Here is a 72089-nt window from a genome sequence, read left to right on the forward strand (position 1 = left end):
TTTGATAAGTTGATGAAACTATATATTGTTGTATACATTTCAGCTCTTCACTTGACAGTCGATCATACACACAATGAGAGTAGTATATTTGAGTCGAACAATCTGAAAACAGTTTTTGGTTGATGTTTTTATAAATTTTTGAACTTGGTGAATTTCACTGAGTGTTTATTCCGATCACTGCTGCCATTTTAACATGGTGGTGGGGTTTGCTTATCGTGATAAACCAGTCCAGATATACTGGCTAGAACAATCGTTCCTCAAGGTCCTACAATGCCAGAAAGGTCGGTTGAAGAACGCTATGACTAAAAGCAGCAAACCCAAGTCCCGAAGGCGAAGTCGTACTGCTGGTTATACAGGGATGTTACAGCAGTAAGATGTTTCTTTCAGACCACCAGCATAACAGCGATGCTACCTTCACACAAGAAGGAGTGTGGTTAGAAAATGTCGACCTTAAAAATGCACACCTCGCATTATTGCACGGATTTCAGTCTCCGGCAGTAAGGTTTCAACAAGTACGGTGCTAACACGAAAATTACTCACAAAACGTCGTGTGTGATCGACCTCAAGCAGTTGTCACTTGTGAAGCTTGGTCACACTCCTAGGTCTCTAAGACCACCCTCAACTCGATTTCTCTTTTGGATACCTCCAGAAGAACGGTTCTACGGTGTGGGCAATCCGGAAATGATAACCACCTTCATCCCCCTAACAACGCTCAAGATCACTGTATTCGTGATCAATCCAATCACATGAAAATTTCATCATATTTCTTGACTTTCGACTTCTGAGTACTTTTAATTTCACGATGTGGAATAAAAATATTTTCCATTTCCATGGACTAGTATCAGCTACTTTATTCCAACTAAATTATTATGTTCATCTGCCCTATAGTGAATTTATCGAGATAAACTTGATGATATCGAAACAACTAAATCAATATTGCTGTTCAGTGTTTATTTAAACTTGAAGAAGATGCAAATTATTTAATTTTTGAGGTTATCCATTGCCTTATTCGCATTTTAATGTTTTGTTTAGAAGTGATTAAATTGTTAAGTTGAATAGTTCGCAAATCTATGACAATGATCATATTTGGTGTGCTGTGTTCGATATCGGAATTGCGCGATAACTGCTTACAAGATTTAATTCTGGACCGTAGCTTGTTCATGTGACAGTTTGTAAAGTCATCATAAATAACTAACGAAGTAGGTTTTTCTCTCGGAAAATGATATGCTGATATTATGAGAAATTCATCGTATGATAAAATGTTTGAAAATGCAACAGGTATTTGTAGTTTGACACAAGTTTAACCAGTAGCACCTATAATTATATCGTGCCCAACCAGTGAAATCAAAAATCAAAAGCGAGGAGATTAGAAGATATATTTGATAGGTTATTAATATACCGAGAAGTGACTGATCTCAACTGGTTGGCAGTTGTACGAGAAGTTGAGTACAACCTACTCACTCTTGATCTGATATGGATACGTGATCAAGTACTTTAAGCCAGATGAGCCTATTACAACTATAAGGTCAGCTATAAACATAGAAAACTTATAGAGCTATTGATTTTATGGATTTATTTTATGCTACTAGTTTTATACATCACTTGTACTTCAGTAAAATTAAAATCTGGCCCTCTCTAGTTTTATTCTAAGGCTTTGAATATAATAAAAACATTTCAACATTATAAATGTCACTTTAAATAGCATCATTTTATAACTTCTTATGGTGGCATGGAAACAAACCAATCACTAATCAGATTATCCTAATACATTTTAATGATCGATTGATTTCCTTATAGGACGATAACTGTAATATAATCCATATCCAATTAGTAGATGAGTCTTACGGTTTAAGTACTCAAACGTGGCTTATTCAGTCAAGATAGAACAAACTTTTGACCACATTCAAATAAACCACTAAGTTAGACTTCTGCGAAATGCTTATTATCAGAAAGGTGTTTTGTGGAGATATTACTTTTGTTGTATTTGAATTCGTGAGTCAATTTTACCTAGGCCACTATGAAAATCCCAGAATCATTGGATGGCCGTTTCGTCTTATTGTGAGATTCTCCGGTAGTGTGCATCCAGATTCGAACCCGAGACCTACCAGTCTCGCTTGGAACGTGTAAACTTTAAACAAACATCCAGTGGTTCTAGGTTTCCATCTAGATCTAGCTTCAAATGACTCATGAATTTAACTACAAAATGCTCATTTGTGATGAGTTTCAACAACATAGTAAATGCAAACACTTCACTACTAGATATTTATCCACTAGACACCCTTGGAAGATGAGACAGTAGATTATCGATTTCCGAATGAATAGTACCATAATACAATTGGATTGCAACTAATATATGTAAAATGATTATTCTCAGATCATTTCTTTACTTCGGTCATTATATATATAATTATTGTGTACTAAAGCTCAGTTTCATAACTTAAATTACACAACGATCTTGATCAAATGACCATTGAAAACTAGTCAGGTCTGCTCAGCTGTTTCTTCTTAGTAAAGGACGCTTCGGCACACACAACTCCACTAAAGAGGATTTGATGCAGTGACTTCGGCCACAAGCGTCAACGCCTAACCTCCAGACCATTGATCCGGTATCCACCGGTGTATATTTTGAAATTCGGCCAACTTAAATTTTGGGTTCCTGAGTCACTAGTCAATACCTCTGTTCTGTAAGATTATTAAAGGTAAACACTTCATGGAGGGAGTATAAGCACAGTCATTCTGGAGTTTCACTCATGTATGCTTGCATCAAAGCGATACAAAATCCATGGTGATCACCAACTTTTTCGATAGTAATAGATAACTTTATCGTATTTTGAAATAAGACAGTGATAGCTGAAAATATATCCTGATTTTCTAATCAGTACTCGAGTTAATGGTGTGATGGTATACCCCGAACATTTTCATAGTATAGTGCATACTAAATTATTATCTAATAGTTGAATTCATGAGTCGATTAAATCTAGATAACCATGGAGAACCCTTAAGTATTGGGCAACCGTCTCGTCCTAGCATTGGCCTCCTCAGCAGTGCGAATCCACGATCCCGCCTTGCAAGATTTAAACTCATGACGTTCGGTGTGGCGCGCGAGCGCTTAACCTACAAACCACTGAGCTGGCATACAACGGTGTTAATGTCTAACGTTGGTCAATTCACGAAATTGCGCCACCGTTCATTGTTGTCTTCAGTGAGTTCCCATCTCAAAACAGATCCGGCTAAATTAATTGTTTTGTTCGAAAATTTATTATCATTAGAAAGTAATTTATTGATTATCGCCTAACACAACACAATTATAAGCGATTGTATAACTTCAGAATAAAACTGATGAATAGAAATCTATTGCACAATGAAGTAGCTGTCAGGACTCAGCAGCTTAGTGGATAACGCGATGATGATTAGAGCGAACGATACTGGGATCGAATCTCAGGGTGAAAACCAATCCTGAGATGCAGGTACATCAAGCTGATATGTCCCAATTAGTAAGAAACGCGCTTTAAACAGGATTTCACAGCTAGCCATTGTCCATCTTTGCTAATAATTTGAACTGTTGCAAAATCTGTCAATACAATGCACAACGTTATTTTAACGAAAAGACACTAGATTAAAATGAACATTGATACTGTTTTTCAGTTTTTAAATGAATGAAAACGTTAACAGAATATTTAATAAAACAGTTTGAGAACAATATTTTGTTTGGTTGAAGTTTCGTTCATTCTTCTGGTTTTTCTAGAAATAAAACAACAAACATATCGACAACGCATATTACACTTGAATTCATGTGTAAACACGTAACCTCTTATGTTATTCAGAACCATCTTAAACAATCAAATTCAAACAACACAATCAACAATTATTTGTCTACAACAACGAATAATTTAGGCAAAGTAATTTAGTAGTTCATTCAAGGGAGAACAATTTGAGCTTCATTGAGAAGCAGCTAATGATATAGATGTTTGTAAACACCTCTAAACAACTATAAATATATCACGGACACCTACAATGAAAGTTAATCAGAAATTCAGTTTAGATCACATGAACTTTGTGGAATCTACTGAGTTGATAGATACCAGAAACCTTATCCTGAGAGGTCCAGAGAGCGATAAGAAATGATCGAGACACCGTATGATGACAAAATTTTGATGTTGATGGGGAAGACTTGAGAGGTTGGACTGGTTTTAGACTTCAATGTGGATGTATTAACTGAATGCATACTCTTCAGGTTTTTTAATATAAGCAAACTTAATGGTATACAACAAGAGTCCTATTTCTTGACTCTGAGAAATCATTCGTTGTGAAAATGCTGACCATAGCAGCAAACAAATCTTGCGAATACTCTTTTTTTATAGTGAATGTTTGCTTGGGTCGGAGATTGTTGTCAGGTGTAACCAGAATTGTCATGTGATATTCATTAGAGATGGACACCAATCAACGTTCTTAATTAATTTATCTATAAATATTCCCTTATGATTGACGATCTCATCACCTCACTTATCATGAGTTGATATTCGCACAAGTGACGCACTAGTTGACCTACTAAATGTTGACAAAGCCGAGTGAAGACGCTGCACAGGAGACTGGGTAACGGAAGTTATAAGTTGTGATTGATTAGGTTGTTTGGAACATGTACTACCTGTGCCGATTCATCACTTGCTTCGACTGGCTGCTCCTAGTCCAATAGACAGCTTACTCGGATGTTAGCGTTAGTCCATGAAGTCATAGACTGTTGTTCCGATCTCATCAGTAGGTGCAGAACATATGATTTGAACCAATGCGTTAATAACAATCACTATTTGGAGTTGTCAAGGAGTTGACACGACCCAGAATCTTCCACTCTTTATCTTCCTCTAGATATTGAACTTCAGTAATCCTCCATGCAAACGCTTTTACTCTACCATTTCAAACCATATCAACAACGTGTAATTTTCATGACTATCATCGTTAATATACTATGTCAATGTTCCTTGTTACTTTCATCTCTATATGCTAATATGGTTTGACGATTTGCAACAATACATACCGACACCAGGGTCTAAGCTAGTGATAGTTGAATGATTGACGATTGCAACAGAACATTCATTGTCGTACATCTTCAGGAAGAATTGTCAAGGAGTCTTGATATTTTCGCTCTACAATCATTTGTAATTGTAAGATATGATTTGATAGTTTATTAAGTGAAATGTTTTCATCTGATTTAAGTTGGTGCATTCCCTAAGATATTTATTCCATCAATCAAGTAATTTAATGCATTTTTTATCAATCCATTTGCTACCTTGAGTAGTTTATATGCGTGATAATTACTCATAGGTAATATTGCATACTATAACAAAGCCAATACAGCATCCAATAATATAAGCGAAGTTGAATAATGGCTAGCAGTGGAATCCAGTTTGACGCATGTTTCGTCCTATTTGGCAAATGTCAGCCGGATGTACCTGTATCTCAGAGTTGATGTTCACTCTGGGACTCGAACCCAGTACCATACTATATGATCCAGATACATCCCACTGATGTGTATTAAATAGGATGAAACGCGCGAGTGAAAATCAAAAAACATCTGAGGTGATTACTCACATTTTTAGGCCTTTAAATTGAGTTTACTGAAGAAAAAATCAGAATTATTCAAAATGGTTTGTAAATAGGACAATATTATCATACAATTACAAGTTTATTTCTACATTACGTAACAAAACCCCTAAAGAGAGTACTTACTTTCTTCCTGCATTATACTTTCGTAGATTTTTATTCTTTCTTCTAATGAAAGTACTTAATAAGTTAGTCGATTATTATCAAACAATAAAAGTCACTTACATTCAAGAACATCTATTCTTTGAACTTCCATATTTGTCAATATTTTAAGATGATTATCTGTAAACCATGATAAAAATGAACTTCATTTTCTCAAAATTAACAGTGTACAGTATTTGTTGAAGAGATCCAGGAAAAGCGAAACACTGCTCTGAAAACAGAGAGAAACATCTTATCCAATCAGCATTCAACTAAAGGTTTGCCAGAAACATTTAGAATGTGGAAAGCCACATGCAGAGTTTTTGATAAGATGAATACCGATACAGCTACTATGTTTAAGTAACTTTTCATAGTTTTCTGGAAAATCAAGGCCGTCTGAAATACCATAGAAGAACTAGATTTTCTGTACATAAACTAGCCTTTGAAGTAAAGCATTTTGGATACCAGATAGGATGAAACGCGCGTCAAACTGGATTCCACTTGTAGCCAATATCGATCTTTGCTTATAATCTGATAAAACTATTTTACTCAAACATCTTAGAATCACATACTGATTTCATTATCTCGTTGAAAATTAAATTGCTACATACGGAAAATTAGGCCAAAGGAGGAGGGGAAGACCGAAGAAAATAATACATTGATAAACTGCGACATACATTAGAAGAATGAACAACAATTGAAAAGAATTATAAGGGAAGGCCTGGGACAGAGTGGATTTGAGCGTATTGGTCGGCGGCCTATTCTCCAATGTGAGTAACCGGCATAAGTAAGTAAGTAATATTCAGATAATTGACCACTACATAAACCATCGACTTCAAATGATGAACACACTTCATTGGTATTATCTGTATAAAAGCTTACCTAGAGCACTGAAGTATTTCATGGCGGCATGTTGGTTATTGTCTTTTTCAGCTATAACTTCCGGATTCGCTATAAATTATAATCACAGTAAAACATAGCTAATTAAGGTGCTGGTTATAGTTCCCAGTGAAACTATGATTTATAGACAACTTTTTCAAAGTGTTCATCTATCTACTAGGGTTTAATGAGGGTTACAAAGCAGTTTGAATTATAAGAATTATGATTCACAGTTTACGATTATGGCTAGGAATTAAATTTTGGGTTTTCATCAGGAACCGTCATCAGCTATAATGAGATGATGATTTGTAGCTTAGGTGGATGGTTATGATGGAGTTTTGTTCTATGAGCTGGATGGCATGGTTGTAGAGCATTCATCATTCTGTTGAGAGACATCCTCAGCACAAACTGTAGGTAGATTTCTATAATCGAAATCAGCTATAATGCCAAAACGTTCCACTAAATTCCCACGCCTGTTATCTTATACCTGATTGATTCTTCCATAAATCAAAGTATCGCCAATGATAAAATTATTTTCTTCACAATTAACTTATTAATACTTACCAAAAATGAGGTTATTAGATGTTTTAAACAGTTCTTTCTTAGACTCATTTATTCGCCCTAATGAGATATTTTCAGAAGTGCAAAAGGTGTACAAAAATGAATTTGTTAGAGTTATAGAGATTTTATAGTATCGATTGATACCATTAAGTGGATTAATGTTAGACTATCGTTAGTTGTACGGATCCATGATCCCATACGCGGAATTATGAAACTAAATTAAAACGGCTGTTCAATGCTTCCAGAAATATAATGGTGGATCATCTAGGGAAATTACTATTCACTTTTATAGTCATCGATTTTCTGTTTAAGATCTTCTGCAAAATGTTCCAAATGTTTTCGGTCGTTCGAATCTAATAGACAAAGAATAACTGGTAACACTATGTGTAATACGTTTGACATTATTATTCAAACACAAAATAGTTTATTTAACGTATGTAATTGTATGAAGTTATTTGCTTAATTATCAACATACTTAATGTGTTTTTGGCTTCAGCTTCAGTTGCCTTCAAATTCTCTAAAGTGATGGTAATAGACGGTGGGTTCTAACTATACTCGTATGTAATATGTTGAATAGTTATCATCAATTCAGATTAAACTAATCTTACTACATATATAAACGATTAGATCAATTAAATATATTTTGGAAACCCACACGATATGTATCAATACCAAGGTGCGACTTGATAGTTTATTATTACATTAGATGTGTTATTTTCTTCTACCATATACAAGATAATTATTTCAAGTAACATATTGTGGGTTGAAACCTCGTGAGGCGGGGTCGTGAATAGGCACTGCTGAGGAGTCCCGTACTAGGACGAAGTAGCCTTTAAGTGCTTTCAGGTTTTCTATTGTGGTCTAGCTTCAATCCACTCATGAATTCAATTATTACACTACCGTATCAATCAAAAGTGAATAAATTTGAAGACATAATAACTAACGCGTGTCGATTTCGAGTTGTTCTGCCATTTCATCAATGTTTTCCTGCATTTCTTTGACTAAAATAAAATTGATGAAAGATTATTATTTCACATTGATGATTCAATGAATGAAGAGAAAAACGTGATTATGAGATGGTGGAGAAGATTTGTAGCTCAGGTAGATGATTTTGGTGGAGCTTCGTTCTCTGAGCTGGATGTTATGTTCATGGAGCTTTCATCGTTCTGCTGAACGACATCATCAGCACAAACGTCAGGTGAAAGAAAGCTACACAACCAAACCATCTAGCTTAGAGTACAAAACTCCATCAAAAACGTGACTATGCTCAGATTGTGTGTGATACGTTGACAATAAACAATAAATTGCCATCAGAGTTTACTTAAGTGCAAAACAAATCTTACTAAAACATCGGATTTCATGTGTCTAGATAGAGGATTTGTTTTGGTTCAAATACTCGTATCTGGACGAAATTAGAAAGAAGCGCTGGAAGTGGATTGGGCATACATTGAGGAAAGCACCCAACTACGTCACAAGGTCAACCCTCACATAGAATCCTCAAGGTCAAAGGACAAGCGGAAGACCAAAGAGCACATTACATCGAGAAACCGAGACAGACATGAGAAGAATGAACAACAATTGATTAGAAGTGGAGAGGAAGGCCGAGGACAAAGCGGGTTGAAGAATGCTGGTCGACGGCCTGTGCTCCATTTTGAGTAACAGGCGTAGGTGAGTAAATACTCGCATCTGAAAATATTACTCATTTCAAATGATGAGATTGATTTATAAAGTGTGAACCTCCGCCAGCTGCTAAAATGCAATCTAACCAAACAAGATTCTAACAGATTTATCATCGATATATAATGGAGAACACATTTAGACTGGAGATAGAACAATACACTTAATATGAATAAAATGGATAAGTTACAAGAAAGTGAAAATGCTTGCAAAGCCGAGCCGTGATATTCGATGAGTTAAATTTCGAATCAATGTTACTGCGTCCACCATTATTGAGGTACTTTTAGTGTTATATGTTGAAAGTCTGTTTTCACAGTTATTTCATGTTCAGCTTTGATGATTGTGGTTAGGATTCACTACCACTAAGAATACTAGCAAATATTTCTGCATACAAATCATACAGCATATATCTTACATCATACAATAAAGTGATTTCCTATCCTGGTGGGATAGTTCAGTGGTAACGTCTCTGACCGTGGAGCTGAGAGACACGGGATCGAATTCGTCACGGAACATCAGTTCCCTCAATATTATAGTTACTAGATGACATACTATTAAAAAACGAGAATCAAGAGAATGATAATTTGATTGAATGTGCATTAAAATAGGGAATTATTCGGTTATTAAATTGTGCAATACGTTCTCATGAATATGTATCGGAAATCAATTAATATATCACATAAATCTCACGTTGTGGGTTCAATTTAGATACATCCATTTCAACCGCGTCTGTTTTTGTATTAAAGAAAACGACGTTTTATCAGTAAATATAAATGAAAGATCGATATTGAAGTCAGTTATGCTAAATTTTCATTCTCTTATATGACATACATTTACAAAAATTATGGGCTGTCATTAGGCGGTTAGAATGACCTAGAATTCTGGAAGAACAATTATCTACTTACTTACTCCTGTTACTTCTCGTGGAGGAGAATAGGCCGCACACCAGAATTTCGACATTCAGCTCTGTCTTAGGCATTCCTTTCTAGTTTCTTTCCAGTTGTTATTGATCCACTCCATATCTGCTTCCTTTTGATTTCAAGTAAATTTTGCCTCGTGATACAGCTTGGTGATTTCCTCAATGTATGTCACAACCAACACCTACATCGTATTTTATGGTTTGTTCTCTCCAACAGTAGGGTATTGCTGATGGTATCTGGGAAACGAACATTCAGTATCCTACGGTGACAATTGTTTAGAAACACTTATACTTTTTTGATGATCGTTGTGATATTTCTCCACGTTTCAGCTCCGTACATTAGAACTGTCTTCACGTTCGTATTGAAGATTCTCACTTTGATATTAGATCACAGTTGTTTTGAGTTCCATATGTTCTTCAACTGTGAGAATGCTATTAATGCTTTATCAATTCTTGCCTTGCTTCATTTTGACCCATAGACTATTATGATACGATTTTTCACCCTTGAGTTATGCTCACCCTATTAATTATAATCTCCCACATTCACAACCACTTTTGGTTAGATTTTGGTACAATTGTGCATTTTCTATTTTATGGCACTATATGGCCTGTTTGGTTTGAATATAAACACAGTATATTTGAACTAGAGGGCTCATATTGTGGAGGTGGAGATTTGTGTTCGGGACTTAAGAGGAAGGGCTAGGCAAGAAGCAGGACCGGTTCAGACTCTAGACTTCTCCTACGTGTTTACGTATCATTAGTCTAGTCGATAAATCAATGTTCTCTAATTGACGGTATCGTTACGTAATACATTCATAGGGCAGAGGGCCTTAAGATACAACAGTATTTTTTTCATAATATATTGGGTTAGTTGGATTGATCATTGTATTCGGTTTAATTATTTGCTTGAACGATGCTAAAGTAAACGTCTTTAATAATCAAACCACTTGGAGAAAAATGTTTAAATGACGATAATGGACGGTTTGATTTAATAAAAATAGTAATGTATATTTATATTCACCGAGTTTGATGTGTTAAACTTGTTTACTGTGGTTGGCGTCTTGTTTACTAAAATTCGTTGGAAGTGGATAGAACATACATTACGGATATCATTAAACTGCATCTCGAGTCAAGCCCTATCTTGGAATCTTGAAGGGATACAGAAATGAGGAAGGTCAAAGAACACATTACGTCGGCAAAAATAGAAGTAGATATAAAGAGGATGAAAGGATTGTCCAGGACAGAGTTGAATGGGGAGTGCTGATGGACTGCCTATGCTCCTCCACGTGGGGTAATGGGCGTAAGACTTTGTCGTTTAAAAAAGTAAACCACTGACTAGGAAATATTATTTGATGTTAATTCGCTACATTAGTTTAACTATAATGATAACCTATTACCTATTCACGTTTTCTATATGGGAATAGTGATCTATAGATGAAATTCACGACACAAGGTGGGTTATGTTTAAGAGTTCTTTAACTACCCGAAAATAGATCATAATTTTAATGTTCACTCAGTCGATAATCTTATTATCGGTTGCTTTCAACATTTCATTGACTAGTCAATGAGTTTAAAAATATATATGATGGGATAATACCAACTTTACAGATACTTTTACTAGTTTAATGCCTAATTTCTTAGCTAGAATATTATCACTCAACCCTCATCATAATTCTAACCCTAATTTATTTAAGAAAATCAGTCACACTGCATAATCACTGTAAATTTAGGAATTAATTTATTCATGGAAAGATATATATATATATATATATATATATATATATATATATATATATATATATATATATATATATATATATATATATATATATATAACTGGCTGTGAAACTCACCGTAGACTTTTTTAAATGACTGTCCTGTTTCAAGCACTTCCTGATATATGTTCATAACACGTACTTAAGTTGGAAAAAAAGATCAAGATAATACAACTTTAAAGACCATAACACAGAATACTGTTTTATTTAAAGAGCTTGTTTAAATTTTACCACTAGTGTTACTAATATAAGTGTCTCTATCGCGACATATTTCTCCCCATAAACATCTTTTTAGTTGACAATAGTTCTGTAATAATTGCCTAATTCTATCAGGTTTTCAATAAATTTACATACTTCCTTACACCTGTTACTCCACGTGGAGGAGAATATGCCGCACATCAGTATTTGCCATTTAACTCTGTCCTGGGCAATCCTTTCCAGTTTCTTTCCAGTTGTTATTCAACTTTTTCATATCTGCTTCTTTTTCCCGACGTATTGTGTCATTTGACCTTCCTCTTTTCCGTTTCCCCTCAAGACTACAAGATAGGATTTGCCGTATGATGCAGTTCTATGATTTCTGTAATGTATTTCCTGTCCATTTTCATCGTCTTTTCCTAATTTCCTCAGTTGAAAGCTTTTTTGTTATCTCCCACATTAGGCTGTTGCTTATGGTATTCGGCCAATGGATGTTGAGTATCTTGCAAAGACATATATTTCTAAATACTTTTATGTTGATGTTTAGAGTAGTCCTACAACTTTCTTTCTTGACATTCGTATTGAATATTCTGTCTTTGATATTGATTTATGATTGTTTTGATTTCTTTACGTTCTTTGACTGTAGGAATGCTGTCAATGTTTTGCCAGTCCTCGCATTCCCGTCTGAATCAGATCTTCTTTGTTCATTGATGATACTACCCAAGTACGTGAAGGATTCCACTTCTTCCAAAGTTCCGCCATCAAGTGTGATTGGGTTGGTGTTCTCTGTGTTGAATTTGAGAATGATGTAAAAACAGTCTATGGAATATTCACATTATTAGGATAATGATCCAGTAGCTCTTATAGCCACTCACATTACAGTACCATTTACCATAGAGAATGAGATCACTTAATGAACAATCGTATATCTCAGCTTACAGAATTCACAATACAAACTAGATTATAAGTGAACAGTCTTTTATTTTAAAGGTTTGCTTATTTGAAACTCTATTAAACATACATTTAGACTCTTTATATTGTTTTTCAGTTTGTTGCAGAGTTGATTTTCTTTCATCAAGTGATTTCCCTTTAGTAGAATAAAAATGAAATCCAGTTATTAATGCAAATAATCTAATGTTTTCATCATAATGATTTACATTTCAATACATAAGTGATTTGTGTTTTATTTTGCACACATCCACGTTCTCACACCGTGGGATTTGAAACCAAGACCTATCAGTCTCGCGCGAGAACACTGAAACTCTAGATTATTGAGCTGATATCGAACGGTGTTAATGTCTAACTATAATTTATCCAAGAAATTCAGTCACAACTTATGGTTTGCAAATATTGATTGATAAAACTTTAATCTCAATATGGATATCAAGTACTCACCGTTATTTTCTGTCAAAGACGAGCTTTTGGATGAAGTTTTCATGTTCAAATATATGTCTGCATAAAACAAAAACAGTAACAGTCAATGTGAATTTGAAAGTAGTATGTATAGACTTTAATACCTCATGAATTTAAAATTTTAACAGTTGAACCCATTCAAAATGTTATTTGCACTATGGTATTTCGTTGAGGCAAATCCACAAAACTCTTCGTAGAACGCCAAAAAGAAAGGCTCTGAAAACAGTGAGAATCTTCGTATCTAATGAACATCTACTATACGTTTATGCAGAATTCTAGAAAAACATCAATAAATTAACAAGTCATATACGCATTTGAGATTGAATGATTATCTATGCTGCTACTGTGTTCATCAGCCCTCCAGAAATTTTCAGAAACACAAGGACATCTGAAACTCTATAAAAACCTTGAATCTTTCGTACATGAACGGATCGTTGAAGTATAAAGCTTCCTGTCTTTCGTGTATTTCAGTTTCCCTTTGTCGATTATGATTCTTAATGCATCAAAAATGACAGATTTTTGTTTGACTCCTGTTCTATTGTGAACTTGATGTCGTGGAAGCATCGACGACTTTCAATGATCAGTGCATGAAATTGTATTGAAGAATATGAAATCATATATCATGTTTGAAAAGTCCACTGAATGAAGATTATGAAGTAAGGCTAATACAAACTATTTTCTTGTAGATCAGCACTAATATTCAGTGGAATATATATAATTATCTTACATATGTAGTAATTATACTCATTCATAGATTTAATGGATTGATATAGTTTCTTTATTGGTCAAGTGTATTTCATTACTGATTATGTGATGTTAAAAAGTTTTTATCTAAAACCTACTGGTTGCTAGATCAAAGTCTAATCTTGCATCCCACTTCTTCTTTATTGCAGATTCTATTAAACTATAGGCTACAATAGGTGAGTGAGTAAAGAAAAAAATTAGTCGAATATTTAACGGAAATCACTACGAATTATAAATAAGCCAACTCAAATTCATTCCATTTGGAACTGGTCAGTCAGTCAGCTACAACTTAGGATTAGGCACATATGTGCATCGATCCAAGTTGTCACACCTTACTCATTAGTACAACAAGATGAACAATGAATTCATCGAGGTAGTTACTTCACTGATAGTAATATATGAAAGATTGTGTACAAAGATATAGTACAGAAACAAAGATAAAGTTGGTAGAAAGAAAGATATAGAGCGATTTTATTCACATAGATTATGGTAGGAAAATGAATGTATATACGTCACGCGGACCCCAACCAACTAGTCTGCATCTACCAACATGGTTCATGGTAGAAGTTAGTGAATTCAAGCACTGATGCCACATTTTGATTTGTGCGCCCCGAACATTCTTCCAATCACTTTCAACACTAGTCGGTCAGTATTGCGCGTCGTGGTATTCGCTGTCCAGGCATACGCAACACGTGACTCAACTATCTCAGTCGACGAGGATTCACAACATCATCAACCGATTTACCATCATTCCCTAATACCTCCATCTAACCTGACTATTACTTACCTGATGATCCCAGCAAATGCGAGCAATATTTTCAAGGCATCTGTGGACAAATACTAGTAGCTTACCAGTACCTTCCACGCTTAACAACCATGTTTCGCTGCCGTAAATTAAACCAAAACGGACTGCCGCGTGGTATACTCGTTATTTTATTGATGAACGGATATCCCGCCTACGCCATGGGTGACGTAAGTTGGCAAAGTCAAACGAGCTTCCTGGATCCGTGAAGAGATTTCGTCAGACACCATCTCACCAGGACTGGCCAGACTTCCTAGATAAGTGAAGTTGTCGACGCTCCCTATCCTTAGTTAGACAATGTCTCTACTTATGCTTAAAATCTATTTGAGTTCATCGTTGGTTTAGTGCAGCGGGTCAACATATTAGACGATGTCTTTCCTTATGCTTAAAACTAGTGCTTGCTGAAAATGACAACGTTTTCATGCCGTAAACTAGAACAGAACAAACTGACGTGCAGTATACTGATATGTAATATAGGCTAAATTATATAAATATGGCTAGTCGTTTATTTTCAATAAAACCTCATTATAAAAGTCACTAAACAGCTTATATAGATATCAATTTACTGTTGCGATGTGCTTAGATCTTAGAACAGTGACAAGTTACTGTGACAGGTTTCATATAGAACTTATGCACATCATGTATAGTAACCGTCAAATGATAACATAACAAGGTGTTTTTTAAACCTACAATAGTCATCAAGTCCTGAATTCGTCTTTATATCAGATAGTCGTTCATAATTTTCTGATAAAAGAATGGTAAAACAGACTATTATGTTAATGAAATGTTCATCTTTTTTTACTCTTTTAATGAAGTATAATAGACATCGGAATAATCCATAAATGCGACAAAATGCGATGTGTAGTGTGATCCGGTGAGACCCATGAAGTTTTGCTTATGGGTTTATGTAGGAACATTGTGCTACCTATAGCCAGTTTGCTGAGCGTACGTTGTTCCATTACGTCTTTTGATGTTTAGGTTCACCATCGGGTCATCTCTTGAGCACTTTACTATGATCGATTGCAGCCTATCATAGAACTGATCTTTTTCATCGTCATTGCTATCATTGATGGGTGGATAACATTGGATAACATTCATTGGATTACCCTCACTCATCGTTTTTGAAGATGTTTTTATGATCATTGGTCAATGAGATTCCCTTCCTTTACTTAATTTTTGTGCTTCTCTAAACAACACGAGAAGAAATGCCTGTCTACAAGGGGCATTTCCTTCTTTGTGAATACACTTCAGAAACATCCCCCCCGAATCTAGTATTTCCTGTCCAGTATGAGTCAAACTAATTGCACTTGTTGTTTCCATAGCTGTTTGACTGATCCTCTCAGTATGACACATTGTCCGGATGTTCAGTAGTTCAATAATAATTGTTGATCTGATTATTATTAGAAGAATCGGCTGTGTGACTTCCGAAGAATCTCGCGTTTCATCATGAGGAATCATACTTCTTCCTTCATTTGGAGGGCGGATTTTAAATGGCCTAATCTTTTTAACCTGGTTAATGTTTTTTGAGCAAGGTAACTTTCAACGAGACTGAGTTGCTGACCTCATGTCCAACCCTCCTTTTTTACACGCCCTTTGGACCAGTAGCAACCCTAGAATAGCTACAAACGGAGTTAATCCATGTGTAATTATAAAATAGTATTGAATGTGGAGTCGTGTGAAAGCAACACCAATCTCCGATATTCCACAGCATATTTTGCTATGATAAAGCCTCATAAACTAGGCACACATCTACCACAGTGAATACAACAACGTTAAAATTTGCTTCACTCAACTTATTTCGAAATTATCTATTGGGTAACATCGTTGGTAAACTCCAACTGAGTGATTATGAGTGACACAAAAGCGGCCTGCTTGAACATCTGGACTACCTGTTCTTTCGATCTACATATTTCATCAGGTTATCTGTTTTGTTGTTTGTTTTAGCTCATCATTATGTCTATTGTGCACAAAATCTATTCAGGCGCGTTTATAAAATGTTTACAACCTTTCGCTATACGGGATACAAAAAGGTACAATCCGCGACATCATGGTGGCCGGCAATATACATTGAAAAGAGTGAATATTATTCAAATGTGGATTACCGAACTACTAACATTTAACTGGTCATCATTCAAAATTTATCGTCACAATCGATCAAGATAAAAGAAAAGGAAACTTGTTGAAATAATTTATGCTTAAGAACTCTATGTTGTACCAAAAATCTAATGTTGAATAAAGCTTCTAATAATAATAATAATAATTTTTCAAAATGAAATCCAATTTGCCACATTTATTTATCAGTTATAAATGTGAAATGCATACAAAATGAATTGACTTACCTGAGTACGTCTGCAGTAAATTAGCATCATTGGGATTGATATCTGTATTTAGTAAAAATTACTCGAGTATTAATCCTGGAAACTAAAATGGTGTTGTTCTTTAGAAACATATTACTCCATCATTCTGTTGCACTAATAATGCATTTACAAACTGTTTGTTCAAACGCTAACATTACATTATGCATGATATTTGCTAATGGGATGTGGTTGTATTTTGTTACTCACTTCCCACTATTAAACCAACATGGAGCCAATGAACTGTGGCGAAACCAGAACGTTCCTAAATTAATTACGTAAAACGGTAACCTCAATTGAAGCATAGGCCACTGACCAGTGATGTCTAGTCAACACCGTCTTGGTACCTTCTTTACAGTTAATGCTTATTACTATTCATCGTCTTTACATATATTTCCATGCTGGCTTGTTCACAGACACAGTCGACTATTGGTTAAACTATCCCGTCAAAAAAATTAGAACATACGTCTTAAAAACTTTATGAATAACACTAAGTTACTGATATTGATTGTCATAATTTGCAAGTTTCACTGTCTTCGTTTAAAAATGTATAGTGAAAATTTCGACTTTGACTAGAATTGACAGTTATTTTGAGCTTCAGATATCCATCAGTCGTAGATGTGTTGCCCCTCCATTGTTAATTCTCACTTTCACATCTACATCAGATCCTCCTTTCTGCGTATGTAAGTAAAGGCTAGTATCTCTTCCTGAGCAGTGTACTCAATCCAAAATTATATGGCATTTTCTGCCTTTGACTTCAAAATCTGAAGGCAGTTTCCCTTTGAAATTCCATCTATCCAGTCCTCATGTGACATTGTAGCTCCAGTTCCCTATAGAGAACCACCAGTTGTTGATCCACAAAGAAACTAGCACCTCCATTTCATCAACCTGCTGAACTATCTATTCATGCGAATGTCATAGTTCTTGTTCATTGCAATGATTTGAAGCATATCTCAGGTAGCTGTGTGTATGTCTTTGTGTGGTAATATGGATACATCTGTAGCCAATACTTGGAAAACACATACATCTGCAAATTGCACACCAGTTTTGTACAATTGTCGCAAAACTTATTGCCTCATGACATATCATCATGCCTGATGTTATCCATTTTGAACAATTCAAACTGTAGTTTGTCTTCTCTTATCCACACTTTGTTCAATCAGTTTCACTCATTGCAGACAATGACTGATTGTCTTGTAGTGACTCACTTTTATCACGAGAACACGACTATTTTAATAAAAACAATTTTTATTATAACCAACTGCACCAGTGTTTGTTTTAATGTGCTTTTGTTTGACTGTGCTAAAAACATCCATTATTCTTACACTTTGATTGTGACTTCGCGCGAATTCGTTTACGTTCTGTAACCAAGCTTGTATCCTGGCATGATCTCGGTATCCTTTTGATACCACGAGTTAGCCAGCAAATATATATCGACTTGGTCCATTAATTGCCTTCTGATATTTGGCTTCTCGTGGATTTTATGGAGTCATTTGGAACGAGTTTCTTGGTAGCGGTGTTCGTTGTCAATTTCGACTCGGCACCACGCTATAGCTGGTGAAGTGAATTCTGGAACACGCCGCAACCTCTGATCTTATCTTCCAAAAAAGCCAATTTGATGAGTCTATTACTTATCTATCCACGTCTGTCGTATATTTTCATATTATCTTTTAATATATAATATACTCGACATAACGGATAACGATAAGAATAGTATTAATATAATGGACTCCCACGTACGTGTACCGAATCCTTGGCACTTTTTATTCGCGTGATGGTAAATTTCACGCTTAAGTCGAAAAAATATTTCACTTATTACCGATTTTCCTCGCTAACCCGGCTGCTTGGTACGGAATACATACGCATACGCATAACCGTCTACCACCGAGCACCAAATGGTTATGTTGAACGGTTTTATTGCCAACTTAAAAGTGCTCTACGAGCACATGAAAACGGCAACTGGCACAAAATCTTTTAGGGATCAGAACGAGCTTGAAGACAGACATCCAATGTTCCGCGGCCGAACTTGCATACGGCACGACATGGCGTTTGCCTGGGGAATTCTTCACACCACAGAGCAGAATTGATTTCAGTAAATCAGACTACGTCCAACGACTGCCTGAATTTATTCGAACGGTGTCAACTCGAATACAACATCGACAGGTCGCTCTCGAGAGAGAGTTATCTACCTGTTCACATGTTTTTATACGAGTAGATTCGGTGCGCAAAGCTTTGCAACAACCTTACGAAGGAGCTTTTCACGTGATCGCTCGTCACGAAAAGACCTTCAAGGTTGATCGACATGGCCGCTTCGAAATCGTCAGCATTGATCGTCTCAAACCAGCACACGTCAACGACAGTGCCATATCTGATAGCTTGAGATTCAATGCTAGACCTATCAAACCTAGCTGGATCCCTAAACTTTCTTCAGATCCCACGCTAGATACATCTGAGACCTCATTCTCACGTCCCGGTCAACAGCACGCGTCATCTGCACCATCTACGGACGAGATGACAGTCTCACGTACATATCAGCGGACCACGCCGCCCTTGACTTTGGATGAGATTGCAGGCTCACGCGACATGAACGAGACTATCGTCTCACGTTCCGGTCGCCGTATAAGCTTACCCGTACGCTTTCGCGACTAACCGCACAGTCAGAAACGCATACGGTGTAGGACTATTTCTATACAACATGCCTACCACACTCTTTTTTAAATTTTTTGTATCTTGAGCCCACGCTTCAGACCATACTCGTTTGATATCGTCGACTTCAGTCAACTTTGGCGAAAGCCGTCCTAATCACCCACACTCATTTCAACATACTCAGTCGATATTTTGATTTCGAATGCTTGGCATACGCTTGGTATAGAACTTGGTCGATATGGTCACTTCTGGTTTCTTGGCTAAACGTGGTTTCGTCCTACGTCTGCAGAGTTTCTGGTCCGCATCCCTACGAACGCAATCTTTAGATTCTGGATACAAACTACTCTGGTGTGGCATGCCAACTCAAGCAACAAATACAGCACACCACTCCTGGTACTGTTCTCCGAAAATTACCTTCGTTGGCAACTCGAAGATCAACGATCGCTTTCTTGTTCCGCCAATTCTTACGTCCTACAATCGCTCGTCAGTCGGTCATTCCTACGATTTAAACCGCTACTTATCTGAAGTCTAAACCCTTTCTAGCGTTGGGCTCCTGTAGTGACTCGCATTACTCACGAGAACATTACTTATTCAATAAAAACAATTATTATTATAACTAACTGCACCAGTGTTTGTTTTAATGTGCTTTTGTTTGACTGTGCTAAAAATATCCATTATTCTTACACTTTGATTGTAACTTCGCGCGAATTCGTTTACGTTCTGTAACCAAGCTTGTATCCTGGCATGATCTCGGTATCCTTTTGATACCACGAGTTAGTCAGCAAATATGTCTCAATTTAGTCCAATAATTGCCTTCTGATATTTGGCTAACGATGGATTTTACGGATTTATTTGGCACGTGTTTCTCTGAAACGGTGTTCGTTGTCAATCTCGACTCGACGCCACGCTACACTATGTTCTCATCTACAGTGTTAACCAAATATCATTTACAGTTTCATAACTTCACCGGAAATTCCATTCACTTTTTTTAACTGCTTCTGTGGTTGTTCGACTGAATATCGCCATCGTGACATCATAAGAGTTCCGTGTTTCATCACGAACTATCGTAGCCATTTAATATGGAGTCACTTCCACACTCAGGACACAATTTCAATGGTTTCATTGATTGTCTCTGATAAGATTTATTTAACCGACGTTGCTAGACAATTATTATTAGGTATCTTTTACAACATATTTGCAATAAATAAATAAATATACACATCAACCTACTTTTGAATAGATCGTAAATCCATTTAGCTGCATACAATTTTTCTAGCCTCATTACTTCTATTAAATGCAAAACAGTACAAGAATATCAGTGAAATGTTAAGACAAAAGCTTTTCTGTAAACATCTAATTCGTCTGATCAGTGGATAGTTTTACCTACAGGTTACCATGTGTGGGTAACGTTCATGGTATCTGTCACCAACAGATATAAATCAAAGATAGTTATCTGGCATATGAATTTGCAGTTGTGTCTATTCGTTATCATGTTGAATGAAAGTGTGAAAGCTGAAAAGAAACCTTTTTTATCGCTCAAATATATGATGGTGACTAGATATTAAACACAGAATTAAGTGATATAGAGCAAAAGTATATTATTTATATTATCAAACAGCATAATGTTATCAGTATGGGGTTGCAGATATTATCATGTTTTTGAATGAAATCATTGATCGATGGATTCTAAACCACCACTGTAAACCTGGAAGCACTGGAAGTTCTTTTCATCTCATTCTTTATTGCGCATCCATGAATCGGCTTGCAGGTCTTGAACCTTAGGCCACATGTCTTGCGCGCGGAAGCCTAACCTCCAGAACACTGAGTAGGCATTCAACGGTGTTAATGTGCAACTTCAATCAAATGGATGAAACCGCTGTTCAATGCTTCCAGGTTTTCAATGGTGGTCTAAAATCAATCGGTTCATGATCTCGATCAATAACAGAAATTCAGTTGTTTCTGAAATGATTATTAAAAATGATGAAAAAAACTATAATGAATCACCAGTTACATACTAAGCTGCAAAATATTTATTAAGTAATAGGATATTTAACTCACCGTCTCGAAATGGTTTGTCATCATATCGAAACACGTATGCAAGTAGTTCCTCTACGTGAACTTATTAACAAAAAATATATCAGAAGGGGCTTTTTATGGATATAATAGTAATTTTATTAATTGAGTTCATGAGGCAATTGAAACTAGACTGCGTTTTGTTGTGGAGACTTACAATAGGAAGAAATGGCGGTCCAATGTCTTCAGGTTTTCCATGATATTATAGCTTTAATTGACTCATGATCTCAACTAATATAAAGAAAATACGTTGATTTTATGTTATTAGCTTATGTATGATTACTGATATGTGAACTTAAATAATTCTCTCTCAATACGACTTATCTACCCATTTTGAATTACTTACTTTTTTCTGTTCCAAGATCTTTGATACTATCAATGTACTCTTTTAGTTTGAAATATACATCTATGGTGTATGAAATAGACATTTTTCAATTAAAAGGTTTATCTTCACACGCGTATGTACATTTAATTACTATAACAAACAACTGCGAGAATTTAATAAATGTCTTTTGCTTTTGTCACTTAGGTGAAAATAGGAAGTGATTATTTGATACTCTAGAAAGACTAGTAGGTAAAGTGATAGGTAGCCAAAGTATGAAGTATGTAGGTATATTCTCTGCTTGACTACGATGATGCAATTGACAGCATGGATAGGACAACATTATGGAGGCTTCTTCGGGATATACGGCGTACCTGAGGAAATAGTCAACACCATACAGGATGCTTATGATGAACTGAACTGCAAAATTGTGCATGGAGAACTGCTTACAAACTCGTTTGCAGTTAAGATCGGTGTCTGACAAGATTGCTTACTCTTTCTCTTTTTCTTGGTGATCGACTGAATTATGATGATATTGGCATCTGAGTGGAAAGCATGGGATACAGTGGACAGCTGGGATACAGCTGTATGATATAGTCTTCACGGATTATTTTGTTCTTCTATCGTACGCGTAACAACAAATGCAGGAGAGAACGACCAGTGTAGCAGCAGCAGCAGCACCAGTAGGTCTCAACATACACACATATCGCTGGTCGGTGGTCCATGTTCCATTGCGGGTAACTAACGTATGTGAGCGAGTAAGTAAGCAATATCCACTGTTCATCGAGTCCTAATCATCAATGAATAATGCATTTACTCCTCAGCCTATTCTTGTCCTTAATGTTTTCTATGTCAAAACGTCCATGCATAGTTGTGAGTTAGCTCTCTGGTGTACAGCAAGAATTTGTATGAGCAATAAAACCGTGCATAATTCGTTTTAGGTAAACTACTTTTCGATTGTTAAGATAAATAATCGAGTGTAATTCGGTTTTCTTTGATAAAATTGTGTGCAAAATTTAAGGAGTATGAACTGACACTGTGGATCGGTTTGTTTATGTCAGCTTAATAGTTTGAAAGTTGTTAGATAGTAGACGGTTTTTTTCTAAAAATCATCTAATTGTATCCTTCTTTTTGTATTGTCATTCAACTAACAAATACATTTCAACTTTCCAATGTATTAAACCTGCTATTCGAGTATGTTCAAATATCATTGAATAACTAATATTTCATTCGTTATGCGTATGCAGTTACAAAAAATCCGAGATTACCCATTATCTCACCTTTGAGTTCTACACTTTCAATATCTGCCGTCATCACATTTTGTACACCTTTAAAGTAAGACGTAAATTGATATTTATTTTACAACGTAACATTATTGATATAAATAGAACGAAGAACAAGTAAAGTTAGTGTTGAGCAAAAGACGTTCTGATATCTGTGGTTTTCCGGTTAAGTTGTAGACAATCTTTAGATAGTTGACCAATGAAGTTGCCACTCACTCGTCGTGGACGTTATTTGGATAAATAGTTACAATAAGTAGTAAGGTTGCTTTATTATGATTTATGTTTGTAGATAGTCTGACGAGGGTCAGATGAGTTATATATTCTCCTATCTTTATTATTACTGATTGTTAATTCCTGCTGAATTGTGTCGAATTGTTGTCGGATTTTCTTGTAGAAATATAGTTACATTCTAGCCAGGCTAATCATGTGTTCTTGATCTGAGCTGTATTGAAGTCCTATTGATTAATAGACACTGTGAAGCAATTTAGTGTAGAGATTAGTCTGAGGCAAATTAACGTCCCATTTGTGTATACAAAGAAGATTGAGCATTACAACAGATTAATTTTAGGTGAGTTATAAAGAATGATTGGGTAGGTATCCATTCAACTTTCATCTGAAAGTGATGGCCTCTATCAGTTCAACATTGCGATTACTAACACATGTATAATAAATCGTTGTAGTGAGTATGGTCCTAAACTTGAATCAAACTTAATATTCACGAATACTACTGGTTTATAGAATTGTACGTTCGTTTAGTGCATCCAGGTTTTCAATGATGGTTTAACATGAATCGGTTCATGATCTCAATCAAAAACTTAATGACCTCCACAATCCTATAGTGATAAATTCATTCATTTTGATTTCACTACACATGTTCATATGGACCCAAAAGTAGTTGGGTAATATTCATAGGAACTTAGAGTGTTCTATCAGAATATGTGTTTCATAAACCATTTTGAACTAATTAGCAATGTCGGAAATGTCAATATTGTGAAATGAAATAAATGTATTCAACAAAAGGCAAAGTTGAAATTCACATCATGTTAATATAAATAGTTTTTAATCAAATCATTGCCTAATATAAGCATAGATGAATAGTGGCTAGCAATGGAATCTAGTTTGACGCGCGTTTTGTCCTATTTTGATACTTGTCAAATAGAGTTGATGTTTTTTGTGGAATTTTTACCCAATACTGTTCATTTCAAACGTCATCACGTTATCGCCTTAGTTATAGGTTATATATTATATAAGCATGTGATCATTAGTGATTATAGTGTGAATAAATTATTATAGATTTCAATGTTTAAGAAAATGAGTCAGTTGAAGAACTGAAAACACTGGACGACCGTTTCGTCAAATTGTGTGAGCCCAGCAATGCTCAATCACGACCTCCCTCCCTTGCGATATACGAACTCATTACCTACTGGTTTCGCATTTAACCACAATACCACTTAGCTGGCATCCAACGATGTTAATGATCAGTACTTCCAAGTTTTTCATGGTAGTCTAGCTTCAAATGACTCATGATCTCAAACATTGAAATTGCTATGGGATCCAAAAAACACATCTGATATTATAAATTTATTCAAGGGAGGAAATATTGTCCATATTATACAATAGGATTCATAGTAAAAGCAAATGCCGTTTACTTACCAAGATAATATATAACAATCACTGCAGCTTGCATGAAACAGGCTTTCATTTGTCCCACAAAATAATCTTTTCACAATGAATGCTTTTTCAGTTATGCATGCATATTTATATATGAGGCAAACCTGTATAACCAATGATGAGAAACGGAATCTGTTTGAACTCTGGAATGGATACTATTCTTATGTTTCTGAAGTGGTTTAACATTAAACATTATTTGTAAGAAGAAAAAAAACTAGTTACCAAGCCGTAACATATTCAGGTGTATGTTCAAAATAAACCAAGTGAATGGAGGGTGGGTAGGTTTTGTTAAGGACACTAAGTATATTACTTGTTAAACAAAGTAACGTGTAATTTGTTTAATATACATAGTACATATTTAACATCAAGAATGTGTACTTTTAAGGAGAAAAAAGGACATCACATCCCTAGAAACCTTGTGATACAGATGAGAAAACAATTTCTGATTATATTTCATTATTGTTGTTTCTCACTTGCAAAATTAGTTGTTGTTATTATTATTATTATTACTATTATTATTCACAAACATCTTATGGGTACATAAGTGTTGTGAAGAAACCATTTCGGGTTTCTTCAGAAAATGCAATAATACACAATTTTCAGGTCATCAGCAAAAAGGAAAGGCTTGCCATACTGAAAGAGGGAACATACATCATTGATAAAAAGGAGAAAGTGTAATGGACCAACCACACTTCCTTGTATAACCCCACTGGTTACATTTACAGGTTTAGAGTAGCAAGATCCAAAGCGAACGATTTGGCTACGTTCTTCTAAAAAAGATTTGAGCCAAGATAAAAGGGGATTCTGAATGCCAAATGAAGAGAGTTTTAAAAGAAGAAGTTTGTGTGAGACACTGTCGAAAGCCTTACTAAAATCGAAATAAAGAATTATCACTGACTGACCAACATCTCTTCTCTGGGTAATTTGATCAAAAAACTCCAGGTGCGATGTGAAACATGAGCGTTTAGTCATGAACCCATGTTGGGAAGGGCTGATCAGACTAGCTGAAAGTAAAAATGATAGTAGCTGTTTGTGGATGATTTTTTCCATGGTTCTTGAGAGCACGGATGTCAAATTAATTGGCCTATAGTTAATAATATTACTACGTGGTCCTGTTTTGAATCTAGGGGTGATAAGGGATGTTTTCCATACAGATGGATAGGTCCCATATTCCATAGATAGATTGAAGAGTTTCAAACAAAATAGTGGAAATTCTCTACTTCCATATTTCACAAATGATGTAGGTATCCCGTCAGGTCCACCATCATAAGACTTTTTCAGGGCAGTTATAGCCTGCTTGATGGCGGAGGGTGTGAAATCAATTTTCGACAGATGTCTGGATGTTAGCATTGGAAATGTAATGCTGGAGCTTTCAGTTCCAGTTTTGTAGCACTGCGAGAAGTGCTTGCTGAATTGTTCGCATATAGTATTCGGGTCGTTAACAATGCTTCCGTTAACTATGAAGAATTTGGTCGTGCCAAGGGAATTTGACTTTACACGGGATTTAAAAAGTCGAAGTATTGATAATTCTGGGCTTTTACTACGTAGAGCTTTATTTTCTATATTCATGAAATACTTACGTTTAGATGAGGCATTTCTGTTGATTAATTTAAGTATACTCTGAAGTGCATACACATCATTCTGCTCATAGTAGCGGTATTTTAATTTCCTCAGCTTTCTTTTAAAAGTATTTTGGCCCCTATTAGCATTATAAGCCACACGATCAATAACTGGAGCAGTGCAGTCAAGACAATATATCAGGTTGTGATATAGATTGGAAAGCGCGATGTCAACATTATTTGTGGTAAAATAAGTTTCCCATGGTAAACATTGAATGAGAGTTTCAGTCCGTTTCCATGTTTGTTGATCAAAATATCTGCTCTGGTACGTCATTGAAGCTTTAGAATTCAATTGTATGGCGTTTAAAGAGTGAATAATACTCAATACAACTCTATGGTCACTCATAAAAAACCCATGACTGGTATGCACTGAGATAGAGTCTATGTTGATTGTGAACATTAAATCAAGTGTATTATTCCCCCTGGTTGGTTTTCGGACCTGTTGAACCCATCCACAAATTTCTAATGTTTCAACTAGCTTGTTATATCGACCTGGTACCGGAGTCAAGCCCCATGTAATTTTTGGCAGATTAAAATCACCTCCGACGATTTTAAAGGTATGCGGTTGATGCGAAGCAATGGAAAATATGTTTGTTAGTAATCTGTCAAACTTAGTATCCGCATGAGGTGGTCTATATATGCATCCCACCAGTAAATAATTTTGGGATCCACAGTTTACAGTAACCCAAGTGGAGTCTTCTATAGCATCAAGGGATTTATCCTCAAATTTGCACGCTTGAATGTCTGAACGGACATAGATAATTGTACCGCCTCCTATTCCATAACATCTATCGGTTCTAAAGAAAACGTAGTTATCTACATTCAAGGAATGATCGGATATAGATGAATTACACCACGTTTCCGTAATAAGTACAATGGTTGGATTTACAAGGAATAAAAGAGTTTTAAGATGAATAATTTTATTAGACAGAGAGCGGGCATTGAACGAAAGAATAAGAAACTCAGAGTCATCATAGTGAAGCAGGTTAGAGTATAAATCGCAATTGGTAGTTCCATTAATACTCATAGGATTAGCTAAGGTAAGAGTCGTGACCCTTTCACTTATCTACTTCTTTCGGTTTCTCTTTCATTTTCCCTTGGTTCAAACGTCTCAAATTTCTTCTGACAAACCTTCCACTTCTGATCGTTGTAACGTGATACAAATATCTGTCAATATGAATAACAAGTACCACACTCGTTTCTCATTTAATAAGCTGTTCTCACAGTCGTTTTGATCACCGTATCACTGTATTCGTTGTTGTTGTTCGCATCATGGTGTGATTGAAACGATAACTTTAGTTAAACAGAATTTATGCACTTACGCTTCTCTCTTTACTAGATCGTGTAAACTGCTGTCAATTGAATTATTTGAGTCTTGTCAGATGTGGAGATCTTAATAACTCACTCAACCAACGGTCAATCAATCAGTATAAGCAAGAACAAATAAAACTTCAAACCGATATGCCAGAAAACTAACTTCAATTTATGTCGTTTGGTGATAGTTGGCATTGATGTAAAGAATACATATTCATTGAGACTGCAAATTTTATCGTCAGTAAAGCTATTCAGTGATCAGACGAATTAGATGTTTACAGAAAAGCTTTTGTCTTCACATTTCACTGATATTCTTGTACTGTTTTTGCATTTAATAGAAGTAATGAGGCTAGAAAAATTGTATGCAGCTAAATGGATTTACGATCTGTTCAAAAGTAGGTTCATGTGTATATTTATTTATTTATTGCAAATATGTTGTAAAAGATACCTAATAATAATTGTCTAGCAACGTCGGTTAAATAAATCTTATCAGAGACAATCAATGAAACCATTGAAATTGTGTCCTGAGTGTGGAAGTGACTCCATATTAAATGGCTACGATAGTTCGTGATGAAACACGGAACTCTTATGATGTCACGATGGCGATATTCAGTCGAACAACCACAGAAGCAGTTAAAAAAGTGAATGGAACTTCCGGTGAAGTTATGAAACTGTAAATGATATTTGGTTAACACTGTAGATGAGAACATACAATCAGGCAGTGTCTGCAATGGAGGAAGCTGATTGAACAAAGTGTGGATAAGAGAAGACAAACTACAGTTTGAATTGTTCAAAATGCATAACATCAGGCATGATGATGTGTCATGAGGCAATAAGTTTTGCGACAATTGTACAAAACTGGTGTGCAATTTGCAGATGTATGTGTTTTCCAAGTATTGGCTACAGATGTATCCATATTACCACACAAAGACATACACACAGCTACCTGAGATATGCTTCAAATCATTGCAATGAACAAGAACTATGACATTCGCATGAATAGATAGTTCAGCAGGTTGATGGAATGGTGGTGCTAGTTTCTTTGTGGATCAACAACTGGTGGTTCTCTATAGGAAACTGGAGCTACAATGTCACATGAGGACTGGATAGATGGAATTTCAAATGGAAACTGCCTTCAGATTTCGGAGTCGAAGGCAGAAAATGCCATATAAATTTGGAATGAAAACAGTGACCAGGAAGTGACACTAGCTTGTACGTACATACGCAGAAAGGAGGATCTGATGTAGATGTGAAAGCAGGAATGCTTTTATTTTGCCACAGTTTATTGGCTCTATGTTGGTTTAATAGTGGGAAGTGAGTAACAAAACACAACCACATCCCATTAACAGTTACCATGCATAATGTAGTGTTAGCGTTTGGATAAATAGTTTGTAAATGCATTATTAGTGCAACAGAATGATGAAGTAATATGTTTCTAAAGAACAACACCACATTAGATTCTAAGATTAACACTCGAGTAATTTTTACTAAATACAGGCATCAATCCCAATGATACCAATTTACTGCAGACCTACTCAGGTTAGTCAATTCATTTTGTATGCATTTCACATTTATAACTGATAAATAACTGTGGTAAATTGGATTTCATTTTGAAAAATTCTGTCACTCATATGTACTCAGTTGGAGTTTAGCAACGATGTTACCTAATAGATAATTTTGAGATAAGTAGAATGAAGCAAATTTTACGTTGTTGTATTCACTGTGGTGGATGTGTGCCCAGTTTATAAGACCTTATCATATCAAAATATACTGTGGAATATCGGCGATTATTGTTGCTTTCACACTACTCCACATTCAATACTATTTTATGATTACACATGGATTAACTCCGTTTGTACCTATTCTAAGGTCAGTACTGGTCCAAAGTGCTTGAAGTTCGTTTGACTTATACTGGAAAAGAAATACTAGATTCGAGAAGATATTTCTGAAGTGCATTCACAAAGAAGGAAATGCCCCTTGTAGACAGGCATTTCTTCTCATGTTGTTTAGAGAAGCACAAAAATCAAGTTGTAGGGCCAGTGAAAGGTCACTGAGTCCTAGCTAAAGCGTGCTGCAGTTGAATCACTGAATGTCGAACAGATCATCGCTACGTGGCAACGTCATGTACAACCAACGCGCATTATTTAATCATATGCCATGAACTGGCCCGTGCAGCAGTGGTCGTACTTTCGCTTGTATCTACCTTAACTAATATATTTTTGTAATAACGTCCTCTGTGTTGTACAGTCTTAAAAGCATCTATGGTACCTTGATTCGTCAATGGGGTAGTTCACGTAAGGTGCTGACCACCAGGTGTAACTTCGACATTAGTTGGTTTATCACAACATTCACATCTAACTCGAGTAGGCCTCCAATAATTTTCGACATAGACCATCTACGTTGGTGATCTACACATGATGCGACTTGGTATCATCAGACCATCTTATAGTCCTTGGGCCTCGCCGTTACACATGGTACCGAAGAAAGACCAAGGTTGGCGTCCGTGTGGCGACTACCGCCTTCAGAATAATCAAACAATGCCTGATAGGTACCTTATCCCATGTATACATGACTTCTCGTTAAACTTACACGGCAAACGCATCTTTTCGAAACTTGACCTAGTACGAGCATACCACCAAATTCCGATGGCACCATAAGGCGTTGAGAAAACAGCCATAATCACACCTTTTGATTGATTTGAGTTTCTACGGATGCCATTTGGACTGAGAAATGCTGCTTAAACATTTCAACGCTTCATGGACAACGTTACAAGAGGTCTGCATTTCGTGTTTGTTTACTTGGACGATGTTTTAATTGCAAGTGCATCAGTAGAAGAACTCGTCCAACATGTACAGATCCTATTCGATCGCTTTAAAAAACATGGAGTTGTCATTAATCCGTCGAAACGCGTATTCGCAATTACAGCCTTAGAGTTTCTAGGACATTACATAGACTCGCAAGGTATTAAACCACTTTCAGAAAAAGTCGAAGCCATAGTAAATTTTCCAGAGCCTAAGTCGATAAAGGCATTACGCCAGTTCCTGGGGATGTGCAACTTCTACAGACGTTTTCTCCATAACTGCGCGACTAACCTAAAACCTTTGACAGATTTACTGAAGACGGATAAAACCGCAGCTCAGGCTAAAAAAGAGAATACCTTCACATTAACTCCCGAGGCCAGAGAGGCTTTCGCTAAAGCGAAACTGATGATATCCAATGCTACCATGCTACAGCACCCAAACACTGACCCCACAACGCATCTTATCCTCTGCACTGACGCCTCCCATAAAGCAGTAGGAGCAGTATTTCAGCAGTGCGTGAACGACAAGATTACTCCCATAGCATTCTTTTCCAAACGATTATCGCCAACTCAAGAGCGTTATAGCACCTTCGGACGTGAACTTCTGGCTATGTATTTAGCTGTAAAACACTTCAACTTCCTGCTACAAGGCCATGATTTCTCCATTATGACTGATCATAAACCCCTTTGCTATTTCTTTAATACGTCTTATGACAAGCATTCCCCACGTGAAGCCAGACAACTGGATTATATTTCTCAATTCACCACAGATATACAGTTTATCAAAGGCTCCTCCAACACCGTTGCAGACACTCTATCTAGAAAGGATATCAACATGATGGTACACACTCACAACATCAGCCTCGAAGCTTTAGCTAAACTACAAGTGTACGATGCAGATTTGATGGCCTGCACAGAGAATTCTAACTTGAACCTTAAACCAGTATCCATTCCTTTCTCTAATACATCTATCATTTGCGACGCCCTTTTGTCCCTCGAGCCTGTCGTCGACAAGTATTTCGTCAACTGCATGACCTTTCTCACCCAGGAATCAGAGCCACAACCAAATTGAATACTGAGCGTTTTGTGTGGCCAAAGATCAATTCAGATATAAAACGATGGACGCAAAGCCGCCTACAATGTCAACGCAGCAAAATTCAGAAGCACACGATCAGTCTCTTTGGCAAGTATCCCCTGCCAGAAAAACATATCCATTTAGACATAGTTAGTCCACTGCCACCATCTAATATATATACACACATCCTCACTGCAGTGGACAGATTCACCAGATGGGCGATAGCATGTCCTATTACTGATACTTCCACAGAAACAGTAGCCGGCGTATTCCTTGACCGTTGGATAGCAAATTACGGAGTACCTTCCATCGTCACTACCGACCGTGGTCGCCAGTTTCAGTCTATCTTATTTCAGGAATTCACAAAACTTCTAGGTGTAAACCACATTAAAACGACAGCCTATCACCCTGCAGCTAATGGTTTGTTCGGAAGATTTCACCGCCAACTGAAAAGCTCGCTGACGGCACAAGATGATTCGACAGAATGGAGTGACGCATTACCACTTGTACTCCTGGGCATCCGTTCAACTACAAAAGAAGATATAGGTTATACAGCCGCTGACTTCGTTTATGGTACAACCTTTATATTATCAGGTCAACTAGTGAACCCAAACACTTTGACACTCACGGACCCAACTGCAACAGACCATGCAACGAATCAAAGCCATATCTCCTCGTGAACATAACAATCGAATACAACTCGACAGAAAGCTAGAAACATGCACGTTTGTTGTTATTAGAACCAGTATTACCTCCGGACACTCTGGAGGGAGGTATGTGGAGATAGGCATGACGAGCTTATTTTGTAAATAGCTTTTAATATTATTTGTATTTATTTTGTCAATCTTTCACTGTCTGTACATTTTAGCATTAAATGATTGTACCTGTTGTTTTAGTAAATGACCTTGAACACACTTTCCGTGGTGATACTGACATAGTGACACACTTGTGGTTGTTCGAAAATACACTACTAAACACACACGCTCCTTGTTCCATTCTCACGTGTTATCAAGCCAATTGCATTCTGAGTCGAATATTATCCACATTTTAGACTGTTGTGCAATTTTTATTACATCCTACGTCAAGGAAGCTTACTGGAGTCACATTTACCTCATCTGAGTTTTTACTTATTTATAATTGTGGATTTTGGTACCAAAACTCAACGGAATACGCGACAAATAGCTGATTTAAGTAACGTCCCTGAACATTTATTTTTTGTTACTAATTTATAAATTGTTATTGTTACATTAACTTTTGGACGTAATAACTTTATTGCTAATTTTTGGTTATTATACTTTTTGGTCCACCACAAAGTAAAGGAAGGGAATCTCATTGATCAATGATAATGAAAAACATCTTCAGAAACAACGAATGAGGGTAATTTAATTAATGTTATCCAATGTTATGCAACCACTGTAAGATCCATTTTGAATCCTTTGTGTGTTTGGGAAAATTCCCCCATGTATATACTTGCACTTTGTTCCTATTGATCCTCTTAGTTGTACGTTGTTAACTTTTTGACTACATTTGAATTGTTAATATTTTTATATTATTATAGTTTTTGTTTTTACTACACTTTCACTAATTCCCCGTGTTTATTCACGAACTGCGCTTATGTTGTTTTACTTTATACTAAGTCTGGGAGGCAGCCATATTGGTTTGTTCCTGCTTTTGATTGCTTGACCTGTGTTGACTGGAATCGTGCATTTTGGTTGTGAATTGAGGCAGTATTCCACAATTGAAAACACACTGTGTTATAGAGCGACCAATTATTATCTTTTGAACGAATCTGTACGTGATCTATCCAGACAGGATAGAATAACATTTATTTATGGTGATTGGTAATTTTCTTGCATCCTTTATCGACTTTCTTATTTATTGTAATTTAGATTTGATCAATTGAACAATTATTGACTGGATAGCTGAGTGGTTATATTTGTTTAGGTAATAATGTACACTTAAATTCATGATAAATTATAGAACCGCTATCTTACCCAATTACCTTGTTTTGGTTTCAAACGAGCGAGGGCGCGTATCTAACTCATCCAGACAGCTGTTCATCAGTCCAACCGTAGTTTGTATCTTACAGTTCTAAACAAACATATTGTTCGAATTCGTTTGGCTTTCGTTTTGTTGATTCCAATCATTGTCTCTGTGAATATTTTATCGTTCGATTGCGATGCCAAACAATCGTCGAAGGAAATTAAGTCCAAGGCTCGAGCATGTTAAAAGTGATGAACAGAAGAATGGATCCCCTCAATCAAGGCAAGTGCCTTCTGATGCTTCTATGTGTCATGGTTCATATTCTAATAGGGACGATTGTAGTGACCCTAGTTGTGATATAATAGCAAATGGCATAGAAAACCTTAGTTTAGACGTGAAGCAAGCGAAAAGTGTGAGGCCTACGGCGCCTTTCCTAGGTCCAGAGTTACCAAAGGTTGAGTTTTGTTATTTCGACGGTCAACCAAGAGGTTATTGGACGTTTTTAAGGGAGTTTGAGACTTACGTCGAATCAGGGGTCAAGGATGATGGTCAACGCTTGCTTTATTTAACACATTATTGTAAGGGTAAAGCGAAAACAGCCATTGAGGGTTGTGCTATGTTGGAAGCCTCTTCTGGTTACAAGAAGGCCAAAGAAATTCTAAAACGGTTGTTCAGGCAGGCGCATGTAATTTCTCGGGAAACTTTAGAAGACTTATTCAAAACTACAAATGTTGATTACAGTGATCCTGTGCAAATGACAAATCTAGCTATTAGGACGGAAAATTGTTCTATGGTTTTGAATCAGATGAAGTATACGGCCGACTTAAATTCTCTAATTACTTTGGAGAGAACAGTAAGACTCTAACCTCAAGTTATGCAAGCCCAGTGGGCGGACTGAGTAGATGAATTGACGGAAGATAATAGAGAACCGACTTTTGACGAGGTTATCAAATTTATAGCATCCCGCGTGAGAGTAGCTTATAGTAGGTTTGGACGGTTAGCGAATCGTCCGAGAAAAGGACACAATTTGAAGAATAATTGTCACTTACAATTGGAGCAGGAGAATAATTCGAGAGAAAGAGCTAAATGCAGTGTTTGTTCCCAGGACCATGATATTTATAAATGTCCAAAATTTTTAGCGCTTACCGTTCAAGAGAGATGGTCTCACTCAAAAGTTAATGGCATTTGTTTCGTCTGCCTTAGGCAAGGGCATAAAGTCAATGAAAGTAAGCTGGCAAAACGTTGTAACGTTAATGGTTGTGAGAAGAAACATCATTCTTTGCTGCACAGCGAAAATGATAAACCTGGAACCCCGAATTGTTGTGGATTTACTAAATGCCTAAGTAGTCAAGTGTGCTTAAGAATGATTTCCGTACGGTTGGTGTTGGGAAATACCTAAATGGTGGGTTATGCTTTGTTGGATAACGGGTCTGATGTAACGTTGATAAAATCGAGCTGCCCGAGGTATCTCGCACTGAAGGAAGACCGAGCGTCAGTGGTAGTAGAGACTGGGTGGCAATAGGACAATGACGGTCACAAAGACTCCTTTTGAGGTATATTCTCTAGATCGGTCTTAGCATGTTACGATCGAAGGAGCTCTGATTGTGGCAGGCATACCAGGCCATAAGTCAACAAGGTCGGCAGTGAACAACCTAGTTAAATGGCCACACTTAAGGGACGTACCAATAGGTAACCTAGACTCTGAAGAAGTTCTGCTGTTGATTGGTTGCGACGTACCAGAAGCACACTGGGTGTTAGACCAGCGGTTGGGTGGAAGAAAACGCCCGTAGGCTGTGAAGACGTTGCTGTGGTGGACGGTCTTCGGACGTGCGTCATATCCGGAATATAGGAAAAGAGTTGTCAATCATACCAGTAAGATGCAGACTTTGGAGAACGAAATACGTAAACTCTATGATGTAGAGTTTTCTGATGTTTATTCAAATGATAAATCAGTATCAATAGAAGATAAGGCGGCTATAAGGATTGTGGAAGGTGGCACACGCTTCGAAAATGGTCATTTCGTAGTCCCTATACTGTGGAAAGTGAACCCAAATATGAAAGGGGGAATTATGAAGTGGAAAACAGTAGACTACAGAGTTTAAAGCGTAGATTGTTGAAAGATGACATTCTGTATATCAAGTATACAAAAGGTATTGAAAGTAATTTTATTAAGGGCTATGCGGAGAAGATCCCTGAAATACAATTGCAACCTAGTTATCGCCTCCGGTGGTACTTACCTCACCATGCCGTTTTAAACCTGAAAAAGCCAGAAAAACAGAGTGGTATTTGACTGTTTTCAGGTGTTTCCCTAAACGATATGATTTATCAAGGACCCGGCACCACTGCTGAGTTAGTGTGTATATTATTGCGTTTTCGCAAGGAAGCAGTTGCGATCTCTACAGATGTTGAAGAAATGTTCATGCAAGTAAAGATCCCTGAGTCTGATCGAGGAGCCTTAAGATTTCGGTGGTGGCAGGAGGGAGACATGTCAAGGGAACCATCTGAATTTCAAATGACATCTCATCCATTTGGCGCCACATCATCGCCGTTTTGTGCAAACTTCACCTTGAATAAGACGGCCCAAATATTCTCTGATGGGTATGATGGTTATGTTGCAGATGCTGTCAAGAATAATTTCTATGTTGATGATTGCTTAATATCCTTTCCTACTTGTGATCAAGCAACGAGTTTCGTTAAGCAGATAAGTAAATTATTATGTAAAGGAGGTTTTAAACCAAAGAAGTGGTTCACGAACTCGGAGGAAGTAACGACCATCTTGCCTGAGGTATGCAAAGAAGAGTCTTTGATATAAATGTCAACGAGTTATGACACCACTCATCGAACTCTAGGAGTAGAATGGAATTTTAAACAAGATGTATTCAAGTTTTACTTCGATGCACCTGAAAGACCTCTGACTAGGAGAGGGATTCTATCTATAGTTTCTTCTCTGTTCGATCCTTTGGGTTGAATTGCTCCAGTCTGTCTTACTGCCAAGGTTCTCTTGCAAAAGCTATGTAAGTATCAATTAGGCTGGGATCAGCCTCTCAACGAGCCATATATGTCTGCGTGGCTAAATTGGGTGAATTTTATGCGTCAAATAGGTAATGTTACGTTAGCTAGGGGTATCAAGAAGAGAACTGACGAACTCGACGCGGAAGTAGAATTGCACCTGTTCAGTGACGCTTCAGAGATCGGTTATGGAGCAGTCGCGTAAGCACGAGTCAGTTATTTAAAGGAACGATCCTACTGTAATTTTTTATGCAGCACGTCTAGGGTAGCACCTATCAAACAGGTCACTATACCGAGGCTAGAGATGGCAGCGGCAGTGTTAAGTGTGAGACTTAGTGAAGTCTTACAGAGAAGTCTGCCTAATTTTTTCTGTAAGGTAAACATCCATGCAGATTCCATGGTAGTGTTGTACTACATCAAGAATATCGAGAACCTTTATAACACCTATATAGCCAACCGCCTCGCTATTGTGCATCAGTATACGAAAATTGAGCAATGGAGTTATGTAAAGTCATCACAGAATCCAGCTGATTAGACCTCGAGAGGTATACAAAAAATGTCAGATCTTGAGTTTTGGTTCAAATGTCCTACCTTACTGCATGGCGAATTTTGTACAGCAATTACTGACTGTTCGGAACCTACTCCTCACGATATTGAGTTTAGAAAATGTGCTGTGGTTAACTTGAGTAGTGTAAAGTACAACATGTCACCTATTCTCTCTTATTATTCTGAGTGGTTGAAATTAGTCAGGGCCGTAGCATGGCTTAGAAGGTTCATAGAATTCCTGATGGTACTTCGTTCACCGAGTCATGAAGGTTCCGTTCATCTAGGATGTTTAAAGGTCAAAGAGCTTGACATCGCCAAGCGTAAAACTTTATTGATGGTTCAGAAAGAAGTGTATGGAGAAATACTTAGTGGAATTAAAAACAATGGTAAAGTAGTTAGTCACAATGATCTGAAGGGCTTATCTCCGATAATGCTGGATGGGTTACTCTGTGTTGGAGGTCGGCTAAACTACTCAGATGTCCCAGATGCCTTTAAACATCCAATTATGTTGCCCAGCCGCCACTTAGTGACAGAAATGATAATTAGACATTATCATAAGGAACAAGGGCACACAGGAACGTCCCAAGTACTGGCCACGATTCGAAAAAAGTATTGGATAATAAAAGGAACCAGCACGGTTATGAGAGTGATAGGAAAGTGTGGGACTTGCCGGCAACAGTTGATGGCGCCGCTTCCAACTTGTAGAGTTCAACAAAAATGGTATAGCTTCTCAGCCGTGGGAGTAGACTACTTTAGACCATTTGTTGTCAAGAGAGGAAGATCATTAGAAAAAAGATATGGATGTATATTTACTTGCTTGCAAACCCGAGCAGTGCATATTGAATTGACACATAGTTTGAATACTGATTCGTTTATAATGGCCTTGCTACGTTTTATTGGAAGAAGAGGGAAACCTGCAGAAATTTACAGTGACAATGGGTCAAATTTCGTGGGTGCAGTCTCTGAACTAAGAAAATTCGTGCAGCAGTTGAATCAACAGAAAATAGACAAAGAACTGTCAGCTAGGCAGATTCAGTGGCAGTTTAACCCGCTCTCATCCAGGCACAGGGGTGAAGTCTGGGAAAGGATGATAAGGTCCATACGCCGACTGTTATTATTGATAACTAGAGAGTAGACTTTAACCGATGAGACCTTAAGCACTTATTTGATTGAGATTGAAAGGATATTGAACGATCGACCCTTAACTCCGATCATTCAAGATGCTAATGATAAACTAGCCTTGTCACCAAATAGTTTGTTAGTATTGAGAGAATGTGACGGAATAGTCGAAGAAGTTAGCATCAGAGATAAATATGACAGACGTTGGAAACAGGTTAATCATCTTGCTAATGTGTAATGGAAAAGGTGGTTAAGAGAGTAATTACCGTCCCTACAAAAACGTCAAAAGTGGTTAGTTGAACACCGCAATTTTTAGAAAGGGGATGTAGTGATCGTGGCTTCGGACTTATCGACCCGTGGAAAGTGGCCCTTAGGAGTAGTTGAAGATTGTAAAATAGATGACGACGGAAAAGTTAGAACAGTGGTTGTTCGTACGAACGGCGGATTAGTCAGAAGAGATATACGTAGATTGTGACTCCTTGAAGGGTCAAATTAGTTCCTCGCATATCAATATAAGTAGGTCGAGTAGGCGTTCTACTGTAAGTCCTACTCGTTCCACTAGTGTCACATGCTACATAATGAACCATGACCATAGACATCAAGGTAGCTTGTGGGATATGGAGGGATTTTGGGGGCCGGTGTAAGATCCATTTTGAATCCTTTGTGTGTTTGGGAAAATTCCCCAATGTATATACTTGCACTTTGTTCCTATTGATCCTCTTAGTTGTACGTTGTTAACTTTTTGACTACATTTGAATTGTTAATATTTTTATATTATTATAGTTTTTGTTTTTACTACACTTTCACTAATTCCCCGTGTTTATTCACGAACTGCGCTTATGTTGTTTTACTTTATACTAAGTCTGGGAGGCAGCCATATTGGTTTGTTCCTGCTTTTGATTGCTTGACCTGTGTTGACTGGAATCGTGCATTTTGGTTGTGAATTGAGGCAGTATTCCACAATTGAAAACACACTGTGTTATAGAGCGACCAATTATTATCTTTTGAACGAATCTGTACGTGATCTATCCAGACAGGATAGAATAACATTTATTTATGGTGATTGGTAATTTTCTTGCATCCTTTATCGACTTTCTTATTTATTGTAATTTAGATTTGATCAATTGAACAATTATTGACTGGATAGCTGAGTGGTTATATTTGTTTAGGTAATAATGTACACTTAAATTCATGATAAATTATAGAACCGCTATCTTACCCAATTACCTTGTTTTGGTTTCAAACGAGCGAGGGCGCGTATCTAACTCATCCAGACAGCTGTTCATCAGTCCAACCGTAGTTTGGATCTTACTTTCACCAATGGTGGCAGTGACGATGAAAAGGATCCGTTCTATGACAGGCTGCAATCGCTTCTAATTAAGTGCCCAAGAAATGACCCGAAGGCTGACCTCAAAATCAAAAGACGTAATGAAAACGTTTATGATAAAATCGTTGGAAAACATGATCTGAGAAAAAGAAGTAAAACAGGTAGAGTTTCAATAATCCAAGTTTACTCCACAAATTTACTATAGGTGGCTCAATATTCCTATACAAACCCATACACAAAACTTCATGGGACTCATCGGGTCATACTACACATCGTATTTTGTCGCATTTATGGATTATTCCGATATTCGTTATACTTCATTGAAAGAGTAAAAAGAGATGAACATTTCATTAACATAATAGTCTGTGTTACCATTATTTTATCAGAAATTTATGAACGACTATCTGATATAAAGACGAATTCAGGACTTGATGAATATTGCATGTTTGAAATACGTCTATTTATGTTATCATTTGACGGTTACTATACATGATGTGCATATGTTCTATATCAAACCTGTCACTGTAGATTTAATAATGAGGTTGTATTGAACATAAACAGCTAGTCATATTTATTTATTTTCTGCCTAAATTATATATCAATATACAGCACGTCAGTTTGTTTCGTTCTAGTTTACGGCATGAAAACGTTGTCATTTTCAGCAAGCACTAATTTTAAGCATACGGAGAAACATCTTCCAACATGGTGACCCGCTGCACTAAACCAACGATGGACTGAAATACATAACTTTGGCATCGTTCATTATTGGAGACGCTCGATGGAAGACTCGCTCGTTTTGGAATACCTGTTTGGATACAGCTGTGACTTCAGACCTGGTCGTAGCTGTATCCAACACATATTCACCATTCGTCAGGTTCTAGAACATACATGCTTTTCGGCGTCCGACAATGATAGTTTTTCTTGACTTAGGAGCAGTGTCTAGCATTGAAAAATGTTATTGTTTCAGGACTACATTGCATCAACCACTGAATTAACGATATTAATGATAATAAGAGTAATACATTCGACCAATTTTATCTTTTTTCAATCATCTGTTGTAGCCTATGGTTTAATAGAATCTGCAATAAAGAAGATGTGGAATGCGAGATTAAACTTTGATCTAGCAACCAGTAGGTTTTAGATAAAAAAAAACGTTTTAACATCACATAATCAGTAATGAAATACACTTGACCAATAAAAAAACTATATCAATCCATTAAATCTATGAATGAGAATAATTACTACATATGTAAGATAATTATATATATTCCACTGAATATTAGTGCTGATCTACAAGAAAATAGTTTGTATTAGCCTTACTTCATAATCTTCATTCAGTGGACTTTTCAAACATGATATATGATTTCATATTCTTTAATAGAATTTCATGCACTGATCATTGAAAGTCGTCGATGCTTCCACGACATCAAGTTCACAATAGAACAGAAGTCAAACAAAAATCTGTCATTTTTGATGCATTAAGAATCATAATCGACAAAGGGAAACTGAAATACACGAAAGACAGGAAGCTTTATACTTCAACGATCCGTTCATGTACGAAAGATTCAAGGTTTTTATAGAGTTTCAGATGTCCTTGTGTTTCTGAAAATTTCTGGAGGGCTGATGAACACAGTAGCAGCATAGATAATCATTCAATCACAAGTGCGTATGTGATCAGTCAATTTATCGATGTTTTTCTAAAATACTGCATAAGCCGCCGACTAGCATACTTCAACCCACACTGTCCTAGGCCTTCCTTACCACTTCTATCCAATGTTTTTCGTTCTTCTCATGTCTGTCTCAGTTTCTCGATGCAATGTGCTCTTTGGTCCTCCACTTGTCCTTTGACCTTGTTGATCACGAGCGAGGGTTGACCTTGAGCAACCAATATTTCTCGCCATCTCATAGTCACGTTTTTCTCTTCATTCATTGAGCTCCCAATGTGAAATAATATTCTTTCATTAATTTTATTTCAGTCAAAGAAATGAAGAAAAACATTAGTGAAATGACAGAACAACTCGAAGACTACATACGTTAGTTATTATGTCCTCAAATGTATTCACGTTTAAATAATATGATAGTTTATTAATTGGATTCATGTGTGAATTGAAGCTAGACCATAATAGAAAACTCGAAAGCACTTGAAGGCTGCTTCGTCCTAGTACGGGACTCCTCAGCAGTGCCTATCCACGACCCCGCCACGCGATGTTTCAGCCCACAATATATTACTTGAAATAATTATCTTGTATATGGTACAAGAACATAACGCATATAATGTAATAATAAGCTATCAAGTCTCACCTTGGTATTGATACATATCGTGTGGGTTTCCAAAATATATTTAATTTATCTAATCGTTTATATATATAGAAAGATTAGTTCAATCTGAATTGATGATAACTATTCAACATATTACATACGAGAATAATTAGTATCCATTGTACATCATCATCATTTTAGGGGATATAAGGGCAATTGTAGCTGAAGCCAAAAACACATCAGGTACGTTGATAATTAAGCAAATAACTTCATACAATTACATACTTTAATAAACTATTTTGTGTTTGAATAATAATGTCAAACTTATCACACATAGTGTTACCAGTTATTCTTTGTTTATTAGATCCAACCCAACGACATAATTTGGAACGTAAAGTTGAAGATCTTAGACAGATAGTCAATGACTATAAAGGTGAATAGTAATTTTACTAGATGATCCACTATTTCATTACTGGAAAGACTGAATATCCGTTTTATCTTAGTACTGGATTCCTGTGTGTAAGATCATGTATCCGCACAACTAACGACTCACCTACTAGGACGAAACGACCGTTCAGTGTTTTCAGGTTTTAAACGGTAGTCTCACAGTATTGATATCAATTGATACTAAACAAACAACATAACCTTAACAAATTCATTTTTGTACACTTTTCGCACTTCCGAAAATATCACATTAGACCGAATATATAAGTCTGAGAACAATTTAGATGAAGCTATTAATGACGTACTTTTTGGTAAGTATTAATAACTGAATTGTGAAGTAAATAATTTTATCATTGGCGAGACAATAATTTATGGACGAACCAATCACGTATAAGATAACAGGTGTCGGATTTTAGCGCAAAGTTTAATCATCCATTTGGCTAAATGAAGTTTTGGCATTATAGCTGATTTCGATGATAGAAATCTACCTACAGTTTGTGCTGATGATGTCTTTCAACAGAATGATGAATGCTCTACAACCATGCCATCCAGCTCATAGAACAAAACTCCATCATAACCATCCACCTAAGCTACAAATCATCATCTCATTATAGCTGATGATGGTTCCTGATGAAAACCCAAAATCTAATTCCTAGCCATAATCGTAAACTGTGAATCATAATTCTTATAATTCAAACTGCTTTGTAACCCTCATTTAGCCCTAGTAGATAGATGAACACTCTGAAAAAGTTGTCTATAAATCACAGTGTTACTGAGTAATATAACTAGCACCTTAATTAGCCATGTTTTTCTTTGATTATATTTTATAGCAAATCCAGAAGTGATAGCTGAACAAGACAAAAAGCGTAGTGCCATTATTAGAAACTTGGATGTCTCATGGACGTTCTGTGTAAATAACACCAATGAAGTCGAAAGTTTATGTAGTGGTCAATTATCTGAATGTTACTTACTTACTTACGCCTGTTACTCACATTGGAGAATAGGCGTGTGACTTTCCACATTCTAAATGTTTCTGGCAAACCTTCATTTGAATGCTGGTTGGATAAGATGCTTCTCTCTGTTTTCAGGGCAGGTTTTCGCTTTTCCTGGATCTCTTCAACAAATACTGTACACTATTAATTTTGAGAAAATGAGGTTCATTTTCATAATGACTTGCAGATGATCATCAGCGAAATGTATCTGGATCTCATGATATGGTACTGGGTTCGAGTCTCAGAGTGATAATCAACTCTGAGATACAGGTACATCCGGCTGACATTTCCCAAATAGGACGAAACATGCGTCAAACTGGATTCCACTGCTATCCATTATTCAACTTCGCTTATATCATCGGATTTTGAGAGGATGGTGATAAGATTGGAACAACAGTCTGACTTCATGGACTAACGCTAACATCTGACTAGGCTGTCTGTTGGACTAGGAGCAGCCAGTTGAAGCAATTGGTGAATGGACACAAGTAGCACATAAATAAGGACTTAAGTCTAAATTTGAACGGATAGTTTCACAATATTTGGGCGCCGAGTTAATTTGAGACTTTAAAAAGAAGAATATATTTATAAAATCTCAGCGAATGAATTTTTAAGTAAATCCACCGTTTCGCCTGGCAATCTGGTCCAAGCTTTTTCAAGGAAAATATAATCAAAGAACAAAATTATCGAATATAAATAGGTACAAGGTTCTTCGGTTTACTGTATACTGAATAAGTCATCCAATCAACATGTCTCTTACACATTAATACATATACCTATTAATAAAAATCCTTCACGTTGATTGGATGACTTATTCAGTATACAGTAAACCAAAGAACCTTGTACCTATTTATATTCGATAATTTTGTTGTTTGATTATATTTTCCTTGAAAAACCTTGGACCAAACTGTCAGGTGAAACGTTGGATTTACTTAAAATTCATTCGCTGAAATTTTGTAAATATATTCTTTTTTTTAATGTCACAAGTAGCATATGTTTCAAACAAGCTAATCGATCACAAATTATAGATCCCGTTACTTAGTCTTCTGTGCAGCTTTTTCACACGGCTTTGTCATCATTTACTAGGTCAACTAGTGCATCACTTGTGCGAATATCAACTCATAATAAGCGAAGTGATGGAATCGTCACTCATAAGGAAATATTTATAGAAAAATTATATAAGAACGTTGAATGGTGTCCATCTCTGATGAATATCACATGACCATTCTGGTTACCCCTGACTGCAATCCCCGACCCGAGCAAACATATATGTACATATATATCGCGGTACGTTCGAAGCATGCGTTACGATGACATGATATCTATTTTATATTGTTTGAATATCGTTGAGTCCCAGTTTATAACTCATAAGTAGCTTTAAAATCTATACTTAAAGCAGTATAAGTCGACTGTCAAAAAACGGGCCCGGAAAAGCCTTAATACTTCAGATAACAATACTGTTATAACCTATTCCCCTTGCTCTGCTACTCTTTTTGATGCTGATAATGTTGGGGGTGGTCTTACACCACGCCTGCTGTTAGATGACTCTGTCTCTAATTTAATAATGAGTTCCACCTCAAGATCAAAAAGTATCGATAGTAGTAAGAGTGAATTAGACTATTTTTAAGCAACTACACGACATGCGTTCCAAAGTTGAGTCACTTGCTAGCTCTTTATCAAAGCATGATGAGCTGAGACAAGAAATAAAGACACTAACACACCTTAAGCTGCTTCTATCAAGAGATATCGTTCCTGCGGAACTTGATGATATCATAAAAGCAGAATGTGTTATCGACTTTATCGCTAATGAAGTTTCCAAGCGAATAGTCTCTCGTAATAACGTGATTGTCTATAATATACCTGCCAGGATCACCATTAAAACTGTAAGGAATTCGATATTAAAAGCATATAACTTTCAAGACAGTCCATGCCAACGCATTCGACTTAATAAAAAGCACCAGAAATACTCGTGCCCGGTCATGTTCAGATTAGACTCGCATATATTAGCTGAACAGTTAAAAGAACCCGAGCGGCTAATCTGCGCGCTTACGAAATTTAGGAACGCTCTTATAGTCCCAGATAAGACCACCAATCAAAGGCTTACGCAGAAACTTACCTTGGACGAAAATAAAGGTGTTGGGGTCACAACAAACCACGATGCATCAGCTGCTGGATCCACTGATGCAGCTACCCTATCTCATGCTCTCCAGTACTCTGATATACCAACGAAAAGTGCTAATTTGCCTGTTATGTCTGTAGTGACATATGATAGCCAATGTACATCTAATGACGACACTAACCCGATATTTTTCAGTTTACCATTAGAAGCTCATAAGCAAATACTTACTTCTAATGAGAAAGCTCTTAAAAACACTGTCAATATTAAAACTTCTATGCCATATAAGAAGAATGTAAGTACAGAACCTTCTGGTTCTAGACCCAATATCAAAAATATTACGATGACCCCACCAAATAAAAATAAGACTGTACTTCCCGACACCATGATTTACCTTACGCATCGTAGGGGAGGTTATAAGGGTAGACTTGACTCAAATGTCTCACAAGATGGCCACTGCAATCATTGCGTAAGCAGGCATAATATTGGACAGACCACAATGAACCAACGCACCCTACGGTTATCCTCAAACGTTTTAAATAATAAACCTGTAAGACGTAACTTTCCTCAACACTTTCCCATTGGGCAAGATGGATTACTAGGTTACTCACCATCAACCCAACCCCAACTGGCAGGTGCCTGTCTTAACTGTCCGCCTAGTCAAGTTCAAAAAATTAATCCACTTTATCAAAATAATGATTTTATTGGCCTTCAGAAATTCCTGGTCCCACTAGCAATACAGTTTGTTCAAGCGATAGCCCATACGATCAGTCAAACATAATAAACCACAGTCTATGCAAATCCAAACTACATAACATCAATAGGGAAGCTCTCGGTTTTTTTAAACTCCACACTCCCTTTTTAAACTTATTACTTATCAATGCACGTTCACTTCTGAACAAAATTTCAGCCTTGAGAACATTAGCTTTTCTAGCCAAGCCTTCTTTTATACTTATCACTGAAACATGGTGCTCTCAAGCAGTATCTGATTCAGAATTAAACATCCAGAACTATCGACTCTATCTCTGCGACAGAGAAACTAAGCGAGGTGGTGGTTGCATTATATATGCTTTGGATACCCTAACAACTAATAAAGTTGAAGATAGTGTTCTGAATGGTTTACCAGGATCAGTCTGGATATCAGTCAATACTCTGAATCATAGTCTACTCCTTGGATGTATATACAGGGCTCCTGATAGTTCGAATAATGGGAATGATATTATTATCAATGCATTCATACATGCATCCTCTCTCAACTTTGCTAAGGTTATCACTGGGGATTTCAATTATCATGGAATCAACTGGAGTACCGGTAGTTGTCAGTCATGTAATGATGAGTTCTCGGCAACCATTAACATGCACTGCTGGTCACAGTGGGTTCGTACCCCAACTAGAGGCAATAGTATACTCAGTAGTATTTTCGCGAATAATGTAGAAATCATAAATGGTTCTGCTTCAAGAGTTATGTGCGTGGCTAGCAACTCAGTAAAATCTATCTCCTTCATATGCATGAAAATTAATAAGGCTATAAATACCCTTAAGCTTTCGAGAGGTCATGGAGTAGACGGTATTTCATCCTTTCTCTACAAATATGGTGGTCCAGATATTCCACTTCTTCTTCTAAAGCTGTTTACTCTCTCTATGGAAACCGGTTCTTACCCTTACTGTTGGAAAACCGCGTACATCATACCACGTTACAAATCTGGAGATAAAACTGACATGAATAATTACCGGTCAATAAATATTACTCCAGTTATTTCTAGGATTATGGAAAAAGTTATAAGTGATGAATTTTCCAACTATTTACTTGCTGGAAAATTTATCAATGATACTCAACATGGATTTCTTAAAAATCGTTCTTGCATGACATGTCATTCCGACTTCTTTAATTTAGTCTATTCTCTACGTAGCCAAGGATATCTAGTCTTAGTGCTATATCTGGACATTTCTAAAGCCTTTGACATGGTTAGCCACCAACTTCTTATGGGTAAACTCGCGTCCTATGGGGTTCAAAATCCTTTGCTTGCTTGGTTTGATTCCTTTCTCAGAAATCGACATCAAATAGTTAAAATTAACTCTTCATTGTCTAACGCTGTCCCTGTTAGAAGTGGTGTAATACAAAGTAGTGTCTTAGGTCCTTTGCTCTTTTTAGTGTTTATCAATGATATTTGTGAAAGTTTTTGTGTCGGTGAGCCCCTTCTATATGCAGATGATCTTAAAGTAGTATATTCATTTTCTCCACATGAGCTGAAAAGTATGCAAAATTGCATCAGCATGGAGCTTAACAAGGTAGCACAGTGGTGCTTAAACTAGCAACTGGAGCTTTATACGGCTAAATGTGAATGGATATACTTCGGCGATACATCACTTAACCTAGAGCTTGCCATAAATGAAGAAGTGTTATCTAGGTTACATACAGTAGTAGACTTAGGACTTAGATACTCCCAAGACTTATCGTTTACAGAACAGATATTAAAACAGACCTCTAAGTCTCAACGTCTGATAGGTTACATCACTTGAAACCTTTACAACAATTAATCACGTATTCTAATGTGCAGAGCTTGTGCTCGACCTCTTCTAGAATACTGCACGTTTATTCTTAGCAGTACACGAATAAAGGATAAATTAAAGCTGGAATCAGTACAGAGACGATTTACACTTCGTACTATTGGTGCTGATTGCACCTTAACTTATAATTCTAGACGTAATAAACTTAGGCCAGAACCTTTATGGAAGAGAAAACCGAAATTTAATCTTGTCCTTTGTCTTCAAACTACTTCGTAAACTATCGTTTACATCCAATCACGCGATTCAATATGCAGAAACTTCTCATTATGACATCCGTAATTCCTTGGCACTAGTGAAACAAACTCATTCTAAATCATCTCTTTATATGAATTACTTCACCTGTAAATTTTCTAGACTCTGGAATAACCTACCACAATCTATCCGCACGATAAAATCACTCCCATTATTTGTTCGCTGCATCGATGCATACTGCTCCTCTGAAAATGCATTGAATGGTCTAGCACTTACAAGTGTATCTCATTCCACAAGTGATATTTTAGGAACTTTAAATGTTTAGCCATCTTTATTAGTGAATCCCCTAAGTAAAACCACCCATTTGCTGTCAATATGTTAACACCGTCCCTAGCAAGTTTAACTAATTTGGATAACATAAACAGTATATCACTGTGTCACATGACACACGCATTGAGGTAGACCTGATTCACATATTTTGTTAATTACTGCTTTGCTGTTCCGTGCTCTGTGTTTTCGTTTTAATTTCTCTAGTTGTAGATAATTATCATTAATTCGATCTGGCACACGAATTGACTTTAATTACTCCGTTAATAAATCAACAGGCTGTCCATTTATGAAATATTAAAAATTCCCGGCTGATGCATTGGATCACTGTAATACATGTACTAACTAAACAATTACTGAACTTGTATACTTAAAACGTTCTTCTATCACGTGTTTGTTCTGTACATCTAATGTTCCTCTTTATATCAAATTGATCATGACTGTAAACTGGCGTGAATTCTGTAATTATTATTTTCAGAATATAAATTATTATTATTAACATTCACTATAAACAAGATTATTCGCAAGATTTGTTTGCTGCTATGGTCAGCATTTTGACCAAAAAATTACCACGAGTGATTTCTCGCAATCAAGAAATAGGACTTCTGTTGTATGCCATTACGTTTGCTTATACTTAAAAACCTGAAGAGTGTGCATTTAGTTGATACATTCACATTCAAGTCTAAAACCAGTCCAACCTCTTAAGTCTTCCCCATCAAGATCAAAATTTTGTCATCATACGGACACAGAGGCTTGTATTTTCGTTACTATACTGGTTGAACCGATTCTTATGACAGGATATTAAACCCGTCATGTAAAGTGTTACGGTCAGCTATCAAAGCAAGTCAGATAAGATGACGTCCGACTATCAAACTTCAACCAGTGGCTATATTAGCTTCTAAAACTGTATCACTGCTGTGAAAGATATCCAAGTTTAGTAGAGACGAGCTTGCTGCCCTCTTTAAATTTTTACGGGTCAGATTTTTCAGATCCACTGAGAGTTGAGTAGATTTTTGTGTAATCAGAGGTCAGACCAATCGTTACCACAGATAGTTTGTCCGTCAGTCCGTGTGCTAGTAATTGTTTATTCATCTTCCAAGATTACCTGGAGTCTCTGTCACTCTTTATTGCTCTCTGGACCTCTCACGATAAGGTTTCTGATACCTATCAACTCAGTAGATCACACAAAAATTATTTGATCTTAACTGAATTTCTTAATAACTTTCATTGTAGGTGTCACTGATATATTTATAGTTGTTTAGAGGTGTTTGCAAACATCTATATCATTAGCTACTTCTCAATGAAGCTTAAATTGTTCTCCCTTGAATGAACTAAATTACTTAACCTATAATACTCGTTGTTGTAGACAAATAATAGTTGATTTTATTGTTTGAATTTATTTGTTGAAGATGGTTCTGAATAACATAAAAGGTTACCTGTTTACACATGAATTCAAGTGTAATGTGCGTTGTTGATACGTTTGTTTTTTTTAATAGGAAACCAGAAGAATGAACGAAACTTCAACCAAACAAAATACTGTGTTAATAAAAAATCTGTCAACTTTTTCATTAACTGAAAAACCGAAAAACAGTATCAATGTTCATTTTATTCAAGTGTCTTTTCATTAAAATAACGTTATGCATTGTATTGACAGATTTTGCAACAGTTCAAATTGTTAGCAAAGATGGACAATGTCTAGCTGTGAAATCCTGTTTAAAGAGCGTTTCATACTAATTGGGACACATCAGCTTGATGTACCTGCATCTCAGGAGCGATTTTCACCCTGCGATTCGATCCCAGTATCGTTCGCCTCAATAGTCATCGCGTTATCCACATAGCTGCTGAGATCTGAGAGCTACTTGCTTGTGCAATAGATTTCTATTCATCAGTTTTATTCTGAATTTAAACAAATCGCTTATAACTGTGTTGTGTAAAGCGATAATCAATAAACTACTTTCTAATGACAATAAATTATCGAAAAAAAACAATTAATTTAGCCGGATTTGTTGTGAGATGGTAACTCACTGAAAACAATAATGGACGGTGGCGCAATTTTGTGAATTGACCAACGTTAGACATTAACACCGCTGCATATCGGCTCAGTGGTTTGTAGGTTAAGCGCTCGCGCGTCACACCGAAGCGTGCTTCCAGGTTTCCCATGGACTCATGATGTCGACTGCTGAAATTAATACAATTCACTTTATGAAATATGTGTTCTCAGTAATTTCATATCTCAATCAACAATAATTAATAGAATTAATTACTGTAAAACATCTGGATTCTTTAGGTCAATAGAATAAAAAAGTACAAATATCTGAATGATACGATAAACTTAATGAAAAGTGTAAAATTAACTTATTTATCATAGCGTTCAACAATCACACCAATTGTAGGACACAATACGTTATGGGCGCAAACATAATTGGGGACAATCAGTTCTTTTAATCAATTTAAAAATCATATATTCAGTACTTCATATGTAAATCTTCCATCAGTTGTCTTAAGTTTCATGGTTCCTTTATTGATACAATAATTACTCTCTGTTCCCGTTCTTTTTGATTCGATCAACTCAATCATCTGCTTCCAGGTTTGTCATTTCTGATTAGTGTTACTTACCTACTTACGCCTGTTACTCTTCATCAAGGAGCATAGGCTAACCACCAGCACTCTGCATTCAACCCTATCTCAAGCAATCCTTTCCAGCTACTTCCAGTTGTTATTCAATTTTTTTCATATCGGCTTCTATTTCTCGACGTAATGTGTTCTTTGGCCTTCCACGTTCCCACTCCCCTTCAGAATTTCAAGTTAGGGCTTACCTCGTTCGGTTATCACAAACCAAACATTGAATCATAGCTTTAATTGATCATTATCGTAATCATTTCAATATTTTTTTTGAAATGTTTGCTTGAATGTTAACTTCAACATTTGATCAAGTTATTTATGTAGTTAATCATTGGTTAAGTCATTTTGTTCTTTATATTACAGTACTCTTTCTGTTATATTTACAATGAATAAGAATAACTAAAGCAAACTAATAACTTTATTTTTAGAATAAAGTTGGATAATAACTTGTCATGTTATCCGAGGAAGTGAGTTTAGTTCTGTCTGGGACTCATCAGATAAACATGACTTCATTTTAGTGTTTATTGAACACGTTGTGTACGTTTTCTATTTCAAAAAATCCCCGTCGCCAATTTGTTGTGTCTTTATGACTTGCTAGTCATCACATAATTTATTTGCCAATCAAAATGCGACTTATTCACCCTTGTACTGTACTAAACCAATGACGTTCGTTCGGTGTGATCAGCGTAGTGTCCTATTGGTCCGTCGCTCACCTAACCCGTCCAGCTAAGTCCAGAACGTTGATACCAGCTCTCACTATGCGAATCGAATCATTTATTTCAGATATAATGGTTTTATGCATCAACCAAACAGACCACAATGCACCATAAAATAGGAAATAACATTTATACACAATAAAGCCAAAAAGTGACTGAACGTAGGAGACGGTGATCAAATAACTGAGTATAACTTAAGAACAGTAAATTGTACAATAATAATCTATAGAGCGAAATGCAGCTTATAATAATGGGAATATATAATCTAATTACCGAGTAGTTATATCATAAGAATATACAGATAATATTAGTTCATTAATAGGTCTCATAGGTTACTCGTAATAACAGAACAGCATAAACCCTCCAAAAAAAGATTCATACGCGTTTGAGCACCTAGTTTAAAATTGAGAGGGAAGTTTATGGATTCCATTCTCACTGTGAACATCAACATAATCAGGGGATGAAGGTACCTTGGGCTGATGAATTCAAAAAAAGATTAGATCTGCTTCCTAAATTTCACTAATGGCCACTATCCAACGTTTTTACTGATTAGTTACTAAGCAGTGACCCGTGTCACATTTGTTTTGTCCTATAATTCTGGTCTAGTCACAATAATCACTGTGGAATGTAACTAATAATCTATGTGATTGGATATCAAGCCTACCAAATAAGACATACTGGTAATGGCTATCGATCACGAAAACTAGTTTTTTTTTTACTTCGTCCCAAGTATCAATAACCATTTAACACTCTTCAACTTCATTGAAAACTTGTGACTAAATAACAATATAGCGATAATCAGATCACTTATAACCTATAGTATCAATTGTGTAAAAATACCAACCTTTACAAAAGGCAAATTTATTCTTCATCAAAGTAAGCAAGTACTTATTGTCTAGAATTAATTTACATATTATCCTATTTCAACTACCATACAGATTAGGCATGAGTCTGTAATGTTCCAACAGACACAAACATTGTTGTTGTTGTTGTTTTTCGTTACTATACTGTTTATAACTAACTAAGTTCATTTCCTAGAATTTTACTCGTTTACAATGAAATATACATGTATTTTAATAAAGGAGAAAAATATTGATAAAATTAGGTAAACATTGGTATTGACAACGGATATTTTCTTCCTGTAATGAAAGACAATGATTGTCTAAAAGACAATAACTTTTGATTGATGATTGTTCTATTTAATCAGTGATGAATGAATGTAACATCTACCACCTTGAAAGTGTTCTCAGAACATTGATTGAATTCTATTTGTCTACCTATTAGTGTTGATCAAAGTCTTTCGATTATTTTAATATTCTAATCACCAGTTAAAGTGAATCACTCTTTTTTTTAATATAAGGTGACTGCAGACAATCTGTAGAAATACTTTATTAATCAGTGTAAATATCTCTAGTTTAAAGTAAGTCAATAGAGTCTTTGAGAGATCACCAAAAACTATTATGAATGTGATATTCTATGCTGTGTGCTCAGTTATTAAATAAAATATCCTTGATTTAAAAATAGACTTATTTTGTTAGTGAGCAACAACCCAAATTCATAGCTTTCTTTAAATGTTCTCTAATCAACTAGCGTTAGTTTTTTGAGATGTTGAATAATTTGAAAAAAGTAGTTTGTTGAAATATATTTATAGATATTCGAGCCCCGCGTGGTGCGGGATCGTGGATGCGCACTGCTGAGGAGTCCCATACCAGATATTTAGGCCCTTAGGATCCTGAATTTTCAACTCTTTCTATTAGTTGTGTGACAAAAAACAAGCCAAAGCCCGACAAATTTGATAGGCACTTCCTGATGAAAAACAGTTAGAACTATCGCAATTTAATGGTTAACATTCAGTGACTTTCTGTGATGATAATGTATGATTTTTATTCAAATTGTTCTCTTAGCTGAATGATCTTTTCAAATTCAAAGTCGGTAGAATAAGAGTCTATTTAATCATAGAAGAATTTCCACAACTGATTACTTTCCAAAGTTTATGCTAATGATGCTGCCTTGAATGACGATGAAAGCTTCCGGATTAAATTATCGAGTTAAGAGAATAAACATTCAACAAAATTATTTCTTTTTACAATTAGTTAAAAAATGGCCTTATCATATATCTTCTTCAAGTATGTTGATTTTTTCAATCAAGTTTTATGGCGCTTAGCTGAAAACCCTGATGTAAACAATAATTTACCAACATGCTAAAACTATTGTATTAAATGAGGTTCGATGTTTGAAAATAGTTTAGAAGAAACCAAAAACTTAAGTTTCACGCAACTTGCCACGTGCCATCAAGACGTACTTTCAATCTTTAGTTAACTATTATTCTTTACTGTCCTCCATTATTCTTTCCCAGGCTTTTGAGAAAGGACTTTGCTGTATTGCGGAGAGTGCTGAAGGCAGTTAGCAAGATGTGTGGTGAATCTTTCAAGGTCATAATTAATATGGTTGTGGATAGATATCTATAGTCATGCAAACTCCTGGCAGGTGTTATTTTATCAGATACTAACTATCCCCATCACTCATATCTTTCTCCTTGTATATATTCTGGTAGAACGAGACGTAATTACATTAAAATGCATGCACACAAGCAAAATTATAAAAGTTCTCTAATACCTTACCTAGCAGACACACTATGTGACGAAGAGGTTGTTAGAGTTAACTTAGTCAATAACCTGCATTCTTAACATGTCTTGAATTTGGAAAGTTGTACAGTTTTTCAGATTTTCTTTTAACCTTTTCCCTTCTTTTTTGTTGTTGTTGTTTTGTGTTTTGTTCTTTGTAAAGGAAACTTGTTGAAATACCCTGTATTGAGAATTCTATAATGTACTGAAATATAATATTGAACAAAGCCATAAATAATAATAATTCATGCTTCTTATTATATTCGTAACTGATTTACTCACCTTCACAGACTGAAACGTTACTGCTGAGCTACTGGATTCGTGACTAATAGCTTACAGGTTTAAAATATTTACACTAGTTGATCAACGAGTACTAATCAGTATCGTGTTTGTCTAGCCTATAGTGCTAGTCATCCCAATCTCATTTAACTACCTGATACCAAAATATAGTGCACATGATGTCCACACAATTAGACTAGTGGCTATATTGCAAAATGATCGATAGATTTCGATTGCCTATGGAAACTAAAGAAACATGACACTGGTCACTACTCTTTTAAATTTAATTATGCCGTTCGAATTCAAAGTATTCTTTTCTCCAGGCTAATAAACGTTTTATATTCCTTAAGTTCTAGCAATCTAGTACAGTATGTAAAACAATATACTAATTTATAGCTAAACGGGGTTATGAATTCGCTACTCTCTCAACTTGTATTTTTTTCTATTGAAGTGAATTACACTTTCATTTGTTTCCAGTATTTATTTCTTTTTAACTATTTAAAGTTAAATTATGGCCATGAACTTGTTCAAATAGTTAAACTGTTTATAAATAATAATCAGATGTTTGACAACAAAAGTATTGTTTAAATTTACCATGAAGATAATAAATATATTAGTGTTACATCCTATTGAGTAGCAAATTGTATTTCTGACGTTTCGTGACTTAATGTAAACCACTTCTTCAGAGTAAACAAATAACTGACATTAAGTCACGAAACGTCAGAAATAAAATTTTTCTACTCATTGAGATATGATAAAAACGTATTTATTTTTCATTCTCTACCCAATGCTCAATTTATTTGAAACTATCTGGATCAACCTTTGTATGGATACCTATTAACATGATAATGTTTAAGTTACTTTTACAAATTTTCACTTATGGTTTACTGTGAAATAAGTATTGAAATTCTTATAAGCAGAGATGAATGTTGGCTGATAGTGGAGTTCAAGATGTGCGTTTCGTTTTATTTGTGACTCATCAGCTGAGTATATCTGCATCTCAGAATCGATGTTCACTCCAAAACGGGGACCCATTATATTTTCCTTCAAATACCATTGAGTTATATCAGATAAAGGAGACGATTATTACCAAAATTTAATGGTAATTAGTTATCTGAACATGGAGTTATGGTATCTTTCTAGTCGTATACAATGAAAAACATTACCATTTAACCTAAATATTGTAAAATAGGAAATTTTTTTAATCATGAAAAAAATCGATATTAGAAAAATGTATAAACATACATGTACAACGCTTATCACCTCAAATATCTTTGAATAAGTCTTGAGATCTTACTAAGTATTGAATAAATCAAAACAACTGTTAGCTAACATCAAAGTCACAATCTTCAATACGAACAGCAAGACATTTGGAGAACTACTTTAACAATCACTAGAAATGTATGAGTATTTATAAACAATAGTTTACGAAAGATACTGAATGACCGTTGACCGGATACCATCAGCAACAAACCACCGTGGGAGATAGCAAACCATCTTCCATTTGAAGGGGAAATGAGGAAAGGATGTTGGAGGTGTACAGGATATATATTGAGGAAATTATCATATTGAATCACGAGGTAAGCCCTAACTAAAAAAAATCCTGATGGGAAAAGGCAAAGTAGCAGACCAAATAACACATTGCGTTGGGACTTGAAGATAGGTATCAAAAGATAGCATAGTAACTGGAAAGGATTGATCAGGACAAAGTTAGTTAGAGAATCCTGGTGGGCGACCTAAACTTCTCCCTAACTGTTTTATAGAGTTTTCTAGTTCTTAAAGAATAATCAGATGTCATTATTTACTAAATATATCCTTCAGAATACCGATTTTTGTTACATCTACACCACAAATTCTACGGTCATAGGTGTTATGTGATTTACAAACCTTAAATGAATAAATAATCTTTTGATTTTTATAATTAGCTAATTAGTTAATTTTGAAAACGTGTTTTGCCGGTTAACGTTTTTTAGCGAGTTATTTTTTTACAAGCTTGGGTCGCTAACCCTATACCCAACCCTCCTCCTTTATCTGGACTAGGGACCGGTAGTAGCCCGAGTGGGACTCCAGGCGGAGAGAACAAACTAGATCCTATTGAAGGGAGAAATCAGGAGGAAGCGTTGGAAGTGGATAAGACACACATTGAGGCAAGCATTCAACTAAGTCACAAGACAAGCCCTCACATAGAATCCTCATGGCAAAAGAAGGAGGGGTAGACCATAGAACACATTACATCAAAAAATGGATAGATCTTAGAAGAATGAACAACACTTGGATAGAAGTAGAAATAAAGGCCCAGGACAGATTGGGTTGGAGAATACTGGTCGGAGACCTATTCTCTATTGAAGGTAGCAGGCGTAATAAGTAAGTAAGTATAGTAATTTTGAAAACTATTACTGTTCAAACATTAATTAAAATAGGCTTTACGTATCAATGTTTACACTGTTTGTTTTTACAAACATTTCACAATTTATCCTTTAACTGACAAGTTGACTGGATTGACGTAGAATATTCTTGAATAAATTTACCATAACTTTCTATATCAGGTTTATATAAAAGTCAATTGAAAATATAAAAATTTATAAATATTAAATTCACTTGATATTGTTTGTTTATATTTTTTCTTATTGTTGTTTAAGACTGCAATTTATCAGTCTCTTGTTGGAATATGTGCATCCTGTACGGATCGCCTCTGTACTGCCTTAATTCACAAGTATCATAAGCAACGACAGATAGTGGTTAGCAGTGAAATCCAGTTTGACGCACGTTTCATCCAATTTGGGACTCGTCAGCTGGATGTACCTGCATCTCAGAGAGTTGTTGTTGACTATGAAACTCAAACACAGCACCGTTCGCTTCAAACGCCATCGCGTTATCCACTTATCTACTGAGTCCTGATATCCACTTGCTTGTGCAATCGAGTGAAGTTACATCCAGATGATGAATTTCGAATAGGACGAACCTTGCGTCCTGGATTCCATTGTTAGCCACTATACACCTTTGCTTTGAAAACTCTTGATATCTAAGTTATAGATAGCAGTTATGACTTTTAATTAATGCAAATGTATCAAGTATAAGTAATCGATAATATGTAACAAATTAACATAAATGAGGAATCCTGTTAAGAATAGAAAAGTATTGGAGAACTGTTTTGTGATCATTTAATGTCACCTGTGAGGACTGTCTCATTTGTCGCTTGACTGAATTCTATCATTTTTGACTATCCAATGGAACTTCAGCAGATGATATTACATTTTGTCACTTTTAGCTGTACACCAATAACCAGTTTTAATGAACCCATGTAAATTTCAATCCAGGTTGAACGTCATTTATGAATTTGGTCGTTCTTCACAAACCCTTTGAACATAACATGGTACAGTGGATTGGAGGTTAAGCGTTCAAATTCAAGATCGAATGTTCTCGGTTAAATTATCGGATAGAGAGTCGTGGGTATACAGTGCTGAAAAGTACAACTGTGGGAGGGAAACAGCCATCCCGTAAATCCAGATTTTCTATCATGGTCTAAATACTATCAGTTTGTGATTTAAAACATGAAAACTTCCATATTATTGCTCTTAAAACTAAGACATATATCAAAAATCTTACTCATTGTTCCGACACGTTCATTTTCTACACTTTTGTATGTTGTTTTATACTACTTATTTACATTCAGTAAGCAGTTGTATGCCCAACAGTTTTCACACCTATGTTGTAACTCAAGTTGTACTGTAACATTCTGGAATGTTCACATATATCTTTAACGTTTATTTTACTTATCATTGTATTTATCATTATAATCACTGTAATTTAATTACTGTAACGGTTATCCACAATTTTGTGCATTTGTTTGAACGCAACAGTTTCCATATTGTTTGCTCTTGGTTCGAGTTTCGGTTGCTCATAAACTGTTATCAGATTTAGACATAGCTATCAGCTGTCTTTGTACTATCGTATGTTATAATTATTCTTTATATTACCCTCACAGGAAGCCTTTGTTATTTTAATTCTTGAAGGACGCATTTAAACGCCTAGACACCTCACATGTTGAGGTTTGTAACTAAATTTTGTGTATTATTTAATAAAGAACCGCTTCTGTAGACAAATCATTGTTTTGAAACTCCGATTTTGCGTGTATCTCAATCAGGGTTACTTGGACGCTTCGATAGAATTAACACTCATAATGCGTGATTGTTATCATAGTAAACTGGGTTTAAGTTCATTATGATAGAAAAACAACTGTTCTTTATTTTGGCGTTTACTGATATTTATAATTTCGGTTTAACCTTAAACTTCAGTTTTCTAATTCCATTAAACAGATGTGGTCAAATTTCTTTAAAGATTAACATTCATATATTACAACAGTGTATTTTACGTGAATCATTTCCCCTTTACGTTGTTGCATAGGCGAGATTATAATTTTTGAACGACATTTGAGCGAATTTAAATAGTTCGGTGAGACTATAATTTATGGACGACCTTTGAGAGACGCTAAAATGATTTTGAGAGTGCCCACCTAATAACCAACTTGGGGAATTAGAATTATGATTTACATTTGATGGGTAAAGTTAGAACTTAGATTCAGGGTTTTGATCACGGACTGATATCAGGTGTAATGCCAAAACTCTATTTATTTAAATAGATGAATGAATTTCGCGCCAAAATCGGAGACCTGTTATCTTATACATGATTGGTTCGTCTATAAATTATAGTCACGCCAAAATTTCTTAATAAGCTTCAGCTACTTAGTATGGTTGAATTAGGATTGTAAATCAATGTTAGAAATTGAGACTAGAAGTTAGAGTTATGATTTAGGCTTAGAAATAAGAATTACGGTTATCATCATCAACTGGCATTACTTATAATGTCAAAATGTAATTTAGCTTCAAAATCCAAGAGTCTTAATCTTAGATCTAGTTGATTCATCCATAAATTTTTATTATTCTTATTATTTTGAAGAAATACAAATCAAAATCCTTTGAACAGCTAAATCTTTTACATTGTATTCAATTATTATCGCTCAATTCTTTGTTAGTTCACTTTATTTCTTACAATGTGATTAGTTTCAGTTAAACAATATTAACCAAAGCCAGTAATTTTATCCACATGATGTCTAGACAAAGTTCTTTTCAAATTATATGGGGGGGGGAAAGAACCCATATTAAATGAAGTAATATATGTATTTCCTTTCCATATACCTACTTATAATGACAATATACAAACGTATACTTCTTTGAAATACTTTTGTTTTGATATACAGATACTAATTATAATTCTAATGATCATTACAATACAATAGATTCACTCTCTTCATTGCACTGATTTTATTATAGAAGATAAATTTTCGAAATAGGATTTATTGATAAAACCTCTAGGGAAATTATATTACATTCGAATTCATTCAATCATATAGTTACTCAATGAAATAGTTATTAATAACGAATATTAATAGATTGAATAAGTGTTATTTGAAGACGAAATAAAAAGAAGAATATTGATTAGTTGTAGTAAGCCCATTCAACTATTGTATTATTTTCAGAAAATGGTTTTGTGGAGATTTTAGTTATTTCAATAGTTGAAATCATGAGTCAATTGAAGCTAGATCATCATGAAAAGCCTGGTAACACTAGACGGCTGTTTTGTCCCATCGTGGGAGTCCTCAGTAGTGCGCATCCAGTGGCGCAGTGGTCTAGTGGTTAAGCGTTCGCTCACGAGACTGATAGGTCGTAGATTCGAATCTCACGGAGAGGGGCAGGATCGTTGATGCGTACTGCTGAGGAGTGCCATACTAGGACAAAACTGCAGTCCAGGTTTTCCATGGTTGTCTAGCTTCAATTGACTCATGATCTCAACTATTGAACTTACTAAAACCTCCACAAAACCCCTTCTGATAATAATCGTTTGCTCCCTAGTGACTGACTTTAAGAAGCGTTTCTGGAGTTCTAGTGAGAAGCCGTTATCAGTGGAGTTCAACCAGGTCTGTTCTGAAATATCAGCTGACTAAAGACAATGGTGTACGGTGGCGCAGTTTCGTGTATTGTATTATTTATCCGCTCACCGTAATTTAGACACTTAATGCAATATATAAATTTCTGTATGAGTATGATTGAGCACATTTCTGCACATCAATCTTTAGTCTATTCTCCCAATCAATAATTTATCCATGCTTGATTAACAATCATAAATATATATGGATTTTAACACTCATACACTCTTGGTTTCCCTGTATGCTTGCGGATTTTACCAATCTTTAATAATAAACCATCCTTATAACTGGTGTTCAGGCTTTTGAATAATCTTCAGTAAATCCATAATTCTACTAGGAGATTTAGCCTGAATTAAATACTCAGTTAACAGGATACTATTTATTGGAGACAGATATGAGGATATTAGCCTCTACATAGTATCCTAAGCAAATGTCAAGTGAACAGTAAATTACAATGGATTAATTAATAGAAATTAATGCTAAACTAAGCAATCATTGTTTTTTTTTTAAAGAAAATTGATTCAAAGTTAAATGAAGAGAAATGGCTTTGAGTGAATACAATAAAAACCATATTTAAAAAGTTTTTTATTATTATCTGAACATATAAACATTGGTACAAGGAAGTATCAGATAGATATGCGCTATATAAATCATTCGATTTGTGTGAGGAGTGGAATACTGACCGGGGGCCACATTCGGAGCCTTTCACCCGAAGGTCTAATCCACAAGACGGTCATACAACGTCAGCATACATAGTCCCATGGTAGCTGGTCACCAATAATTGCTTCATACACCATTTGTCCCTTCAGGATACTGGAGTCCATGTGCACCATTGGTTTGGAATTAGGGTATTCCAACTCCCGTAGATGGATCTCTCGTATCCATCAACCCGGTTAAAGCGTCGGACATTCGCTTTCCGCCCTGTCAATTACTTAAACACCATTTGTGTTGCGAAAGGGTAGTGAGTAGGACTTCCGTGGTAGTGATCGTATGCAAATGGCCATATATGAGCATTTTGAGAGGAAGAGCTGACTCCGCACTCTCAGCCCTACCAGAGTATTTGGGGTCGTTATAAATCCCATCTTAACAAGTATATTACCACTTAATAAAACAATAAAGAAAGGTAGCAAATAATTAAGAAGAACAGAATAACTTATAAATCGAACAGTTACTGTAGTGAACGTAAAAACCAGTGGGGACAAACAAAAATATATTAGCACACAAAGTTACAGAAACTCTTAGTAAAATTTGAGAACCATACAGTAAAATATCAGTCGATTGTCTCAGACTTGACTGTTCCCTCATTTCCACACCAATCATTCTCTGTTGTCCTTCTCTTCTCTTCGATCTTCTTAATCTTCTACCACCAGTTACATCACTTTTGATTAATGATACATAATACTTCTATCTGTCGACATCAATAGAATATACCACACTATAAGTATATAGAATTGAATTATTGAGATTGAATAAAGTTGATAGATTACATTTCATGAATTAATCCTTTATAAAATGAATCAAAATAGTCATTTCAGTGATTTGGTTAGTGATGTTGATTATATAAGAAGTCGAAAAAAAGACTCAAATCTTTAGTTACATCATCCAGTTTAAGAATGAAGTCATACCAAATTATTCTAGATGTTAATAATAATAACAATAATAAGCTAAATGCTTAAAATGAATTCAAATATAATACAACCAATCTTGATACTCAGTGTATATTGGATCCTATCGTTTATTGAAAAGAATTAGTAAGATGATTGTTGATCCAGATTTGTAAGATAAGTAAGATGATACTGGATACACCATAAAAAGGTTGGTGATATGATGAAAAGAAAAGTCAATATTCGATTGATTTACTCATTATGAGTTTTGTTCAATTGTACTTCCGTTTTGATTCAATGTAATGATTACTCAATGTAGTATTTGTTTCCCCGTATGATCTTTTTGTTCTGTATAATATACGATATTCTTGTATTCCATTGACATGAATTATACTCAGTCTGTGATTTGTTACATATGTGATTACATTCTAATTACTGATCAAAATGGGTGTATGAATCAATATATAATTGAGTGTATTTTCTACTGGAGTTGTCGTCGTCGTGTTTTGGGCTTAATAAATCATCACTTATACCAGTCTTTGTGTTCTTACTTTCGCGTCGTGGGAATTGCAGGTGTCCCTCGTTCCTAGTATAAGTGATAAGCGTTTCCGACATAACAATCAGCGACGACCAGATATAACAGTAGGAAAACAACTTGGATAAACAAAATAATCATTTTGGATGAAATTAGTAAAAAAAAATTATTCTTTGATATTTTAACTGAAATAAGCTAAACCGAAGCGATAAAAATCATACTTTGTTGTATAAATTCAGTGAAATGAAATAATTACTAAACAATGAGAGAAAAAAACCATGGTTACTATCAAGAAATACATAGTTCATGTAGGATATTCTTACAAAAAAAGAGAAATGATGTCTGCTTTAAGTTATTTAATATTTAATAACTGAATTCATGGGTCGTTTGAAACTAGACCATCATAGAAAACCTGGAAGCATTGGACGGCCATTTCATTTTAGTATGAGGACTTTTCAAACCTACGGCCTTCGATTTCGCGCACGAATGCTTAACTTCTAGATCACTGAGTTGGTTGGCATCCAACGGTGTTCATGTTTAACCTCAACTAAAATATGAAACTGCGCCACCATCTTCCATTGTATTGAAGTAGATACCTGTCACTACCCAACACGGATTAGCTTCACTGGTCACTACTTCTCACTAGAACTTCGAGAATTCACTCACAAAGCTACTGAACACTTAAAAATCAAAATTTCAATTATTAGAAATTAACAATCTTTTTTTTGTTGGTTTTCCTAGTTTATTACAAACCATTTAAAGTTTCTGTTCAATCTACATTTAAGTGTATAAATGATCGTTTTTTTATAATTGTGACATTTCAATGGATTTATGTTGTTTAACTATGTTAAATTCATTGAAATATACTTATGTATGTAGGTTTAATATTTCAACATAACAACGATTGCCTTTTCTTTCTTTTTTTGGTTAACACAAGAGTTTTGTTTAAATCGGTCAGATTGAATAGTATCGGCAATATTGAACACTTTGTATTTGTATGTTTATTTACACTACAATAAAAGCTTTTCTCTCTCTTTCTCACACACACACACACACTTCCACTGCTTTAGTCAAACTCTGTCAAACAGTCACATTCCCTTTCCTCTTCCACCTCCTCCAAATAAAAAAAATGTGGATCGACATCCTATTTTACATAATCTAGTAGTGATATAAAGAATTGGAATAAAGAGTATAAAATTAACAGAAATTATGTTTATAAATAAGTGAATACAAGAGAGTTGTACTAAAAGTATTTATATTACTTATTTCATTGTTATCACTGTTCATTTACTTCATATTTATGATCATTAGAAGGTGAGTTAATGAAACTATAATATATGGACGACCTTTGACCAAGACTAAAATGACCATGAGAATGTCCATATACTTACTAGATCTCAATGAGGGTTATAAAACAGTTTGAAGAATAAGGATTATGATTTACAATTGATGGTTGGGATTAAAAGTTCAATTTATGGTTTTCATCACGAACTGACACCAACTATAATACCAAAATGCTATTTAGCCAAACGGATGAACAAATTTCTCGCTAAAATCCAAGATATGTTATCCCAAATCTGTTTGGTTCGTCTAGAAATTATAGTAACTCCGGTAATTTTTCATTGAATTTCAGCCTGATGTCGTACAACAGTGAATTGTTATATACATCAAGTGTATTACTTATTTATTTACGGCTGTCCAAAATCTGATACTTGATACACGATGGACCACGTGTTAACCCTTCAGCTGACTTGAGTGAGAAAGTGTAGTAAGCTACACAATAAAATACACAAATACTCATAGATATATATACCACTCTAATCCTTAAGAAATTTGTCCATTTCTTAACCAATGAAATGCTCTTATTCTTCAGGTCACTCCTGAGCGCCATCGACTGACCTCTGTAGGCTACTTTTGATTGGCTTTCCATATCAGTTACCTCTCCTGTATAAGCATAGGTCGTCCACCAACATTCTGTAACCAACTCTATCCACATCTCACCTTTTCAGTTCTTTCCAAGTGCTTTTCATTGTTTTCAGGTTTACCTTTAATTACCAAAGCAATGTGTTATTTGGTCATCCAATTTGCTTTAGTTATAGTTTACCTCCTGATGCAATTTGATGATTTCCGCACTGTATGTCCTATCCATCTCCTCTTCATCTGGAAGTTGATTACTTTTGTGCCACATTTATTCGGTGCTAATACTATCGAATGCAAGATATAACTTAAATAACATTGATGTTTTGCTTACGTAGAACAATTTACGGAAAAAAAATTCTTTTCGTATTCAACATTGCCTATATCCAGGATATAATTATGTGAGTAATCGATCAAAATTTCCTAAATGTATACAATGAATTTGTTTAAATAAAACGTTTATTTAACAAATACAGTTTCTTTTGACAAAATATTATTTTTTTAAAATGATTGTCTAGATGGTCTAACTTTAATGTACTTATGATCCCAATTATTGAAATTACTATAATATCCACAAAAAATCCCTCTGATACTTATCAATATATACTCACTAGTGACTGACTTCAAGATGTATTTCCTGGAGTTCTAGTGAGAAGTAGTGATCAGTGGAGTCCAACCGGGTCTGTTGTAAAATAGTAAATAACCGAAGACAATGGTGGATGTGTCGTTTAATTTTGTGGATTAGTTGAATTTAGACATTAACACCGTTGAATGCCGACTAGCTCAGTGGTCTAGTAGTTAAGAGTTCGCACGCTAGACCGACAGATCCTTGGTTCGAATCTCGCCAGGCGGGATCGTGAATGAGTATTGATGAGGAATCCCATAATAGGACAAAACAGCTGTCGAGTGATTCCAGATTCTCAACGGTTGTCTAGCTTCATTGATTTATGATCTCAACCATTAAAAATGCAGTTTCGTTTGACGGAACATTAGGAAAAACAACATTGTCTAGAAAAGAAAATGGTTAATGTTTTAAACGAAAAAGATCCAAGACGAAAAGTTGTAGTCTAATGAGATACAATTTCAATTGTTAATTTATATACAAAACAAAGTTGTTTAAGAATTCCAGTTAATTAATAACCATTTAATCGTTTATATTTATTTTTGTCAAATTCAATTCGTTTCGAAATAGAAATCAACTTATAATTGCCTCCTATGTGATTGTTATAACTTGTGACCTGCTTGCTCTGTTTATTGAATAACGTAACGATATCGCTTATTAGAAAAAAGTGAATTGTCGATCGGACAAGTGACGCATAAAACACATACGAGCAGTCTAGAGTATTCATTGGTCCTGCTTTCCACCTAGACAAGCCAGTTATGTCCAGAACACCAATCTCAGCCACTGCAATATGAATCATGTATTTCAAACATACTCGGTTTATATACCAATCAAACAGACCACATCGTACCATAAAATAGGAAACAACATTCGTACAAGACTTAGCCAAATGTAGCTGTGAATGTGGGAGATAGTAATTGATAGGGTGAGCATAACTCAAGAATGCTAAATGGTTTAATAATAATAGTTCACAGATCAAACTAAAGCTCATAATAAGAGGAACATGAATATGTATAGTTTAGTTACTTAACAATTATACGATAAAAATACACGCATAGTGTTAGTCTATAGATGGGTCCCAAAGTTACCATTCATTATGCTTATCGGGACATAATTGATATCCGTAGGAAAATTGATAAAATTATGTCCTATTTACTTTTCGTGTTCTTTATCATTTGAGAACACTGATCTCACCAGAAATTGAATCGACAGTCATCATATTATAAAGTTAACAATTTGTGTTTAAACCAGTCAGCTGAAATTTGACAGATATCAGTTTTTAACTTTGGTTGATTTTCAATATTCTCGTGACCTAAATAATTGTATCCTATAGTCAGATCATCCAGTCAACAGCTTTTCGTCTATGATATTAATTCACAGGACCTTACTTACTTACGCCTGTTATTCCTCGTCGAGAAGCATAGGCCAACCACCAGCAATCTCCATCTAACTTTGTCGTAGGCACTCTTTTCTAGTTCTTTCCAGTTGTTGCACACCCTTTTCATAACTTGAGTTCTGTTAGAGTTATAAGAGAGGTTATAACTTCCCGGTTTCCCTCACCGTTGAAAGGATCTTCTGTAGGTACCTGAAAAGGAGATTTTATTAGAGGCGGTCTTAGTGACACGAGAGCGTGACCACAGTGTCCTAGGGACAACTGATTCAGGTCGGTCACACACGACCTATTTATGGGTAATTTTTGTGTTGGCTCCGTACTTGTTGAAACCTTGCAACCGGAGATGGATATCTGTTGGATAAGGCGAGGTGTGCATTTCTAGGGTCGACCTTTTCTAGCCCCACCCCTCCTTGTGAGAAGGCAGCATCTCTGTCATGCTGCCTGTCTGAAGGAAACGCCTTACTGCTGTCACACTCCTGTACAGTCGGCAGTAAGACTTCGGCTTCGGACCTAGGGTTTGTTGCTCTTAGTCATACCGTTATTCAACCGAACTGTCTGACATGGTAGAACCTTGAAGAACGGTTGTTCCAGCCAATATAGCTCGGTTGCTTCATCACGATAGGCAAACACGATCATCAGGTCTTGTTGGTAACAACGGTTAGTAACGAGTACGTTTTTCAATTTCTTGTTCATTTAGTATGTGCTGTTCGGCTAAACGGCTGCGTAAGAACTAGGAAGGATAGGGACACACATCGTTGCCTTTTTGTCGTTTCTACCTATTTTCCCACTCACTGCAGCTCGGATGAAGTGGAAGGTGAATTTTAAAGAAAGTTATCTGAACTTCTTTAGAAAGCTAAACGTTCAGACATAGTACTCGTAGCAGGTGACTTAAATACCCAGATAGTTAGTTTAAACCAAACAGAACGGCATTTAAGTGGGTATTTTAGTATTTCGGCACAGCGAACAGATAATGGTGATCGTCTGCTGCAACTGTGCTCAGACAATCGTTTATTTCTAGCAAACACTGATTTTAAGCATAAGGAAAGACATTGTCTAACATGGCGACCTCCCACACCAAACCAACAACGTACTCGAATAGACAATATTGCCATCAGTCATCGTTGGAGAGGGTCGGTAGAAGATTGTCGCTCATTCTGGAACACCTGCTTGAACTCCGACCATGCCCTAATACGGGCACGCATCTGCTTGCGCCTCACTGGACGCAAAATGTCTCATTAGAACTGAATCGAGTAGCGAGAAAACCAAAAGTAGGTTGTAGGAACAACTAAGGTTACACATAGGTAGTTCTAAAAACTAGTCTGACCCAGCTGTTGCTTAGAAAGATATGCAAACAGCTGTGGAAACAGCAGTGACATCTATTAGTGATTTAAACCATAGAGTTACAAAGAATCAATGAATTTCTTCAAGGTTTATTGCACTGATGGATCCTCGTGAACTCATCCCATCAGGTTCTGAACATGATGAAGAGCGACAACAAATCAGATCTAGGTTAAGTAAAAGTCTAAGAAACGACCGTGGGCAACGAAAGCAAAAGAGATGAAAAAGGTGGCGGATTTAGGGAACACAATACAGCTCCACAGACTAATAAAAGAAACTGGAATTAATAAATCAAGTGTAAGTCAGACTATTTCTGGAAAAGACGACACTCATCTGCTCCCAGTCCAGACGTTTAAAACGATGGGCGGGACATTTTGAAGAACAGTTCAGCTGCTCTACAACTACCCTCCATTCCCAGACAGTGTGAATGGAGCAGTGAAGTAGGTCCTCCAACTCTAGCTGAGGTTCGAAAGGCTATAGCTAATGTGAAACGAGGAAGCACAGCTGGTCCAGATTGATTAATGACAGAGGCTTTTAAGAATGGTGGTCCAGTTTTAGCGATTAGGTTGGCCAATATTTTATTTTTATTAATATCTGAGAGTTAGACGTTATTCAATCTGACTGGCCTCAATCACTGACTGTCGCATTAAATAAGGAGTCAAAATCATCCTGTGACAACCATAGAGGGATTAGTTTAACTAATATAGTATCTAAAATACTAGCCTCGATAATTATCAGACACCTAACAAGGACTCGTGAACTGCAAACATGAGAAAATCAGGCTGACTTCAGACCTGGTCGTGGTTGCATCAATCGCATATTCACCATTCGTTAGATTCTAGAACACAGGCATACTTAATGGCATCCGACAATTGTGGTCTTTCTTGACTCAAAAGCACCATTTGACTCTGTAGATCGAGGAGTTCTGTGTCAGTGTCTATCATTGAATGGCGTACCGCAGAAGTACATAAACCTTGTAAGGGCTCTTTACTCGAACACTGCCAGTCGAGTCAGAGCTTGTGGTGAGTTGTCGTCTGCTTTCGCAACCTCAAGCGGTATCCGTCAAGGCTGTCCATTTTCTCTATTTTTGATTAACTTCATCATAGACCTACTGATGGAAATAACATTCTCGTCGATTGAATTCTCGGGTATTGATCTCCTTCCAGGAGGTCCACTTATCGACTTAAAATACGCAGATGACATAGGCCTGTTTGGTGAAGACACTGATAAAATGCAGAGTCTTCTGATAGCACTGAGCAACAATGCCAGAATGTTTGTGATGCGTTTCTCCCCCTCTAAATGCAAGGTGTTGATTCAGGACCGGTCTGCGTCAACATCTGAACTAAGGATAAGGAGTGAAGTAGTCGAACACGTTGACAACTTCACTTATCTTGGAAGTCTGATCAGCCAAAATGGGTTGGTGTCTGACAAAATCTCATCACGGATTCGAAAAGCTCGTTTGGTTTTCGCCAAATTACGTCACGTACAGCGAAGGTGAGATATCCGTCTATCAATTAAGGGACGAGTATACTGCGTGTCAGTTCATTCTGTTCTACTTTACTTCTGTGTAACGTGGCCATTTACAGTAGAACATACTTGTCACTAGTATTTGACCACAGATGCCTTAGAAATATTGCTGGCATCTGTTGACACAACTGGGTAAGTAATGGTGAAGTTATATGCAGGGTAGTAAAGAATGATGGTAAATCAGTTGATGAAGCTGTGAATCTTCATCGACTGAGATGATTAAGCCACGTGTCGCGCATGCTTGAACACCGATTACCACGACGCGCAATACTGACTGGTGATGGGGATGATTGAAAGAAAGCTAGGGACGGCTGAAACAAAACGTCTCATCAGTGCTTGAAGTCACTAACTTCTAGTCTGAGTCATGTTGGTAGATGCAGACTACTTGGTTGTGGTCCACGTGACTATCATAACCAATGGTTGGAGACTCTTGGTGACATGGCTTAGAATCGATCACATTGGCGTTAGTGTATACACTCTCTGTTTTCCCTTAAACTATGAGATTAAAATCACTTCATATCTTTCTTTCTACGTGCGTATGCAAGTATGTGTGCAAGTATGTATGAATTCATGCATAGATTTTGCCCCTATACAATTTAATAAAACAATATGTTAAAACTAACCTTTATCTCCTAAATGTTTATGAACAATCAGTTATCAATTAATTATCAGTTAAAAATTCATAGAAACTGATCAACTACTTAAGTAGTCTTATGAGAAAATGTATGATCGATAATCGTTCCAAAAACAAAAAATCCCATTTGCATAACTAATTGAATTTGTTAACTAATTAATTTGATCAACTTTTAATTATTAATTTTGTTGTGATAGGATCAAATATTCCAGTGCTGTCTGTTTTTCAATGGTTGTTTAATTACAATCGGTTCATGATGTAAACCATCATCGGTGTGTGATCATCCAAAAACTATACCAACTACAAGTAGCTTTATCATGTGAATAAATAATTAGATCATAATGGTCATTATGATATGAATTTCATGTTCATAATAACAATACTAACCAAATCTCTATGTAAGGATATCTAATCTAAAACACTAACGACTAAATGATGGCAGATAGTAATTCTGTCATAAAGTTGTCAAAACACCTCAGTGAATAGTCAATTACATTACAGAATATATTAGTCTGAATCATACACTCTATTGTGACAATAGTTTTAATTATACTAACTAGTAACAGAAATTCTGACTACTGGGATCTGTTTACACTACTTATATTTGCATAAATAAGTAGTACAAGTAGGATAGATATTTATTTATTTATTTATTTATTTGAACACATAAATATTGGTACAAGAGAGCGCCAATATATATGCGCCACACAAAACAATGGGAATTCGAAGAGAAGTAAAAAGAAAAAAAAAAGAAAAAAAAAACTAAGGAACGCAAAAGAAAAAGAGAGTAATGACGAAGAGGTACAATCAGAAGAAATCTTTCAGGTAAAGGAGAGACAACCACTTTTTATGAAGAAAGTAAGAGAAGGTTACAGCAGGATCGCCACTGGCTTCTATTCTGAGCCATATCTGATAACGTCTCTAGCCACTGTGTAGCACCATCTCTCGGACCCCAGCCAGGGAGTCGTGAAGGACCAACACAAGCCAGTCCTTTGCAGCTTTCTTTCATGCCACGACACCATGTCATGCACTGACCACCTCTCCGCTTCTTCCAACCAGTCCCAGAGTCGGCAAATAATGCACGACGTGGAATTCTCTGGGACGACATTCGGAGAACATGTCCAAGCCACCGAAGTCGATGTTTCAAGATGGTGACACCAATTGAGTTATCATCTCTGTGCCCGAACACACGATGCCGAACCTCTGCATTACTGACATGGTGTTGCCACTGAATGTCAGCAATCCTTCGGAGACAGCGATGATCGAACACAGAGAGTCGTCTAACGTCCTCAACTCGGAGAGGCCAGGTTTCACAAGCATAGAGCAAAACTGCTCTCACCGACGCGTTGTAGATCCGGCCTTTTACAGCCAGACTAACATCACGAAGGCGCCATAGATGGCCCAGATTGGCATAAGCCGCTCTGGCTTTCACTATTCGTGCATTGATCTCATCACTCACACCCCCACCAGCACTTATGCAGCTACCCAGATACACGAACTTCTCAACTACGTCTATCTGCTCACCGTCCAGGGTGAGTACAGGATTAGAATCCTG

At 36.0% G+C, this 72089-nt stretch overlaps 2 protein-coding genes across 2 annotated transcripts; one reads left to right on the forward strand and one right to left on the reverse strand.

Annotated features, from left to right (window-relative positions):
- Positions 1-3102: 3102 nt before the first annotated feature.
- Positions 3103-25115, reverse strand: MS3_00000424 (uncharacterized protein). Its single transcript, XM_051208191.1, has 21 exons — positions 25036-25115; positions 23380-23427; positions 22124-22183; positions 21763-21822; positions 20935-20991; positions 17044-17085; positions 15395-15448; positions 14001-14069; positions 13141-13197; positions 12767-12832; positions 11629-11691; positions 9547-9585; positions 8124-8180; positions 7655-7696; positions 7464-7532; positions 7183-7239; positions 6622-6690; positions 5824-5880; positions 5725-5778; positions 5587-5612; positions 3103-3741 (listed from the first exon to the last, which is right to left on the reverse strand). The coding sequence occupies exons 1-20, from the start codon at positions 25082-25084 to the stop codon at positions 5599-5601; spliced, it is 1083 nt and encodes a 360-aa protein (XP_051072928.1). The 5' UTR covers positions 25085-25115; the 3' UTR covers positions 3103-3741; positions 5587-5598.
- Positions 25116-44723: 19608 nt separating this feature from the next.
- On the forward strand, positions 44724-51560 carry MS3_00004550 (uncharacterized protein). The gene is made up of 2 exons (XM_051212486.1): positions 44724-49201; positions 50237-51560. Exon 1 carries the CDS (start codon positions 45178-45180, stop codon positions 46432-46434), a length of 1257 nt encoding a protein of 418 aa, XP_051072929.1. The 5' UTR covers positions 44724-45177; the 3' UTR covers positions 46435-49201; positions 50237-51560.
- The last annotated feature ends 20529 nt before the right edge of the window (positions 51561-72089 follow it).

Source organism: Schistosoma haematobium, chromosome 1 (genome assembly GCF_000699445.3).
Source record: "Schistosoma haematobium chromosome 1, whole genome shotgun sequence".
In the NCBI taxonomy this organism is placed as follows: domain Eukaryota; kingdom Metazoa; phylum Platyhelminthes; class Trematoda; order Strigeidida; family Schistosomatidae; genus Schistosoma; species Schistosoma haematobium.

What these genes read in the sequence shown, in the direction of transcription:
- MS3_00000424 (XM_051208191.1), bottom strand. Translation starts at nt 25,084, where the DNA reads ATGAAAGCCTGTTTCATGCAAGCTGCAGTGATTGTTATATATTATCTT. An exon ending in TGAAAGTGTAGAACTCAAAG is followed by an intron (nt 22,184 to 23,379) that starts GTGAGATAATGG and finishes CATACACCATAG; the next exon opens with ATGTATATTTCAAACTAAAA. An exon ending in GATTTACGATCTATTCAAAA is followed by an intron (nt 17,086 to 20,934) that starts GTAGGTTGATGT and finishes TACTAAATACAG; the next exon opens with ATATCAATCCCAATGATGCT.
- MS3_00004550 (XM_051212486.1), top strand. Translation starts at nt 45,178, where the DNA reads ATGCGTTCCAAAGTTGAGTCACTTGCTAGCTCTTTATCAAAGCATGAT.